The following is a 72089-nucleotide window of genomic DNA, read 5'->3' as shown; positions in this document are numbered from 1 at the left end:
AAAGTATTGGGGGATTAAAATTGTTCGTAATCTCGGGAAAACATTGCCTTATCAAAGTACAATACGATTAATTAGCGCTTTTCTTTTAACCTGAAGGTAACAAATGTAGTTAAAAGTTGCTTTTGTTAAAGTTTATTTTTAAAGCATTGTTTGTCAAACTACCAGCTATTGAGTGAGGGGTATTAAATAAAGAACTTTCTTTTATTTTCTATACTTTATTATTGTTTTTACTACAATGTCCCCCCCCCCTTTTTTAATTTTTAGTTGAGTTGGTTGTTACTACGGAAGTTAGCTATATATTTTATTTAAAGTTAATTACTGTATTTTCACGTTCTTCTATATCTAATATTTACAAGAAAGTATATTTAATTAGTAAAATTTTTTTTGAAATTTTACCGGATGTACCGGTTTAAATATGCGCTTGTCACATTGCAAAATGCCTGTGAGTGCATCTGTACGTGAAATCTATACTGCAAGAAATGAATGACATTTGATCCACATGTTTACCACAACAAATATGTACAGCTTGTGCATTAGTGCTGGTTAGTTTCTGGAGCAAATTTCTTGAAGGGATGGAGCAATCAACGTTTCGTTGTTAATCATTATTAATGTAATTTAAGAAATTATGCCAGGATATCGATAAAATTTTATTAGGAAGTAGAATTTAATTATGACTCATTTGCTTCATTACAGTGTATGATTATCAGATAAAATATTTAAACTAAAACATGTAAAAAAAATCATTAACGAGTAAACTAAACAATACATGAAACTAAAGATTTGTTTGCTTCTTAGCAATTGGCAAGCATATCCATTAACTGAGTAATTAAACCTAAATTATGCCAACATTTATTTTTTAACGTACTTAAAATTAGACGTAAGTTTTAACTGTTTAAACATATGTTACAACCAGTAAACATCTTACTAACTCAACTGAACAGAAACAATTGTCTTTACCCCCCAATAGCAATACGTCTATCTCTTTTTTAATATATTTTTGGTGAGTAAAAATTGATTCAACAAACGTACTGTCATTTTATTTTGCTTCCGTTTTAGTGTCATATAAGCTTCTTTACCTCTAATGAAAGCAGGTGACCCATCATAGATACATTGCTCCAAATTGTTTCCATCCATTATTCCATATAAGCTCGTTTTTTTTTTTTTTTCTAATCAAAGCAGGAGGATCATCATAGATACATTCCCTATAAGGCCACTTGTCTTTTTTGCACGATTTCAAGTTTTGATATCAATCGACAGTACGGATTTTTCTGCAGGATATTATTTTTTTTTAAACTTACAAGTTAACTGTAACATGATTTAACATATTTTTCTTTTTTAACTGCGGTTTTTTTTTTTCATGTAGCCTAATAAATGAATTGTAATACACAGCCTGGTCTTTTCTCCAGACAACAAAGCATTTTCATTTTTCTTCTTGATTCTTCTTTCAAAAAATGACTAAATAGGATCATACGTATTTCTATCATGAGCATCCATAATCGATTGTTAAAAAAAATAATGCCCACGACGTACTCGATTTTATTGTTTTGTCAATTGCTTATCCAAATAATGTGGGTTACAAAAGTTTGTTTTAATTTTTTTTAAACTTTATAATATTGAGAGAAGTTTTAATAATAAGCATACACGTTTAACTGCCGCCCACCCCGTCTAGTGGTCAGCTGAGTTTGACTGCAATGGGAGGTCACTGGTTCTAATCCTATTTCCGGCATGAATGTACTTCTCTCCTGTCCTTGTCCTTCCTTTGTATGAATGTGTTGTTATGCTACGACCCTATCCTATAAACGGGTTCTTATGGTATGCGTGTACTGTGGAAGTCTGACTTCTCACCAAATTACGGTACAGTTGGAAAAGTGAAGCAGCGCATCCAAATTGCCAGCTTAGCTGGCGCAAGACAACAACAAAACCACGCGTAACTTATTATGTATACCTAAAACAAATGTACTAGATAAAATTTTAAATGACAATGAATTTACAAAGCTCGACAAGTTTGTTAATTTCTGTTTTTGATGTGTTTTTCAATGTTATTTTTTCATAAAAAGAAGTTCCTTTCTACGCACAGGAGACTTATGTTACGCAAATTGATAAAAATCTGAACAACCATTTAAAAGTTAATGTGCATCGGACAACATTTAGGAATAGCAGACCATATTTTTTTTTTTTTTTGAAGTCGCTAATACATAATCTATTTCTAACCTATACAAATGCCTCTAAATAATATCACACATCATTTAGAAGACCATTGTCGAATAAAAAGAGAGGGAAAACAATGTTTCTTTCCAGCGCAACGCATGCGTAATCCAATCTTCCGTTGTCACTTTTCCCGCCTTAAGGAGCTTAATTTTATTATATGTAAACTGGAACAAGTAAAGCTCTGGGGATAAAACTAACGTCAGAAGTTGCGTACCCATTTACACTTATTGTTTTCTGACGAATGGATCGTCACTTTCTATTAGCTTAAGAGACTTCCATTGCTGGGAATCACAGTGCTATACATTGCTAAAGAAATCGATTTACCGAAAGTATAGATTAAGCGAATTCGATTATGCGTCGGATAAACGAAACTTTTCTGGTATAATTTATTATTCCTAGAAATTTGAATTGGATAGTACATTTGAACAACAATTGTTTCATTTGCTGTATTTGTTAAAACGCAAAGCGCTTTTACCTCTGAACAAATAATGGATTATTCTAACATGCTTTAAATTGCAATTGGTTAAAAAATCGTTTACATCAAATTTAGATTGTTCAAAATATATTCTAAGATTTTTTAATTTAATTTCATGTTTTTTTTTTCAATACGTTCTTGAATATTACGTTAAAAGAATCAGTCTTTTATTTTTCAGATTTGAAGTTACTAAAACGTTTCACAAAATGCTATTTGCTCCTTTTTTTTCTTGCCTAAAAGACTGATTTTACTTTCAAATTCATATCGTTCTTTTTATCGCATTCTTTTAAACTTATACTATGTTACCTGCAATACACCGAATGCCCAGCTCTGACACGCAGTTTTGTCCTTGTTACGAGCTCATTTGTCTGAAATAGTCACTAACCGAGATGGAGGCAGATGTCATCTCATTAAAGACCAACAAATCGTTGGATCCGGACCGTTCTCGAGAAGTTTGAGTGACATATATATACACACAGGAATCTATTGCAACGACATTTTCGTTACAACGAACAGATTACGAGCCCTTTGTAGTTCGTTGTAACAGGAATTTAGTGCGTTAAAATCAAATGCTCTAGTAGTTGACTTTCGTGGCTCTCCTATGCGTTTTTTTCCTTTATAGGCGCCAATTTATGTTTCCGATGTTAGTGCCACCTACATACTTTTTGCTGATACTCTATTACTGAAAAAAAGAAAAAAAAAACAAGATGAGAAAATAATCAAAATAGAAAAGATAATGTACGTATAAATCGTTAATTATTGCAATTTTTTTAGAGTCATTATCGGGGCAAAAATCCTTTACAAATAAATCACTTAAAAAGTATGACTCCTAATTTATATAAAAGAGTACACATACGTAAGGCTTATTAACTATTGAAAATAAATGTCATTTAATTGGCGTTGACAGAACCCATGTGTTTCCCGGAACTTCAGATTTGACTGTAAACTGTAAATACTTAGTATATGTCTGTGATATAACATTACCAGTCATATTTTCGAATCAATTCCATTAAAATCCTAAATAACAAAGTATACTTAGGTAAGGTAGTGCACATTAAAATAATCAATTAATTAACCATCGTTTTGAAGCACGAAAATTGTAAATGATTATGTGCATATTTATTTGTTATAAATTAACCACAAAAATACTGATACTTTCACAGAAAATATGCTCACGAACAAATATTTTTATAAAAAAGAAACAAATCTTAGGCAAAATTTTAAATTTTGAAAATACTTAAACATTTATTCAAAACCTGTAAACTTATGGATTGTTTTCTAGTTATCCAATACATGACAAATGTTAACATTTCTTACACTTGAGTTCACGGCGGATTAGGAACATAATCAGCTAGATAAACTTTCTAGATCCCTTTGGGGAATAGTTCAAAGAAAGAAAGCATTTTAGAAAAAAAATCTTCTGTGTTAAACTAAAGTGATATTTTTTTTTAAAGATAACCAATGCAATCAAAAATGTTTTCAAAGCTGAAAGCAGTTTTTTTTTTTTTGTAAATATTACTTGTTCACTAAAGTTAAGGAAGTGATTTTCTAAAGCGAATGCAAGAAAATAATATCACATTTTCTCTCGTATTATAATCGGCTTTAAATTACTGTTATCCATTTCTCCTCAATTCTCTGTTTGCGTTTTTATGATGTTCTGCTACTGAGAAAATTTGTTCATATATTTTGTGTAGTTTGCGTTTAAAACGAAAAAAAAGCATGACATATTTTTAAAACTTTTAGTGATGTTCAGTTTTGAACACAAAAAATCTTTAAAAACTTTTTTAAACCGTTGAGAGTTTAAAAAATATAGGTCATCTTTATCAGTCTCATTTATATATCTTTCTTTTCGTTTACTGTTCTTTAAAAATTTTCACATACCTCAGAAACCTTTTTCGTAATAGCATTGAAACGATGAAGTTTTAATACTATTACCCTGGTTTTACTTATGATTAAAACAATATATATATATATATATATATATATATATATATATATATATATATATATATATATATATATATATATATATATATATATATATATATATATATATATATATATTGAAAAACTATACGAAGATGAACAATATGAACTATAGAATGGGCAGTAACTGCTACGTTATCAAAGAGCTGGAGCAGTTGGTAGACTGCTCTCTTTGATAACGTAGCAGTTAGGGTAAAGACCCCAGTAATTGGCACTTTAAGAGTTTGTCCTTAAACTTACCTCTGTTTTCAGTACTTAGAAAAAAAATACTCTCTTGCAAATATTTTCGTCTCAAAGAGTGCACATCTGTGCATCTATTTGAGTCACTAAAATCAAAAATATTTGAATCGATACTTTTATAAAAATATGTATATAAAAAGTTACCAAAATCCCCAGTGTTTGGCACTTGATACCCCAGTGTATGACACCTTGTGATCCAGTAATTGGCACATGTTAATAGAACTGGAAAATCACTTTATTTTTTACTTTTAAATTACATACAAATTTTATCATCATAAGAAACATGAGTAATGATAATGTAAAGTAGGTAATCTTTACTAATAATAAAGCAGAAAGTCTCTCTGTCTGGATCACTGTCTGTCAGGATCTCTGTCTGTCCGGATCTCTCTCTGTCCGGATCTCTGTCTGTCAGGATCACTGTGACGCGCATAGCGCCTAGACCGTTCGGCCAATTTTCATGAAATTTGACACAAAGTTAGTTTGTAGCATGAGGGTGTGCACCTCGAAGCGATTTTTCAAAAATTCGATTTTGTTCCTTTTCTATTCCAATTTTAAGCCCATTTTTCATATAAATTTGATAATATGGGGAAGAATGTGTTTATCTTTCTTCTTCTTTATCTTTACCAATAATAAACCTGGAAGTTTCTCTGTCAGGATCTCTGTCTGTCCGGATCTCTCTCTGTCCGGATCTCTGTCTGTCAGGATCACTGTGACGCGCATAGCGCCTAGATCGTTCCACCGATTTTCATGAAATTTGGCACAAAATTAGTTTGTAGCATGGGCGTCTGCACCTCGAAGCATTTTTTCGAAAATTCGATGTAGTTCTTTTCCTATTCCAATTTTAAGAACAAAATTATCATAAGGTGGACGAGTAAATTACGAAATTATCATAACGTGGGACCGTAACATGGGCACAAGCCAATTGGCGAGATACAAAATTATCATAACGTGGAACCGTAACATGGGCCAATTGGAGAGAAAATTCGCCACACAGGCAAACCAAAAGACCTTTTAATTTTTCTATTACAGGCAAAACCGTGCGGGTACCACTAGTTGTATATAAATCAATGCTAAATCACTCTTCTTCATGTTGGAAAAGCATTTTAGAGAAATAAAAACATAAATTTGGAATGTTCCATGGAAAATATATTGAAATTAATGCTGTTTCATCCTTCGGTTTCCAGTTTTGATTTTACGAATGCTACCAAGTTAGGTTTGCCCCAAGTATAGTTAAAAATCATATAGCATACTTTTTTGCATTAGTTTTCCTCTTTTTTATTTATCAAATGCAACAACGCCGTTTTCTTTCTCTTGAAAAACCTCCCGCTGCATTGAGATACCATAGGTGGCGAAAGGGGGTTAGCGAGCGAATCGAGCAGAGGACGGAGCCCCCAGTATGAAATTAATTACTGACTAACTTTCATTTGGATGATTTTCTGGTGAAAGTCACTCCTATTGACAAAAAGCCGCAACTTCAAAAATTGATGATTTTGATGCTTTTTTTTTTTACAATTACTGTACAAAAGCTATCGATTTCAATTTCCGCTTTATCATATTCGTAATCTACGCCAAAAACTGAAGATAATGACACTTCACTCAGCTTTATCGCGGAAATGACGCTATTTCCCCAGTACTTGGCACACATGCCAATTACTGGGGACTAGCAAAGTTGAAGCACCAGTAAATGGCACCCATCATTATTTTAAAATTCCAAATAGGGACGAAAATATACTTCTACACAATTAAAGTAACACCTTTCAACTAAACAAAACTTTTGACAACGAAAGTTTAAAATACATTTTAAGTCAGATTTTAATGGATTTATGTGCATGCTTCCCTTAAGCCAGAGAAGAAGCTTTTGCAACAAAAATGGCTGATTTGACGCAAGCCACAATTGTTTCTCTTTCCTACGAACTGCTGTCATTTAGTAACATGAATTGAAGTTATAATCTTTAAAATTAATGTACATTCAGTTGATATATAGACTTCTTTTTCAAAGAAATTAGATACGAGTCTTTTTTTAGGACATTTTTGTTGGAAGTGCCAATTACTGGTGCCGTGCCAATTACTGGGGATGTTACCCTACTGCCCATTCTATAGTTCATATTGTTTAACTTCGCATATTTTTTCAATTTATATTGTTATTATTCTTATATGTTTCTTGTTGCTTTTGTTTCATACACTTGCTAGTGTGCCACTTACGAATGAGACTTTATATAATATATATTATATACATTTAACAGCTGCATTTGCGCTGTCTAAATGTATAATATTTTATTTTAAGTTCTAAGAATTATATATATACAGTCGAGCCCGCTTAATGGAATAGGCAATTTGCCAGGGAAAATTATTCTAATAAGCGGGATATTCCATTATACGGGATAAAAATAACACACATCAACGCTGTAGTACATGGGAATTTTACTACATTAAGCGGGATATTCTATTATCTGATATTCCATTAAGCGGGCTCGACTGTATATATATATATATATATATATATATATATATTCCAAAAGTAATGCAATTATTTTTTTTAAAGTAATTTATTGAACAGATTTGCACAAACGCTTAAAATTCTTCAAAGTAATGTCCTTGGGCCTCTACACATTTTTTCTAGCGTCTCTGCCATGACTGGTAAACGCCCTGTGAAAGGTGTTTTTCGGGAACCTCTCTCAAGGTGTTCGTCACTGCTCATAGACCGGGATCTGAAGGGGGTTGAGCATGCATGGAAAGTCTGACGCAATATTATTTCTGATCATTGTTGCAGGCACGATGGTGATTATGAAGCCACATGTCGTCGCCCCCCTGGGTGGTCGACAACCCCGGGGGAGGGGGAAAGCAGTGGGGGGAGCCATTTGCTAAAACACTCATAACTCGCTAACTATTTGAGATAAAACACTGAAAAAAGTGGCAATCGACGCAACAAAACAAGGGCTTCATAAAAGCTAAATATAATTATGGACCTATCTTTGTTATTTTCTGAGTAACATTCTATTTTTCGCAAACAAGCAAAATTTTTGAATAAAATGTGCAAAACAAACTTTTTTTGACCAAAATCAATTTTAAATCAAAACTGTTTGATTATTTTTTCAAATAAAGTCCTAAATATCATTATTCAGTTTGTTAAAACTATTTAAGTACTGTTAACGCGTTGAAAAACAAAATGCCAGTAGCAAGCTCGAACACTATTCGTAGTATAGTTCAGGACCTGAAGGGGGGTTTTGAGCATGCATGGAAGACATGACGCAAAATTATTTCTGGTTAATGTCACAGGCACTATAGTGATTACGAAACCACATGTCATCGCCCCCCTATGTGATCGACAACCCCCGGGGGAGGGGGAAAGCAGTAGGGAAGCCGTTTGCTAAAATACTCATAACTCGCAAACTATTTGAAATAAAACACTGAAAAGAGTGGCAATCGACGCAACAAAACAAGGGCTTCATAAAAGCTAAATATGACTATGATCATATCTTTGTTAGTTTCTGAGTAAAATTCTATTTTTCGCAAACAAGCAAAAATTTTGAATAAAATACGCATTTTTTTTTTTTTTTCAAATCATCAAAATTATTTAACTGTTTAGGGAACAAATAAAATCTGAAATATCATTATCCACTTTGTTTAAAATTACCTAATTATTATGAAAGCGTTGAAAAGTGAAATAAAAGCTAGCTCTAAAAGCATTTGAGGTAATTCACAGAAAAAAAAAACACGTTTGCGGTATGTACCTTGAACACTCGACATAAACCAAAGTAAATTTTGTGGCTCTCCTGTTTTGGCGGTTTTATTTCGTAATATTATCAAAACAATGTCCAAGTTAAGTAATTACTTAATGATTTAACCTTTAACGCATTATAGCTGCTTAGTATGGGTCACAATGGCACTTTTTAACTAGTATGTTGTGGCCATCACGAAACTTTCTTCTATATTTTTCCTTTTTCTGATCCCTCCTCATGCTTGACGAGGAAGCAATATTCCTAACAAAAACAAAATGACACATGCAAAAACTTGACGACCATCCCAATGTCTGAATTTTTGTAATAACAAAACAAAGAGCAAAAATTGAAAGTTACTTTAAAAGCCTTACTTCAATTATTTACAAATATTTTATTTATTAACAAACATAAGATGGAAACAGTTAAAAATTTTAAATCATTGAGATAATATTTCCGATTATTTCCATACAATTAAAATCACGAGAAATACGCAGACGACAATCTATTACGATTTATCTTTCTTATTGTTGCATTAATAAAACTATTTTTATTCGCAAAAAAAAAAAAAAAAAAATCAACACCTCTTGGAGCGATTGGAGTCAAAATTGAACCAAAGCCTGTTTACGTATGGATTCACATATATTCCAAATTTCAACCAGAACGTAGCATTACTTCTTGAGATAGGGCACTCACAATGGAAAGAAAGAACGAGCGATTGCGCTACCCCCCTTTTAGCTGTTGACACCAAAATAAAATCAGCTCTTATATCCACTAAGGGCTACTTGTCAAAAAAATTTTGTTTGATTCCGTTCGTTATTTCTTGAGATACAGCAGTCATAATTGACGATAAAAAACGTTCTATAACTCAACCCCCGTTTGAGCTATTGACACCAAAATTGAATCAGCACCTGCTCCTGTTAGGGGCAACATATGGACCAAATTTTGTTTGATTCTGCCAGTTACTTCCTGAGGAATAGCAAGCACGCGTAACTCAAAAAACGTCCCATTGCTCCACCCCCTTGGAGGAATTCGCGCCAAAAACTAATGGGCACAAGTTCACATAGGGGCACATATGTGTACCAAATTTCGGTCAATTTCATGCGGTAGTTTTTGCTGTAGAGCGGCCACAAAAAACTGGTCACGCACAGACGTGACACACACACATACACACATACATACACACACACATACATACACACACACATACATACACACACACAGACAGACAGACATTTTCCAAAAATAGTCGAAATGGACTCAGCACACCTCAAAACGTTCGAATCCGTCAAAATTCGAAATTCGAAAATTTGCACGAATCCAATACTTTCTTCTATATATTAGATATAGAAGAAAGTAAAAAATTAAAACATGCAAGTTTGCAAGTACGAAGTAATTACGGAAAGGATAAATGATCAGGATAACCCGTTTGCAGATTTTACACTTGAGTTATGAAACATAGTGAGCGAGTTATTGCCACATAAGCAGCATCAAAATTTCAGTGGAACGTTAAAGAATATGTGAATAGTCTCTTATATAGAGAAGTCCTGCAATGGCAATGTCTTCAATAGCGACAGCAAAACAGCAAAAGAAAACCAATAAAACATTTATGGGAAACGTTAGCTCAAAAGTGATGTTAGTACTTCTAAAAATCATCCCCATACAATAATCCCAATGCTAGGTTAGGTTCATCCGAATGGTTCACTTTAGCAAAGCGCGAGGTCCGATTTCGTGAATGTAATTGAAAATGACATTTCTTGCAGCAAAACTCTGGAAGAAGCTCCCTATTTTAAGAACAAAGTTCAAGTTATCGATGGAATGACTCTGGTCCTAATGCCCCAAACACTACTTTCAAACGTAGCAAAGATTTTGCAAGTCTCCAAATAAAAAATAATAAAATTTTCTCTCCAATAGTCAAACTACACGAGTGAACCTTAAACACGATCGGTACATCTCACTGTCGTTTTCATAACTTGAAAACCAGAAGTTCAGGAAAGTCTCCTTCGCTTATAAAAAAAATCACTAGGTACCAAACCAGTGGTTTCGTGTCATTGCCATTCCTGAAAATAAAAAGAACCTTTAAAAGTACATTTCAGAGTATGTAATATGTAACATATCCGTTCCTGCATCCAATCATCTTCTGGTGTCTGGTAACACTGAAAACGAAAATGAATATTATTTAAAATCTGAAAGTCAAGTAACGAACTTCTCTGAAATGCCCGAGTCCCACCAGGTCGAAGCACGCAACAGAATCTATCTTCCTGCATATGATTCAGTGCAAAGTAGGGGAAAAGTAATTAATAGTTTATAGTTCACAAACTAATGAATTTTTATTGGCAATCTTTGTAAAGGACAGAGGTTGCCATTTCATGTGCTGGTGCAATGGAAAGGAAAAGAGCTTTAGGATGGCATCTATCTTCAGGAGCACTTACGGAAAAAACATCTAAAATTTTTCTAGCTTTTGATGCATTTTCCGTCTGCGGTTCAGCAAGTAAAATAGGAACAAAAAAGTATGCTTTCACTTTACCAAAAAACACCGGAAACTGTTTTTTGTACACTAGAGTTATCATTGAAACAATATCTGAGTGCTTCATAATTTCAACTGTTAGAAGCTGTATTATAAACAAATTGTCAAGAAAATAGGTATTTCTTGCAAATGCAACCAGTACACACAATAATTTCTTGTCATTTCTATCAGAAATAAATATAATATCAGCTCTCTACCATGCTCCTGCAATTCTTTCCAACATGTGCTAAGAAGTATTGCTCAACTGTACTATTGAATCAATTCCCCTGTACCTCAGCAGTGCCTTTAGATGTAATTAAGTTTGGGTTTCACTTCAATGAAAATTAATACATATATTTTCTTGTATATATACACATTCTTGTACACATATTATTTCTCGTATCATTGTTCTTTGTTGGCTAAATTATAAAAAACAATATCCGCAAAACAATACCCGCAATATTCTTTTGTGCAAATTGAAAATATAAATTAATGGAAATAAATTAAAATTATATTTGAATTGAAACTACTGTGGGCCTGGTTCCCTAGTTCCTCTCAAACTTAAAGCACGATATAACAAAATTAAAGCCATAATTGAATACTTTGCAATTAGAATAAGTTTGTAAACTGATGAATGAATAGTTCGTCATAAGGATCATAAGGCTATTTTTTTCTCCTTAGCATTCTGTAGTTTTATTCAATGCGCTAACGTAGGCAGTGCTTGATTTTCTATTTCGCTTTTTAACGCTCACGTTGGTAATAATTAAGTAGTTTTAAACAAACTGAATGATGAAGTCTCAGATTTTATTGATTCCCTAAACTGTGAAATAATTTTAAAAAAGAACTTATCTTTGAAAAAAAGCATTTCGTATTTTATTCAAAATTTTTGCATGGCTGCTAAAAAAGGAATTTTACTTTTAAAGCAACAAAGATAGGACTATAAAGATAGTTAGGTTTTTCAAGCCCTTGTTCTGTTACATCTTTTGCCACATTTTTAGTGCTTTGCTTCCTACGGTTCGCGAGTTATGAGTGCTTTAGTAAACGGCGTCCCCATACTGCTTTTCCCCTCTCCCGGGGATGTCAACCACCGAGGGGGGGGGGGGAGACATGTGTTTTCATGATCACTGTAGTGCCTGTAACAATAATCAGAAATAATTTTGCGCCAGGTCTTCCATGCATGCTCAGAATCCCCCTTCAGATCCTGAACTATACTACGAACAGTGTTCGAGCTTGCTACTGGCATTTTGTTTTTCAACGCGTTAACAGTACTTAAATAGTTTTAACAAGCTGAATAATGATATTTAGGACTTTATTTGAAAAAAAAATCAAACAATTTTGATTTGAAATTGATTTTGGTCAAAAAAAAGTTTGTTTTGCGCATTTTATTCAAAAATTTTGCTTGTTTGCGAAAAATGGAATTTTATTCAGAAACCAACAGAGATAGGTCCATAATCATATTTAGTTTTTATGAAGCCCTTGTTTTGTTGCGTCGATTGCCACTGTTTTCAGTGTTTTATCTCAAATAGTTAGCGAGTTATGAGTGTTTTAGCAAACGACTCCCCCCACTGCTTTCCCCCCTCCCCCGGGGTTGTCGACCACCCTGGGGGGCGACGACATGTGGTTTCATAATCACCATCGTGCCTGTAACAAGAATCAGAAATAATATTGCGTCAGCCTTTCCATGCATGCTCAACCCCCTTCAGATGCTGGACTATCACTGGATCACGTTTATGGATGAAATACGGGTTCTTTTAGATCTTCCTTAATTCGAGGAAACAAAAGAAAGTCTGCCGGGGCGACGTCAGGACTATGGAGGGGTCAAAACAGCGCTTTCACCTTGTGTTTATCCAGGAACTCGTGGACTCGCAGCGCGTTGCGACAAGGCGTTTCGCCACGAACTTTCCTCATCGCTAAATCTTGAGTAACAATGCGAAACACAGCAATAGACGACATGTTCAGTTCATTGGCAATCATCTTGATAGTCAATGAACGGTCAAAGTAAAACAATGGATGAACACAAGCCACATTGCTGTCGGTTTTGCTGGTTGACGGCCGCCCAGAGCGTTGTTCGACTTGAACCTCTTCCCGGCCCTCTTTACAGGTCTTGAACCACGTCAAAACTTGTGAGTAGGACAGAGAAGAGTCTCCGTAAGCCTCACAAATCATTTTGTTAGTCTCCTCAAGTGATTTTGTTGGTTTAGCAACAAAATTCAATTGCGTTCAATTTCTTCCATGACACGGTCGGCACGCAGAGGTTAACATTAACTAACGTCCAGCCACTTCCACAGCTCGTAAATAAATTAGGATAATTTCTAGATCCATCCATTAAATGTTTGATGCAGAAGTTGAATAAAATGAAACTTAAAATTAACTGATATGGCAAAGAATGAGTACGAAAATATTAACAAATTATCGTATGATATGTTTCTTTAGTCAGACACTCAGAGACAGGTCAAAGCCTCAACTAGCGGACTCCTTGTTTTAGATCCAAAGAACTGCGTTTGAGTAGAAAATGTATTAAAATATCCATTGGGTTTCTAACCGACACTGCTCTCTTAATATACATCTGAATTCGATAGATGCTATTGACAATCCACTATGTAGCGGTTGTCTAGCGGCAAAATGAAGCTCAATTCAGGTACTGTGTAATTGTTGCTATTATTCTGCAAAAATATTTGAATACCTCGGATACCTGTATGTGGATCCATGGAGGTCAAATATTTTGTTTAGACAACTACTCAAATTCGTTTTTGCTATCAGACTCTACTAGGGATGCTTCCGAGGATAGAGCAGTGGTCACGGTGTTTGCTCTTTCTTGAGTGCACCCTTTTCACTTCATTCATGCATTCATCCATATTAACCAATAGACGTAGCTTAAACTGAGTAGTATCTCAATGCTGTTCAGTCTTATTCTGATGAGATTATTTTTGTCAGGCGAAGAATTAAATGTTTTTTTTTCTTAGAAAAAGGGATGAAGAAAGCCTGTTAGTTTTACCATTAACGATAATAAGCGTTGTAATGGTATAAGAGTATCCTAAGGTCGATCTATTTTTAACAGATCCGTACTGTAACTGTCAATTAAATAGATAGAGTAATACGTGAAATACACCGCCAGCTCAGTCATTTCCAGCAGAGGACTGCAGTTTCGTGCTTATTAGCACTCATCAGCCCGGCATAGGAAAGTGACTGAGCTATAGATGGAAAACCTCTTAAGGAAGCCAAGAGTGCGAAACAAACTGGTAGCTAATATAGAATTAGCAGATCAGACGAGTGACCGAAGCAGTGGTTCGGTTCAACTCGAAGATTGAACGCGAGGCAAGGTATATTCAGTAAATTACCGCCCATTAGCCAGGGCTAAAGCAAAAATACGTGAAATACACCGCCAGCTCAGTCATTTCCAGCCGAGGACTGCAGTTTCGTGCTTATTAGCACTCATAGTAATTTACTGAATATACCTTGCCTCGCGTTCAATCTTCGAGTTGAACCGAACCACTCCTTCTGTCACTCGTCTGGTCTGCTAATTCTATATTAGCTACTAGTTTGTTTTGCCGGACTGATGAGTGCCAATAAGCACGAAACTGCAGTCCTCGGCTGGAAATGACTGAGCTGGCGGTGTATTTCACGTATTTTTGCTTTAGCCCTGGCTAATGGGCGGTAATTTACTGAAGATAGAGTAATGTTTCGAACATTAATAGTTCTTAACGTGAAGCACCAACTGTCTATTAAATAAACGCAATGGAAAAGTACAGAGGAATAATAATTTGCATTGAAATAAGATAACTGGTATAACTTCATTTCTAAATCTGTAAAATTTCCTACCATTATTGCAAGTAAAGCAGCATATCAGGTAATCCGTTCTGTGCCTCATCGTGAGGATTTTCCTTTTTTTTTTTACACTTTTGATTGGTATTTCCATGTGGCTACTTTTGATATCCATAAATGAAAAACAAATACTCTTTTACGCTTTGAGAAAGTTTAATTAGTAAGAGAACTTGGTTATTTTAGTACAAAAATGTGTGAAAAATATATTTTTCATTATGAAACTGTCGTGTAAAAAACAAGCATTGTAAAACTACTAATGTAATGAAACGATTTGGAGTTATTGAAACTTCATGTCAGTTACTTCTACAGTAGAATTTTTTGAGGTAAAATAATTATTTGTATTTATTAAGCTGTAAAATAATCCAAAACTGATATATATCACAAATGTCATGAGAGAAACATAATTTTGAACTGCGTTCAAAATTACAAAAACTATAATTAAACGAGGATAACTTCAAATACACTTTGATTTTTGCTTTTATTTCCGTTTTTGCTTTCTTTCCAACATTCTTTTTCTCCCTGGAAACTTAATTCGCATTGGACATTCTTTTCATTCTTCATTGTTTTATTATTAAACTTTAATTCTTTATACATTTCTATATGATTGTTCTTTAAATCGAATCTAACTGTAGAGTTTAATATGTCAAAGCTATTTAAACAAAGAATATAAGTTTTACATTTTTATTTTAGCTTGTTTAAAATACCTAATAACTCTATTTTTTATTTTTTAACACTACAAATTCAGCAGTACCTTTTTAGCAATAAAATTGTGGAAGTTTATTACTGCATTTAAGTTTCAGGATTCCTTTTTTTTTAATCAAGATGTAACTGTGAAAATCATTCTATTCATTATTATTTTATTTCTTTTGTGACACATTTCGAATTAAAAAATCTAAAAAGAGACTGCAGTTCATCAAAACTAACTTTTAGAAACACATCACCTGCCTGCCTACTATCCGTGTTGGCACAAACTTAAATTATATTTTTTTTCCGAAAGGTTTTACTATTATGCAAAAAGGAAAAAAAAAACAATTCAATGATATATTTTTGTAAGATTCAAAATGAGGAAAGCACTGATTATGTGCTGATTATGTGCTTGCTAGTATCCCTCCTTATTCAACGATTCTTGGAAATCGCGATAAAACTTGTTTTAAAAGTTTTATCCTTCATGTTATCTACTTAAACAATCCATTGTTCATTATATCATCCATTATATATCCTTTATTATATCATCAACAACGTAATCAAAATAGTTATCAGTATGTCTTATAGTTCTTTTTCAGAACATATTGCTCTGTATTTCATTCCGACTCACTCAGAAGCTAAACCCGCAGCAGCAAACATTAATAATCTTGTTTTACTTGGAAATCTTGTAGAGTTAGTTGCTATTTCGGCCATCATCCTTCCGCTCAGATGAAAAAAGACGGTATCGTTATGTGTGACGATTTATATCCCACCATTATCCTTGTCCTGACTGAAAAGATCTATGGTTAATAACCGACGCTGGCTGTAAATTGCTTATGAAAGATGAAGTGATGCGTGGTGCTTTTTTTTCGGGCATTAACCTGCACAACGTTAAGTCTAAAGTATATGGAATACTTTAGGTTGACTACATGTTAGGTATATATACTGTAAAAACATGTTTTTCCGTTTCAGAGGTTTTTAAAACGTTTTATTGAATTAGGCGATTTTTTTTTTTTAAATTCATGTATTTGCTATTTTTTCCCCCAGGTACACGATATTTTGAACGAAAATTAACTAGAAGCAAAAACATATTTTTATCATGATACAGCTCGGGTTTTTTCTTAATTTTCCTTTACTGAAGACAATCTTGTGAGGTTAACAAAACAAATTGTTTACATTCAGAAATCTCGTATTTCTGTTAAAATCTATTTTCAACAAATTATTCGAAATGTTAAAAAACACATAAAATTACTTGATATCAACTATTTTTTCGTGAAAAATTTTTTTGAAAGCAATTTGAAAGAAAAAAACTGCGGATAGGAGTTTTGTTTTGAATTAAATTTAAAAGTAAATTATTATTTAAACGGAACAACTTTAATATTGGGCCAAATATGCTTTCTGATTTTACTTAAAACTTTGAGTGAAACAAACCTTTTATAGCCACTGTAAAAGGAAATCTGTTTAAATAAATAACATTTAAGAAACCTTTATTTTGCTCAAATTATGCTTATTTATTCTGAAGAGGATCTCTGAAGAGGACCGTCTGGTTAAACGCGGTTTTAAAAACGATTTATTTATATATTTATCTTTAACACATTTTACCAGTGACATTCGGTCCAAGCAAATCAACCCAAGCAAACCAAGCGTGCTTGGATTGGCGCCGTAAAACGTGATTTTCTCACTGGACAAAAGTTAGAGTGACGTTTGTTGCCATGGCAACAACCCTTCATTCCTGCTTCTGTTTTGATCAGACCACTGCTTGGTTGACCTGGACGGAGCTCACGTCACTGCCCTGTACGCAATACAGCTTGCAAAGCAATTTTCGTCGTCAAAATTTTAAATATTATTGTACAGGATATCCTATGGTTAGCAATTTCTATTTAAAAATTGCCATTAGTAATAGAGTAGTCGGAGTATCATGCCCCGTTTGGTAAAACACCCCCATAATGTATTTCACGATTTTAGAAACACAGTGCGTCGACTTTTTTAAGTGCACGCATGCATTCCAGCTATTTCAGTAAATTATTAGAGTTAATTACAGCTTTGTAGCAGTGTGAAAGGTGAGAATGACACTTTAACGCTTGGTCGAAGTTAATATTTTTAAAAACTTTTGTTTTTGTTACCAACGTTCCATATTCTGTTAAACTATTAATTTTTACTTTAAGAGAACATCATAAAGAAGGCTTTTTTTGTTGAATGCAGCCATATTGGCTTGTTGTTTGAACAAGAGATGGTGGGACGATTAACCTTGCCAAAAGGGGGTTATACTCCACGTGATTGCAGGTTATTTGTGTATTATTAGTAATGTACTCCAAATTTAATTCTATTTTTTGTGTTGAAATAAATCCGAGAATTATCTTTATTTACTTTTTCGCCAATAAGATAAGCCGGTACAGTTGAAAAAGCCTTTACGAATAGAAATATTCTTCAAAAATTTAATTTCTTACACAAAGCTACAGAAAATAGATGACAAAATATTTTATGTTTTAGTGAGCTGAAAGTTTTTAGCAGACACTTTTATTATTGCTTCTTAATAATCAGCTTTTTTAATGTTCATGTTGTTTCTATTTTTTAAAAGCCTTAAATAAATCGGTTAGATTTAAGAAGAAATATTTGCATGGTACATTATTTTAGAATGTTAAATGTCAACCCAAAAGGACAAGCAAATTAAAGGCTTTTTTTTAATTTTTTTTTCGTTATTTTTGTATGCCTCAGTTAATCACAAAACATTTATAAACGAACGAAGTATGAAAAGATACATTCCTGTGTCATCAGAGTAAACCATTTTATTTTCTTTGTATCCACTAAGATATTAAGTTTCTAAAAATAATCTGTAATGCAGAAGATCATACCATATTAAGATTTTTACCTCCAGAAATGATTACTTCTTCAGATACACAATATTTCCGATATCAATTCACTAAAAGAAGTTTAAGTTCAGAAATTGCCATGCAACTTAATTTAATCAAAAAATATAAGGTAAGGATGTCGTCAACAATGTCGTTGTCATTCACGCGCATCTGTTGCGCCATTCCACAACAGTTGAACGACTCAGGCTGTACTCACGGTACACATATTTCATCTGTCGATACATTTTACAGCCTCCAACTCTCTCCGCCGCTAAAAATCTAATTACAGCTCGCTTTTTATGCTTAATCGCAAGCATGTTCTGTCCTGGACGATTTTTAGTATGACCACCTTTTCGGAGTGAAATCACACTGTCGCCATGTTACATTAAATATTGCGCATGCGTCAGTCTCTCTACCATTAGATTCGGCCTCCATACATGCAATTCTGTGGCACCGCCTTATGTTTAACGCGAAGTTTGACGCGGAGACCGGGTTTCGTTTAAATGAAACTTATGCATTTTCAACAATTCAACTTGCAGGCCAGTGTTGATGCTTAGAGTTCTGAAAGTGGCCCAAGTGCTACTTTTACTCATAAAGTAGGGAAAACATTATCGGGTAGCTATTTTTGATTCCAGAAGAGTAACAAAATGTTAAATCAAAAGAAAATACTTAGTTACATGGAAATCGGAAGGAAATAATCCAAACCAAGATTTTTTCTGTCCTATATGGCATTACTCGTTTTAAATTTAAAGAATAAGAAGAGAAGAAGAACAATGTGTAATAGTAAACAATGATAGAATATAGAGGATTACAAAAATTATTTTCTGCATTAGTTTTACATATTTTTTTCTTAGAGGGACCACCTAGGGAACATGCATATGATATACATTTGCGCAGCGTTAAATTAATAATCTGTTTAAATTAAAGCGAATTAACTTGAATGGGGATAAAGAGAAAGAAATGTTCTTATGTTGTTCATTGATGTTAATCTTTGTTGTTTAATAATTAATTAAACAACAAATTATAATTGAGGCTACACAGCTCCCTTCGACTTTTCTTTTCTTCTTAATGTGTTATATACTATCAACTAGAAAGTTCTCCGACCTTTATTTTTCCGTGAAAACCAGATGAATATAAATCATCCGCACTTTCATGAGTTGACCTTAAACCTTTGTGCACATGCATAAATGTTTTCCTGTTCGTCAATTGCTGACTGTTCGTCAACTGTCTGAGTTAGTGTTTAGGACTCTAGTCGGTTTTTTTTTTTTTTTTTTTTTTTTAATTTCAAGAAGAATAATGAAATAACTGGAGCAGAACTATAAAATGTTCCCAGAAATTTCGCGACAGCCAAGTGAAAACCATCCAAAAGATGCAGGCGACTGTCGGTGACGTTTTTTTAGCACATTTCTAACACTATTTCAACGATTACGGCAAAAAAAAAAGACTTGTGTAGTTGAATAAGACTTCTACTCTTCTGATATGGCTTCTTCAGACTTCTGGCTGAGGGGCGATTCTGCTGTGCGTTTGCCAGCGACGGACGTAATTGACAGACGGGAAAAAAAAAATTACGCATGCGCATAAAGGTACAAATTCGGCTCATGCGAGTGCACTTAGTTCATATCCAACAATTCTGATCAAACTAATGGTGCAATTATTTAAAACATTCTGCTGCTGATTCTGTATGTGCGTTGACGTGAAAGACCAGAATTAGAGAATGTCGACTTTCACTGGGGATTCTCGTGAAATATTCGGTTCAGTGGTGTACGTAGCACCCCCACAAATCCCACGGCAAGTGGCGGGGGGGGGGCGCAAAATAGGTATGCGGATGCTTGCTCAAAAATTTTTGAAATTAAAGAAAAAAAATCTTCTGGGAGAGAGCACATATAAATCTTGTTTGGGGAGGAGGGTAACGAAGTCTATGAACGCTACTGATTTCGTCTTTCTTTAAAGACTTGATTTGTAAATGTTGAAATTCACCGGCTAATGTTGACTTTTACCACATTTCGGAATTTCACTGTAACACATGTACTCCACATGCAGTAAACTCCCCATTATCGGTGATCGGATTATACACAGTTTGTATTATCCACGGGTCTTTTCACATTTTTATTAATGTTGATGACTAACAACTAACCGACTTTTTGGTAAACATTTAAAATGTGTACTGCGTATATAAACTTTTGATTGTGTTATTGTTCGCTTTCAGCTTTTATATATATTTTAATCAACAACATTAAAAACAATGTTATCGTTTTTATATATATTTTAAATGTATGTGTTATTCATGTTTCTAGCTATTATACAAACAAGTATCGGTTTTTTCTTTTAATCTAACATTCGGATTTTTAGCGATTTTCGTTTATCCGCGGCTACTGTGCCACCCTATTCCGCGTGTAGTCGGGAGTTTACTGTACTTTTATTAATTTTATTTATTTATTTATTTATTTTATTTTCTTCTTATTATTTATTTTTTTCATTGAAATATGAGAAGTATTAAATAAGGTAAAAACATGAATAATTACTAGGAAAATTACATCTTGATGCGTTCTCCATATTTTCTTTGTATACGTTTGGGATAGTATTGCGTAATTAATGAAAATAATTGTTTCTTAATGCCTTTCTTAAATGCATTTTTAATGTTCTTTCAATGCATTATCCTTTTTCATTGCAGTAAAATTAATTAACAAACAGAAGGATGCATTCTCGTAAAGAAACTAATTAAAACATGATGGATAACGCTCGGGGCTTTAACTGATTTTTTCTAAATTGACTTTCGATTTTTTTTAAAGAAAAATGTTCCTTAGGGGTTCATTAAAAAACTTCTTCAATCCTTCAAAATAAAATGCAATAAAAACTAGCGAATTTCTGGTAACGCTACAAACTGTACAATTAACTCTAGTAACTAGAAAAAACATCTGCTTTATCAAAAAGTACCCCTTTCGCTTAATGCTGCTAAAAATTTGGCATTTACAAAATTTACCCACGCTGTTTAGATTTTTTTTCCCTAAAAAATACACGAGCATTTACTGCAAATCATTTATCAGGAGTCTGAGTTTTTATAACACGTATTTGAAAATCATAAAAGAGACAGAGGCTTCGAAAACGACTATTACAGAGGATTAAAAACAGATTAAATGCAATTATAAGGAGTACTGTGAATTGCATCAAGTTTTTGAAAAGCAAACCCTTGAAATTTTGATGTAAAACTCTAAATTTACAGAAAGAAAAATGCTCTGTAAAAAACTAACCTTAAAATAACCAGGACTATATTAATTTACTTTCAATCAAAAAAAAAGACTTAGTACATTGTTTGTAAATAAGCACCTGATTCTGCCCTTGAAAATAAAATGCAACTGATTCTGCACTTTTACTGCAATGAAAGATATAAAAGATTTCCTTTTATTTTTTCTAAAAATAACGTGACAAGAAAAGAGTTTGAAATAACAGGCATAACATTCTTCAATGAAGCTGTTTTTCTTCCCTTAAAATGACAGTAATCAAGAAAACAGCATTAGAGCATTAGAAATAGATTTTCATTAAAAATTTGCAGGACTTTTATTGCATGAATTTCTTTTTCACTAGTAAGGGAATGTGGGGCAAAGTGAAATGGTTAAGATGACTGATCTTTTTCAAAATTAACCAATCGGAAATTGGCTTCGAAAATTAATGCACATAGAAGAAGAACATTCTATTTTATACTAAAACTTGCGTTGAAACAGTATTTTTTATATTTGACAGTAAATTTGAGTCTTAAAAAAAGTGGAAATTTTTCACTTTTTTTCCGTGGGGCAAAGTAAAAAATTAAAAAAAAAATTCTAATGAAATATTTTTTATTAGATCATAAAACATATTTTTGATCAAAAGAATTAGTAAATAAAAGGTTGAATGAATAAATGTATAATAAAATGTATAATAAAATCAATTATTATATGAAGATAAATAAATGAGCTGGTGAAAGAATGAAGGAATACGAAAATAAGTGAATGAAAATGAATAAATAAAAGAATTACTAAATGAAGGAATGTAAATTAACTAAGTAAAATATTAAAACGTAAGTGATTTACATGAAATGATTCAGGGAGTAAATGAAACATACTATCTCACTTTGCCCCATCCACTTTGCCCCGTTTGCACTTGCCTAATTGTACAATTCATTTAAAACACAAAAAAGCTTAATATTCAATTAATTAATACTGCATTGAATATTGGGAGGCCTCAATTAATATTGAAAATTCATTTTTAAAAAATTGCTTGTATCACCAAGTGATTTAATCTTCGGCAGTATTTTTTTCCTAACTGGAATAGGTTGCATATGGTACTATATAGTTAAAATAATACCAGATGGGTGGAGCTAAAAGCAGAGAAAATATTTCACCATTTCACGTTGCCCCGTTTTTTCACTTTGTCCCTTGTTCCCCTACTAGAGAAATCAGATGTTTTGCAGCCTGTTTTCTCATTCAATTCTTACAGGCACTAAAATATTTTTTTATGAAAAAAATAGTAGCTTTTGTTTGCTTGCAAACAAACACCTCAATGGACCGAAAAGGAATAACTTACTTATCTTATATTTTTAACTTCAAAAGAATCTCTGGGGAAAAAAGACTAACAAAAAAAAATGTGAATTTAGCAGTACATAAAGAAAGAAAACCATAGAGCTTAATTTTGGTGAAATTATTATTTCTACTCGTATCGCTGCTGAAATGAATTTCATTTAAAATAATTTGCAGCTAATTAGTGTTTATTAAGGATTACTGTATTACCACAAACTTGGTTACTTGCTTGGAATGTTGTTAAGAAATACTCCTAATTAATGACATGATCATCAAAAGTAGAACATGTTTTTAAATGAGACTTAACTACCGATTTTCCGCGTGATAGGGTGGTATGGTATCCTCGGATAATTCGAAAATAAGGTAAACATGACACTAGTGATTAATGGCTTAAAAAGATTACACTGACACTCAACGATTTACATTAACACTCGCATACAATAAAAAAACAGCTGAAACGATAACAGTTTATGTTAACTTATGACTTTTTTTCAAACTGACCGTCTACTCGTTTACGTAAAAAAGTACTGAAAATCTAAAAATCAGTAAGAGTAGGGTAGATCTAAAGCAGTAAGTAGTGTAAATCAGCTTGTCGTGTTCAGATGACCTTGAAAGGTTGGATTTTATTGGGGTAAGAAAGAAATAGAAATGCGTCAAATATGTTTTGCACTTGTTAGGATTAAATGCGTGCATTTATTTACGTTCAGGTAATCATCGTCGGAAAAAAAAAGTGTTTTAAAACTGTGAAATGCCAAGGATAATCCATCCAGCGGATTAGCCGCTTGCGGATAATCAGGAATTTACTGTAGGATATTCCATGTTTGTAAAGTATTCTTCACATGTACTCTACATTACATGCTTAACACGACCCCCACTGCCCATCAAAACCTCATCTTGCCCACGCAACCTGTCATCCCCATCCGGATAGAGCATGTGTTTATAAAACAGTCCTCGTTTCCAGTTATAAAAACATCTTAAGAAACCTACCCACATAACTAACTTATTCACACAGTATATGAAACGAAATCGAAAACATGATTCGCAAACCAAATCATTGAAAAGAAAGAATTCCCGAAAAAAACTGGCTTCATGCTTCTGTTATGCGGTTTTCATTCTTCTCATGCATTTGGATGCGGATCAAGATCTTTCAACCTTTCGGGGCTTCATGTCAAAGGAGGATCGACAAGAAAGAATGGGATCAGACGGGGATTCAATTCTTTCAAAATCAGCTCTTACTTTTCGCTTTCCTTCGGTATTTCGAAAAAATATTGACCGACCAGGCTTTGGAGGTTTAAAGAAGAATTTCGTTGTTTTAGGCAGATGTCAGCACAAAAAGATGTTTCGTAACTATATTTTTGTATTGAACTTTTCTAAAGATGAGCACTTTTTAAAGCATTTTCGAGCGTATACTAAAGCGTATTTTTATCTGTTTACCAACGCATGCTAAAATATCGGCATCTAAAGAACTTTTGCAACGTGTCTTCTTTTCTAAATACCATGGCGTGTAGAATTTTTTCGAAGCAATAATCAGGCATACGTTTCAAAACAACACGGATTGTGACTATAAATAAAATACAATCGCGTGAAAACGCAATTTCACTTCTTAAAAATTTCCGAACTACAGCTATAAGCTTTTTTAAGAGGTAGAATGTATAAAATATATATGCACAGATAATCCCAGCATTCCTTTTTGTTTAATAAAGTATTTTTGATTTACATATCTTGCAAAACATATTATGGCTTCTCTAAAAATATTTATAAGTGAATTTTCTTTTGGCGCTTTTTATTTTTTAAAAGCATGCTATATCCGCGAGGGTTTGAAATAGGAAATACTTTAAATTTTGAAAATATTTTAAAACAAGATATATGCTCAAATACACCGCCAGCTCAGTTATTCTATCGGAGGACTGCAGTCTCGTGCTTTTTAGCACTCATGAGCCCGGAGAAGGAGCTACCTAGCTGGAGGCGAAAAACCTCTTAAGGGAGCCAAGAGAGACAAACAAACTGGTAACCAATATAGAATTTAGCTCTCTTGTCTCCTTTATGAGGTTTTTCTCCTCCAGCTCAGGTAGTTCCTATTCCGGGCTGATGAGTGCTAAAAAGCACGAATCTGCAGTCCTCGGATGGAATAACTAAGTTGGCGCTGTATTAATGTATTTCTGCCTTAGCCTAGGCTTAGGGCGGTAACTTACTACAAAAGATATATAATCATTCATGTGATAATGTTATGTAATATAGTTATTTTGTGCTATGAATATATGTGAATAAAATTTTCATTAATTCGTTGCAAGTTTTATGGAAAAAAACATGTTTTTTCCAATGTCCCGAAGTACGGATTGAAAATACGCATTACATTTTACCAATGAGCTTCAGTATAACCTTCTTGTTTCACTTATAATCACTGATAAAAAATTTTTAAATAGAACGTGTTTTTTTTTTTTTTTTTTTTTTTTTTTTTTTTTTTTTTGCAATACTAATGACCTTTTTCCGTAAGAAAATGTTCTTTATAAATAATATTTTTGGTAGTTCTTCACCTTTTTAAGAATCAAAAGCAAGATGTTGTTTAGGGGAAATTTTACATTCTGCAATACAGTATAACGTTAGTTTCAATCAAAATGAAATATAGAAACTAAAGTAGAAAATGACCTGTCTTTTTGAATTCAATTTCTTTGTTTCGAAAAATAGTTTCTAATCGAAGACTCTGCATGGTCGTGACACATTTTTTTATGTCATAAATAAAAAAGAAAAACAAAACATATCATCATTGTTGTATAAAAATAATTGTAATAAATTTGGGAACCTAATTTGCGTGCCCACAATTCTCAGTTGAGGATCAATTTCTGTCCAAGGACATAGCGACCTTAGGAATGTGTTTATCATTTATTTTTTCATTATTAATTTTCTTTACCGTCTAAATAAAAACATAACATGCATTTAACGATGCTAGATGGTACTTATTTAAGTGAAGGTTTAATAAGAGATACTAAATTGCTACGACCATCCACTGTCCCTAATCAAAACTTATGCCTTCAATATTCTGCCAAGACAGCAAAAAAAAAAAAAAAAGTAAGTAAATAAATTGTACTTTCTCTAAAATTATTTTTTGCAATGCTTAATGTATTCAAATTTGAAATCTAGTTTATTTTTTACTTGATTTCATGCATTAGTATGTTTCTTGTCCGCTGTATTTTGCGTCATTATCATTCAATGTTTTTTCTAGCTTTCATTACCACTTGGTACATCTGTGAGCTCAAATAACTTTCAGTTTCAGTAGCAAACATCATAAATTCGTTGATAAATTAAGACTTGTTTGAGGGGAATTTGCTAAGCGTTCCAATTTAATGTATTTCATATCAAAGTCAATAGAACAATTTTTAGGAATATCATTACTATCCTTACTCGTAATGAGTTACTTTTAACATGTAAGTGTAACTTTGGACTTTTCATTCTTATAAACCGTGAGTCTTTGCAAAAATTACGTAAAGTTTTAACTAAGATAGCCATGTTTTATGCTTTGTCAGGTTAAATGCGCTAAAATGTCTTTACCGCCCTTGCTATTTCTATCCAGGGCAAAAGTCTTTCACTTACTTCCCCGCAAAATCAAGCATCTTCGCGAAAGATTTTCCTGAATTGCTAAAGGATGCACGAATACAGACTTTTTACTGATGTGAAAAACATTTTTTACAACAAGTTTAAAGATTGGCTGAGCGTATTTATTAAGTGTATCAGCTTTAGTTTGATTACGGCCCGTCTGGAATAATGCCCGTCTGGCTGGTTGGAATAAGCTCCCAATGGGAGCAACTAAGTCACCGGATAACTGCAGCTTTGCGAGGCAGGAATTGCAGGCAATCAGTATGCTAGGTTCTTGCTTGCAATTTTCGCGTAGCTTTGGCCATGGTTGCTCTAATGCTTCTGGATCTTTCTTGGTAAATTAGGAAGGTTCAAATCAAATACATCAAACTCCTTATTTTTTCTGAAGGTTCACGACTGGCTTTAACAGGGGAGATTTCCCAATATTTCAGAAAGGTTACTATTTTTTATCGGAAAACGTTCCTGGTTTTTGTAAGATATGTTACTGGTTGAAATTGAGCACATCTCAGCTGCTTATTATTTTCCAGGAACGTTTCTGAATCGTTTTTACAGTGTAATCTTATTAATTCTAATATTTTAGATGAATGCTCGTTAGAGAACTAGTTGATGAGCATTTAAAACGTTTTAATACCTTAACAGCATCTCTAGTATGTTTTTATTGATTTTAGATAATGCCTTTAATACTTCAAAATCACGAAAAGCTGAGGGAAAATATTGCGTTTATAAAAAATTGTCAAATTTGAAAATTTTATCCTCCATGTCTTTAAAATAAATAAATTTGTTTCGGGAACTTTTGCAGTTCACAAAAAATACAAATTGTTCCCTTCTAAAAAAATTTAAACTTCAACCTTTGTGAAAACTTAGAAATTGAAATAACTGGAAAATAACACTTTTCTGTAGAATTTCCCTTTTATTCTCTCGTATGTAGTTCAGTAGCGTTTCTCAAAAATAAACTGACATTCCAAAATTACACGACTAAAATTCATCTTCAAGTAAAATATTCTGCACAACATAATACTTATATGATATCTAAATGCAATTCGCAAAATGCACACATAAATAACAAAAAATTTCTCTTCGTTCGTTTAATTCTTCTTTGATTCCAGGATGCATATTTTCAAATTTATTTATCATAATAACATATCTCAATCTTAGACAAAATAATGCCCCCCCCCCCCGAAAAGTGCTTTTTTTTTACGAATAATTAATTTTTATCTAATAATGTTGACGTTTCATCATACATTTTCGGAAATTCATCGCCTAGAGCTAGATACTAGAGTGACTAGTCTCCATAGTTACCATATCACTTGATAAAGGCGTAGTGCTCTTTTGACACATGTTTGAATTTTTTTCTAAGGAATATAGCACTAGCATGCTTTTTTAAAACTTTTTATAGAAATGAAAAGGTGAAATAAATCAGATGAAACTTAATTTTCAATCCAGTTATTCTGCTTTTAAACTGAACATGCATCTAAATTAATGTGAAGTGCAAACCAGTGTCCAATTTTTATACGTTCCAACTTAGCAAAGTAAGTGAAAAAAAAAATTATTTTACTATCTAACTTGTTTGCTATTGGGATAAAAATAATGCAAAATTGGACCTTGAACCAAAACTAGAACATATGCCGATTAATTTTTTATATACTTTTAAAATCTAAAAATACATTTAAAGATAATAACTGAACCCAACTTCGCTTGCTTGAACTAAATCATCTTAATATTTTAGTGTCTTGGTCGAAAATATGATTTTTTTTTAAAATAATTATTCGATTTGGCTAAACTTCCATGAGTGTTTTATATTAATTGCTTAGTTGTTAAAAAGCAATTTATTTCCTCTAAAAGGCACTTACTCACGAATATATTTTACTCATTTTTGATTAAATTCCGATAAGTAAAAGGACGAAAACCAGAAGGATTTTTATTAAGATTCAATGCAAAATTCAATTTACTCCTTCGAATTAAGATCAGATAACGTTATTATGTTATCTGGTGTGGGATTCGAAGTTCTCATTAATGAAATTTATCATATCTGAAGAGCTGAAATTGCAACTAAAATTACATTTGTTGTTAAAGGGGTCAAATTAATATACTTCCTGACAGATAACATTAAATTCATTTTGAGATTATCTTGAAGCGTGCGTGGATACATTAGATAAATAATTAAACAAGGTAAATATATATTTTAACAGTAACTAACCTTTGATGCAAAATAGAAAATATTCCTTTTAGAATGAAATATCTGCTTGTCTTGTGGTCAGAGAAGTGTAAATGCGCTGCGGAGGTCCCTTGTTCGAATCTCGCCTCGGGCATGGATGTACTATCCCTCTCTTGTCCTTTCTTTGCATGCATGCGTTGTTTGTGCTGTGAATGGTTGCTTACAATATAAGCTGGTCCTTATGACTTGTGTGTACTGTGGAAAACGAACTTCACACCAAATTGCGGTGCAGTTGGAAAAGTCAAGCAGCGCACACCAAATTAACAGCAAAATAAAAAAAGTAAAGCAATGTTTCGCTGTCAGTAAGCTTTTCCGAAAAGTGTAGAACAGAGCTTAACGAAGTGAACGTTGTAAGGAAATGATTCATCAATGTTTATTTTCTTAAAAAAGGTTTTTAAAGGATCCTATAATGACAAAACACTTCTGAACCCGTAGCAAGGGAGGTGAAAAAGTAGCACGTAACAGGGGACGTGAAGTCTCAGAGACCGTACTATTTAAAAAATTCTTAAAAATCGTGTAATTAAGATACAGTACTGTAATTTCCCTCGGATTCTTTTTGAACTTTTATTAGCACGGGGAAAAAATATTTTTCAACTTTAAATCGAAATATATGTTTTCCGAGAAAATTTTGCTAGAGTCTGAAGATTTTCGGGAAAGTCATATGCTGCAGTAAATTAATCACTATTCGTAAAAAAAAAAGGAATCTATTATTTATTAATGATTTAATTTTACTTGTTTAATATATACAGAACATTTTAGTACCAGAAAATTGATTATATCAAGTTACGGGAAATTTTTCACAGCCCTTTAACTACTATTATTTCGCTTCGTATTTTGAGAAATAATTTAGTCTTCATTGTCCCTAGAACATCATTGCGTAATGTTTGTGAACATCTCAAACAATTCCCAACCTCATCTGGAATATTTTGCATCTCTTCCACATAACGCGGATAAGATTAAATGAACCTATATCCGCAGTTTCTAATGTTAAGAGCCATGTCAACTACTGACGAAAATCGTACAACTGAAGGGCAGGTGCTGTCTCACAGACCGCTTCTTAGAATGCAATGAAATTTAAACCAGATGCACTTGCCTAATGATACTGATAAGCAAGGAGGGTGTTCAAGAACATAAAACAAAAAACTATTCGGAAAAACCATTCAATCGGACTGAAAGTGAAATAGGGTGATCGGATGAACTTTTGAGCGGTCTGTGTCTGTGAGACCGCACCTCTCTTGTTAAGGATTAAAGTTTTAAACTGTATGAAGATCACATGACACCCGTGCCGTGAAAAGTTTTCAAACTTGTTTTATAGGTAAAAAATCCTTATTTTTTCCTGTTTTTGAAAAAGACCTCAAGTGAAATACGAGAGTTGGATTTTTAACAGCGACGACTGTTCATTTACATCCAATGAAAAAGTTATGCATTCCATGCAGCTTTATCATCCTTTAATACAGTCGCCAGCGGTGCATACACCTCCTTTTAAGCTATATGAATGTCTTAGAACGACTGTATCATTGTTCAACCAAACTGCATGTTCCTTTTCATTTATTACTTTAAAATCTAAAAAAAAACTATGTAAAAAATGTTAAATTCAACAAACTGCACTTATTCAGAATATTGAATATACTCGGTTGAATTTCTAAGTATAGTAATAACTGACATTAATATTCTACTTTGTACTTGCTCAAAAAACATAGTTTAAGTTGAAATTGGCACATTAAATCTTACTAGCGATTAAATAAAACTTTCGATGGCAGATTTTCAATTACATGCAGCAAGTTAGCATCAAATAAAGCCAAAATACGTTGCTTCCCTTGATACTCATATTTGACTAATGGAACTAACCTCTATTTGATATTAAGTAAAATATTTGATTTTAAATGGAAGCAATTATGTCTTTATATTTACATTTAGTTTCCTGTAAGTTCCACACAATTGTTCCTTAAAGCATTAATTATACTCTTAGAGATTAAATATTAGATTAACAATCAAACTGCGTAATAAGATATAAACTTTGTTCACATTATTCGTCCAGTAATTGGTTTATGCAGATTCAGTCATAATTATTATTTTATGAACAGAAACGTTATATTTCAAAGAGTTACCTAATGTTATGTGTAATCGAGTCTATTGAATAATCCTTTTTTTGGGGGAGGGCGGGATTCAAAGTTTAAAATAATCCTTCTAATTCCAAGTTTTTCCTCTCTTTTTCACGCTTGAGGGTTTTACATGTGTCACTTTACCATGTTTTCAGTTTCTAGACAGACCATGCAACGCCATGGGACGAAGAAGATAGCTGTTCGTACAATTATTAAAATTAAATTAGTGAACAAAACAAAATCGCAAATGTTGTCATTTTCGTCGAATTTCAGTGCACAAAAATTGGAGTTTAAGTGAAAATGCGTCTTTTTCATGAAGGAAACAGTTAAATACATGCCGTGATTCTCTTTGGTAGAAAAATATATGTGCGGTTTTCAGTTGATCGATATTAAACTGGATTTCTTTTTTAAGGGGGAGAGATTTTCATTTATTGTTACTATTTCAATCAAATCCTTTCTTCACCTGAGGAAGCACTGATCTTCATTTTGTTCTAATTGTACAAAGTATTTCAATTAAATTCTATGTTCTTTGGGTAGCGGGATTTTCACGTTATTCGGATACTTCGCAGCGTGATCAATGAGATGTATTCTCTGGAACGAATTAATTTTTGCTACTTTTTTGCACGTAAATAGTTTTTGTTTTTATTTATTTATTTGTTTTATTTATCAATATATCTAGACGACATATTAAAACCTAGTCATATGTTTTATTTCTTTGCAATTTATTGGCAAAATCCTTTGGATTGGACAGTTACAAGTTATTATCGCTTTTATTTAACTTTAAATGCTTAACTACGGTTATCTTGAATAATTTTAAAGAGCACCTAAATTACATTATTTTTTTCTTGAAAAAAGGATTTTTGACCGATTGTTAATGTCGTTAAAGTTGGATTTGTTATTCCATCATGGTGTACGCATGTAGCTAAAAGATCGTTTGAATCCTTGTTTTGATTTTGGAGCCTTCTATCCCCATGAGTCCCCCATTTTTCCACAAATGTTAATGTTTTTAAAATGTTCATTTTTCTAGCTCTTCAAAGGAATGTTAACTGCTAGTTTAATGATCTGCTTCTACTCAAATCAAAATAACTGAAATGAAATTGTCGAAAACTGTAGGTCTTATTAAAATTCAGGGGTTCATTTTAAATAATAACTAGAATGAATAGTGTCAGGAGCATTTTTTATTGTTTTTTCATGTAATTATTTTTTTCATAATAAAAAATTTACCTTCAACTTGAAAACAAACATTTTTTTTTTCCTTTGAGTACTATGTGGATTAGGGTGGGTCGAAAAAATTTGTTTTGGAAATCCGTTTTTGGATAGTGCGGAAAAGTTGCTATATGGGCCCGTTATTACCCATAAAAAATTTCGCTAATTTTGTTTAATATTTAGCCGGAGCTACTTGACCTTGAAAAACTGAAAAAAAAGGGCAACAATGCACTTTTTTCAAAAAAAAAAAAAAGAAAGAAAAGGGGGGGGGGTCAAAAATAAAAGTTTGAATCTAGTTTCAGCAAACATTAGAAGTATCTGTCAGTGAATAGTTGAAATCCTCAAAGACTTTTATACATTTCGTAGAATATTTAACTACGCTCCTTTAAGACTGACACATGGAAAAAATGAAAAAAAAAATAAATAAATAAATAAAAATAAAAGTAGTTTCAAAATAAGTAAATACTGAACTGTTACGCAATAATACGTTACTTAGAAAAAACAGTGAAAATTCAATCCATTTTATGCGACATTTGTACGCCAATTTTAAAAAATGCACACACTCAAATAAAAAATAGTTACATAAGATGCTAATTTTTTAATCTTCGGTTCCAAATGTTTCTCCTGGATAATAAACGGCGCCCAACTGCTTCTATTATTCCTAAGATTATTTTATAACTATTTTATATATGATTGACAAATAGAGCCCTTGAGTATTAAAAAAAATGTGAATCATCTGAAGTCTTTTAAACGGGAGCCGGACTTTTCGAATGTCATTGTATTATTATCTTTGTTTTGGTATACAACACGACTGTTATGTAGAAACGCGCGAAAAAGAAAGTAACGCGAGCAAGCACAAGTAGTCTTCTATTTGGACCTGGAAAAGATTTGTCTCCTCCCGATGCTTCATTTCTTCCAACATATGAGGACATTATCAGATGTTATCAAATCACTAAGATGCAAATAAAGGGAGAAGGAAATAAGCAACCATCTTCTGCAAGTGTGGCCGCTGTAGTTGCAAAAAAGTTATTGATATTTGGGGGCGTGCTTCCCTTCCCCTTGTTTTCATAAGAAGAGTGATTGCTATGATTTTATCTTCTTATTCTAAATATAATAGCGCAACAAAAACTGCTAAGAATATAAAGACGCAACTTTTACAATCAAAGCTAGGCAAATTTAAAGCAGAGGCTACGACTTTGTTTGACGTTTGTGCCTGCAAATGCGCAGATTTATATTCGTGTAATTGCAGAAAAAAAGCAAAAGTCCCTGATAGAGAAACACAATTTCTAAATGATCAAAGGACAGTAAGAAAAATGGCTATTGGAAAAGTGGATAAGGTAACAAATAATGCATATTTTGCTCATTCTGAGCAGCTACTGTTGACAATGTTGTTTGACTCAAGAAAATCCTTTCGGGAATAAGCTGTTAGGTGCATTCTGAACTCAAGAAATAAGAAGACGAAGAGCTCGGATGGTGTACGATTTTTTAAGCGTCCTAAACTTAATTTTGAAGCCGTTGATTATGTTGATTTAGTTGATTGGGCAAACTGTGTTGCAACAGAGCCACCTCTTACAATGCATCTAAAAGACCAACAATTGAAAGAAATGTGCAAATAACAGCCTACAGAGTTCACTTTGGAGAAATTTGACTGTTACACGGAAGCTGTGAAACGTTGTGTGAAACTAATAACCGAAGCTGCGATATAAGTTCGTGGTGAAACTGCACAAGATGGATACATTCGTGCCAGATTTCAAGCTAGGAAAGAACTTCCATCATTTGATAACAAGGGACAATATTATTCCAAAAGATAATATCCATTATGCATGAGGTATTACAAATCAAATTTGAAGATTTCTTTTTCAAAATTTTATTATCGTTATATGTTATTCTAGAAAATGTATGATACTATTGCGTGATAATAATTACTATGATTAATAGTGCTATTTAATTAATTAGTCTATGATTTAATTTTGAAAAATCATTTTCACATTGGTTTTTAAAGAAATTCAATATTTTTTCATTTTCTTCAATTTTTGATGTCGGAAAAGAGCGGTTAAATGCTCATTAAAATTAATGAAACATTTTATGGGCTCGAACTGGCTCATTATATAACATTTTCAGTGCATTCCAGCAAAATATTTGGAATTTAGTTTTTTTTTTTAAATTTCGACAAAAATTCATTTTTCTCCTTTTTTTCGGTTTTTTAGTGTCAAATAGCGCCGGCTAGATATTCTTTAATATCCAAGGAATTTTTTGTGAGTGCTAACTAGCTCACCACGCAACTTTTGCGTGCTATCCAAAAATTGATTTCGAAAATAAATTTTTTTCGGCTTATTTCGGCCCACCCTAATGTGGATGTCCTAAATACTGCATAAGAGCAAAGTTTTTTTTTTTTTTTTTTTTTTTTTTTTTTTTTTTTTTTTTTTTTTTTTTTTTTTTTTTTTTAAGAATAATATCTGACTTTTTTGTTTCCATCAGTCAACTTAATTTTTTTTAAAAAAATCGGATTTGTTTTTATATAATACACTGACTGTTTGCTATTTTTGACTTTTTCTGACAATAACTAAATTTAATAAAAACTTTTCCTTAATATTTCTTTAGAGAAATAATAGCAACTTTCGAATTTCTTCTTGAAATCCTTTAGCGGAGATTCGGTTCCCTTTGCCGGCGAAGCAATGTCTGCCCGGGCTTTTCGTATTTGGCCGTGATCTTTGAACGCTGCGGTTATGCCTGCGTAAAAGTGAAAGTGCGTGATGGCTGTGTGTTCGGTATTTGTGAATTGATGGCAGTTTTATAAGTGTAAGTGTGTATACAATACGGATGATGTTTCGCCACTGTGATCGCCAGCAAGTGATGCACGGCAAATGAGCCAAAAGTGTGACATTCGTGAACTTTGCGAAATAAACTTCATTATTTACTCATCTAAACTTATGTGCAGTTTCTTTTACGATCATGTGGACTTATCCTCGCCTGCGTGACGCGAAATCAAAAATGGGTGAGATGCTTTAGTTTCAAGAACCTTATAATTTAATTTGTGCCGACTTATTTCAGTTATTTACAAAGTGCATGGTTCGTAAAATGTTGTGGTTTAAGTCTGAATTTCCCAGCCACTTGATTTTCACACCAAGTGTTTTTTTTTTTTTTTTTTTTTTTTTTGAATCATTAAATAAGAGATCTTGTGATTGTCTTGGTTACAAGACTCTGACTTGGGTTTTTGCACAACATTGTACCCACTATACGTTACGGTAGACAACTTTTCTTTTGCAAAAAGTTTTAATATGGTAAATTTTTATCAGAATTTAAAAATTGAAATCACATCAACGTATTTTCCTGTAAAGGAAAAGGAGTTTAAATTGTTTTCAAGTGTGTTACTACAATAAACTTAGATATAGTAAAAAACAAAAAATGTGTAATGCGTTGGCGTCCTAAATACTTTGAGAGTAATGCTAAAAATTGTATGAAACTTATATGCTGGGATTAATTTTGTTCGAACATTAGGTAAAAAACGCATGGGCCATTCCACGGAAAAGGTCATTTTGTCACGTACGTGACGCCTCATATATTTCTTAAAAAATATTAATTTAAAAGGGTAATAAAATGGTATAAAAAATGTAAATATAAAAATAAAGGTATGAAAAATGTACATTAACAATTGCGAATGTGTGATTCCTTAAGCAAATGATTTCGTCATTACCTTAAAAAAAAATCAAATCTATGAACCGGTTCAAAATGACTACTTTTTCGAGGAATTTAACTTTGGCGAAGAATGGCAATACACTTTTTTTTTATACTATTGCTACTCAACAAATGAGATATGTTTCCTATCCATTGGAACCTTTGCTCTCAAAATCTAGAATTTTTTTTAAATTAATGTATTAATGGAGCAAATATATTAACTAATTCATAAGCAAGATTCATGAGGTGGACATTGGATGTTCCGCACGGGAAGCATACAAATAAATTAAATTTTAAATCACAAATTTGTTTCATAATAATATAACTGGGTTAGAAGTATCTTTGTATCAAATGCAAACATTTAAAAAATGTTTAATTAATATATCAAGAGATACTTGAATGATAAATGTTATTGACATTTAAGCAAATTTTTGTCCCGCATGTAACGGTGTGATGGCCCACATTTAATTAAGCGTCAAGAAAGCTCCAGGTATTAGGAGATCTAGAGCAGAATGTATGAATCGCTGGAAGAGAAAGCATTTATTAGTCTCTTTTGATCAATATTGACAGAAAATCATCTTTTTGTGAAACCTGGTTGTAGTTATAAGTGTGACAAGTTTGGAATTTATGCAACAATGAACCTGATAAAGTAGTTACTTCAAAAAGCAGTAACAGTATTAATGTGTCACTAGTCTCAAAAACAGTATTAAGAAAAAGGACTACGAGAATTTGGCTTGATGGACTTCGGAAGTCCACGACAACGATTGCAAACTACTTCGGACAGTTAAAAAACAAAAAATTGACACAGAAAAGAACTAATTTGTAAATAAACATGTTACAAAGTAAATTAATGTAATTTTGAACGTTTTATGACGTTTACTGTTTTTTCTTTATGTTTTTTTTCTGAAATTACAATGCCGACATCCTCTAAAAATTGTGTATTTTCTTAATGAGTAGGTTCAAATATTTACATCTACTGTGATAATGCTTGTACATAAAAACCTTACAATAATGTCATATTAAGGGTAATTATTGTTGTAAGTAATTTAATTCATAGTTATATTACGAGTAGTCTATCCTACCCTTCTGCACAACACCTCCGACTCCATAAGGACATATTGCGCAAGTACGTCTTCTTGGTTTTGTTACAAATGTTGCATTACATTAAAGTGTAACAGCAAAATAGCGATCACAATGCATAACTAAAAAGCGATGTTGCAATCATATATTATTAGATTAACAAAACTATATGCAACTAATAATAACTAGAGTGTTTTACAATACTATGTTGAATGAAGCTCAAACTCTCCTAGCTTTACCTGAAATTTGTCTTAAATGATAATATTGACGTTTCGGCAAATACAGAAGTATAATTTTTTTCTGATACATTATTAGATTAATTTTTGCTAATCATTGGTAGTTATAGTCAAGAAACTTTTTGCAAGATATGTATATCGCTTGTAATTTCTAAGAAATACAAAACGAAAAAAAAAAAAAAAAAAACACTCACACACACACACAGCAGGATACTGTCTCCAACTGCTGACGTTAGAGCCTTTTTGTTTCCTTACGTTATTTATCGATCCTGCAAACATAAAACATCTAAAAAGGGATGATAAGTTAATTAACGAACAAAAAGAAAATACTATTCCGTTTTTACGTTACAATTAACTTATCGTGTGATGTTTTCCTGCCAGAAAAGGGAATTTTCAATAAAAACCAGTTTAATAAAAGATCCATGAGATTTACCACGAGAAAGTCAGAGTTTTTAAATGTTTTCTTAACCCGGGAGAACGTGTGCTTCCTGGACGAACGTTAGGACGCGCGGGGGTCGTTGAATGACCCCAGATCAAAATTTAATCATGCGCTAATAAAGACATCATTTTTTGAATAGTTTACTGCTAAAAAAAATAACATCTTATAATTTTCGACATAAATATTGAATTTTGCGATTTATAAATGAGCTTTACATCGCACTTACAATGAAAGCATTTCTACATTTGTTCTTTAAATCAAATTCAGGTACACAAAGAATAATAACGCTTTATGTGAGTTTTACTAACTTTATAACAATTATAATGCTCTTATTGATATTTTTGATGCAAAAACTTGTAGAATTAATGCTAAAAATGTTTCAATTTTTATAAAACTAAAAGAAGGAAAAAATAGCTACATTCAAGGCAATCTCGTCTCACTTTACGCCATTTTACATCATATTTTGCAATTAAAAAATCAGAGTTGTTCACTTTTTTGAGAGTATTTCCATCCTTTTTCAACTCTGTATCATATTCGCTGAAATATTCATTATCTAAGTGTTTCTCTTCTAAAAAAATCTTTAGATCCATATTCTTCATTTATAAAACAATTATTTGATTTAATTTTAGCAAAAAGTGTTCGAAAAGGACCTATTTCTTTCTCGTATGGTATTGCATTACTATTCACATGAAATAACTTCAATATTGAAGGTATGTAAACTAAATAGCCGTATTGGCCGATCAAAATAGTTGGTCTGTGAATCAAACGGCAGGACGTGCGGGGTCATTTTATAACCCCAGTTAGTGACTAAACGTAATTTAGTGGAGCACAAATGCATTCAAACTGCTACCAAAAGGTAAATGGGGGTACGAAACTCAGCTACTGATAAGATAAGAATGAACTGGTGGCTAGTTGTTGAGCAATTGCTATTTGCAGGAGGCTTGGGGCAAAAAAATGACCATCGCGGGTCCTAACAAAAAAAAAATCCTAGCCTGTACCTTCAAGTTTTTATGATTATATTTCGACGGAAAATATTAAGTTTATGTAACCAAAATATTTTAAATTTTCGAACAATTGCATTTCTTTAAAAAAGGATTAACTCTTTTTGGCCAAAATTTATTTTTGATTTATTAATATTTGATTATGAAACACCAATACGATTAAAAAAAGATCCGAAACGTCACTGATTATTTCCGTGGAACCTTTCGGGATTTCACAAGTTTTCATCAATTTCCTGTGAAAATCACGTATCTTTGCCAAAAAGCTTCCTGAATTGCTACAAAATGCACAAATGCAGACTTCTCACTATTGAGAAAATATTTTTTGCGACCAGTTTAAGGATTAACTGAACATATTAATGCACTGCATTCGAAACAGTTTGATTAGGCTCATACCAAATCGATTAAGCTCTCAATGCAAGCGACTATGTCTCTAGATTCCGCAGCTTTGCAAAAATTGCAGGTAAACGTGAGATGCTTGGTACTTGCATTTCTATCGTAGCTGTAGCAGTGGCTGCAACAATGTTTTAGGACCTATCCTTGACAATCAGGAAGGTTTTCAAACTATTATTTTATACTTACTATGTTTCGTACACATACGAAACATAGTATACATAGCTTCATACTACATAGTTTCGTAGGGCTTTATCCGGGGAGATATCCGAATTCTTCAGAGAGATTCCGTTTGCTTAGGTCTTGCCAAGCTGATTGGGTCTCAAATCTGCTGCTATTACTTCTGCATTTGCATTGGCATTAAAGGCATTTGTATTCGAAAGTATACAGCCACCAGATACCAATATCATATAAAACGGTGTTTACGCTAATTGGTTTTCAAATGCATAATACAGTTCCTCAAAACACGAGCTCTTTACATGTTAAACAGGGAACGCGGGACCTTAGGGATCACAGACCTGATTTGACCATGGTCTAGAACCGGTGGAATAAGTAACAGTAACCACTCGAACAGGGATGTACGTATTTGGAATATAGTTTACACAAATTAGTTGTTGTTTGCAACGTAGTGAACATGTTAAAGAAAGCTTTTGGTCTAAACTGAGGATTAATGCGTTGCTTAGCTCCAATCTAATTGGGTCTGGAGTTTGTTGCTGGTTGTCACTTTTTTATTTGCCCTGGTATTAAAGACATTTTGATTCGAAAGTATACAGCCAACAGAGACCAATTTCATATAAAACGGTGACTGCAATTATTGGTTTTGAATGCATAATACAGTTGCTCAACGCAAGAGCTCTTTAAGCAGGATTTTTAAGACCTCAGAGATCACTGACCTCTTCTATCCAAGGACCGGACTCGATGGAGTTAGTAACAACAAGCCTAACTCACTTCAATCCGTACACTTAACATTATGTGGAAGGAAACACAAATAAGAATATCTAAAATATCATCAAGATGTTCTTCAAAAGCCCATTTTATGTTCGGGGGGGGGGGGGGGGGGTGGGGGGGCGGGGGGCTTAAGATTATAAGTACAATAAAAATTAATAAAAAAAAACTTTTATTTGATTCCAGTCTATCAGGCAATGCTCACAGCATTTTTAGATCTTAATATGCAAAGTAAATACTAAAATAGCACACTTCACCACAAAAAGAAAATCTTCGTATTGTGCCATTTCGAAAAAACAAGGAATAAAGTACCAGGCAATCGATTTTTTTATGTATTTTTTGGGGAAAATCTTTATATTGATTAAATTATTACAAAAAGGACTCAGCCAAAAAAGGGTAGGTTCCATAAATTATTTATGCAGAAAGAAAAAAAAAATATTTTTTAGAAGTTAATTACACATATAAAGCTGAAAGAAAACGCAATTCATTTATAATGAAACAAGAAAACAAAATTAACTACAAAAAGAACAAGCATCAGACCTAGAAACAAATAAAATAAATTAAAAGTGACATAGAATGCATATAAATTGGAAGTGTTCGAATTGTTCCGCCACAAGTTGAAAAAATTGCATCCTTTGGAAATAACTTAATTAAAGAAACAATTTTTTTTTCAGATAACAGTTTTAATAGTGATAAATTTAACCAGAACTTCGCATTTTAATTCACTTTTTTTGCAATGCTTATAAGGCATCCAGAAGTTTTTCTTCACCGTATCGGATATTGGAATTGGATTCTTTTAATCTGAATACTTTTTTTTTTTTTTTGCATCTTAAGTACGATCTTGATTGAACTAATTAAAGAATTTTAATTTAACTTACAATTTTCCACTTTTATGTCATTTATAAAAAGGTTCATGGGACATTCATTAAAAAAAATAATAATAAAAACGAGGTAAAGTATTTAATCTTATTTTTAAAAAGGCCTAGTACGGAATATTAATTTATTTCACTTCAACAGTGAGAATTTGTAAAACTGATACTGTAACTGCACTCTGTTTCGTGACAATAAATGTTTCAAACTCAATTTAGTTTTACCCTTCTCAGAAGTTCACACGACCGAAACCTTCCCACCTTTATGTTCCCTGATTACGGATAACAATAATGATTAACTGCGAGTAGTTAAATAGACGATAGTACATCAACTGTTTACACTTTATGGGCTCTTTGGTGCATTGTAAATTCAGCATCAAAGTACCAGTAACATTTTCTTTAAAATTCACTGTTAATTTGTTAAGAAATATATTCACTATTAATTTGGCAGCATAAAATATACATTTTTTTTTCAGGTAAGGAATGATGGATAAAGTAGCAACATTTTCTTACATTTTCCCCTTAAAATTCTAACTGATGAAACCAAAGCATTTTACTGGTGTGCTCTTTTAGATGACTACTGCGTTAGATGACGTGTTAAATATATATATATATATATATATATATATATATATATATATATATATATATATATATATATATATATATATATATATATATTATCATGTTTTAAGTTGTCATAAACAAAAACGAAGCAAAAACTTTATTGGAGTGTGAGAAGTGTTAAAAGTCCAATGTGGCAACAATAGACGGAGATAAAATGTAACAAACCGAAATCCATGGTCTTTCTTACAATACAAGTAGAACAGAAAAAAAATCTTATGAAATATACAGGGTGTTTCGTTTTAACCTGCAAGACCTTTATTTTCGCAACAGTTAGTCCAAGTTGTATACTTCCAATTGCAAAAATGTTCAAAATCAGATGCAGAGTTAAGATATTGAAAGTTTGAAGTAAAAATGAAAATAAGTCAAATGATATAAAATTTAACTTTTTATGTGAACCCCATGTCCCCTAACTTATATTTAGGGAAATAATCTCCTTTGAAAAAAATTTCAACACAAATAGTTTAAAATTAGTATGACCAATATTCACCGAGATATGAAACGCAGCGTTTTGTGACTTACACCACTTTTCACTCGCAATCAATAACACTTTTCGGGGGAAAATACAGCAATTAACATTTGTTTAAAATTATACGTGTGCGTAGAGTGTGGTTTTTCAAGTTGTTCGAGGTTTTGTTGTATATGTTTGCGTATATATATCACGGCATAACATTCGCATTTATTTTTGAATAGCAATAAAAATTATAAATACCTTGTTTTTCTTACTCTGACGACCTGTCATTCTTTGCAAAGGGCGGTAAGTTCCAGGCTCTTCTTTTATATGGTCCCTTAAAATTTTAAACTGGAATATCTGGAGTTTTGGTCGCAAAAATGTCATTTTTTGCGTCAGTAATATCTTTCAGTGGAGATTATTTCCCTAAATAAAAGTTAGGGGACCTGGGGCCTGTATAAAAAGTTAAATTTTGTATTTTTTAACTCATTTTTATTTTTGCTTCAAATTTTCAATAGTTTATCTTTGCATCTGATTTTGAACATTTTCCCATTGGAAGTATACACCTAGAACTAACGTAGTGAGAAATAAAGGTCTTGCAGGTTAAAATTGAGCGCCCTGTATGTACACTACCTTAACTTTTTTAACATCAATGTTCCCAGTTGGGAACATCAAATAAAAAATTATTTAAAAACAGTCTTACTTATAAATTTTTAAAACAATGTCGGTTTTATTTTTATTGTTCTGCGAATGTTGTATTAGATATAGCCATGAGTCTTGATGACAGTCTGTGCAATTTCATTAATGTTTCCGGCATAAAGTTGTACCGATGAAGACAAAACTTCCATTACCTGGCCCTAAGATCAGCACTTCTAGCTGGACAGTCAAAAACGTGACTCGGTGATAGTTCCCTATAAAAACAGTTCTGAAAACACAATTCAGCAGACTCTCCTGTCTTCCCTGTCGTTCTTCATGGCTCCAATATTTGGTTCTTAGTCTGACAATGGTTTTTATGGTGATTCTATCTGCATTGATATTACAATGCTATTGTTTCGTTGAGAATGAATTTTTCTCCTTTTTTTAGTTATTTATTATGAAAATTAGACTTGAATTTTTGAGCGAAAAATTATGTTTCCTTTCTACTAACTACTATCCACAAAACTTCGCAAGTATTTGAAGTCAACTTTTTTGTCGTTTTTACGAAGCTTAGTAAACAAATATATCAAAAATTTATGAAAAGCCTCGTGCTTATTTCAGAGCGACTGCATCTAGAGGCACATTAAAAGGATGAATTTTTCGTCTATTTCGCACTTGTCTTTCTTTCCTCATAACTTAACTACATTTCTATGTGGAGTAAACCTTTTCCCTGATCAGAAATCTGTCTAATCGCATATAAACTTTTACTTCTTGATGTTTAATTATACTAGACTATTCGACTAATCATTCTAAATATTAGCATTATATCTTTGAAACTCGATTATCTCAAATGCTAAGACCTACTAAACGTACCCTTAACCAATAATCTAATTCGGGATCTGTCACTGACACACCCCCTAAATGGTTTTTCCTATTAGCTATCTTAAACAGCAGCATATTAATTTTCCCACAATGGCTGATTTTTTTTTCTTTTTTACTTTTCTGAGCATCAAATTTTTTTGCTTGTACTTATTAGCACTTAGTTGCTAAAAAGCGAAAATGTGTTCTTGCATATTTGTGTATTCACAGCGGCGAATTTACATGTTTTGGGGGCCCATCGTAACATTCCGTAAAAGCTTTGACGGGGCTTTTGCAACCAAAAACTCACTATTTTGAAGCGAAAAAAGTGGTTCCATGAAACTCTGAAACGCAAGTATGCAGTAATCTGTTAATTTGCCGCTTTATAACATTGTTTAAATCCTTTAACTTAACAAAAATTTGCTTACTCGCAGCATGGTAATATTCCAAAATTAAGAGTTGTTTACTTCGAACGTGAAATGACGTAAACCTGTCCATAGCAAAGACTCCAGAAAAGAAGGTTTAAAATTGTTTGCTCCAACCATTTCAACATTTTGAATTTAAATTGAAATACCTTCCAAAAATAAAGTGTTTATTTTCAGTAATTCTGAAAAAAAAAAAAAACACTCCTCTTGAAATATGCAAACATTTTTCTCATTGATATGCTTCTCGTATTACCATCATCAATTTCTCCTTCTGACAGTTTTTCTGTGTAAACGCAGCCCCGTTACTATACTTTGAGGTTAAAATACCCTCACCTAAGTGCTACCATTCGTCAGCCAACGCGTCAAGATGTAAGAAGTGAAAATCCTTTATTTTTTGAAATGTAAATATAAATGCGGCACATATCAGCATATAAATGTGCCGTTAGAGAAACCGAAATTCAGACATGGTTTCTCCAGGAAGTAGTTTATTTAACTTTTTTTAATCTTCAAGTGGAAGCATAATTTCAAAAATAGGGTTTTTCCTTTTTAGGTATCCGAACTATATGGAAGATACTATTGGATTTGAGTAAACTTCCGTTTAATGTTCGATGCACTTACATGTTTGTAAGTGGTGTGAAACACTAATGTGTGTGTGTCACTTTATTATTTGGGTGTGCTTGTGTGCATAAGTGAATATTTTTATGGAATATCTTTCTATAGCAAAATATCAAACCTAATGCGGTACATGAATAGATCCCCATCATCAGAGCTAACACTGATTAGTTTATCGTAAAAAATATTCCAGATGGTGTGACATACTCTAACGATTTTCTGTAGTACTGTATTTTGTGTTTACTGTATTATTTGGGTGTGCGTGTGTGCATAAGTGAATATTTTTATGGAATATCTTTCTATAGCAAAATAATAAACGTAATGCGGTATATGAATAGATCCCCATCAGCAGAGCTGACCGCTGATTAGTTTATCGTAACAAGTATTCCAGGAGTTGTGACGTACTCTAACGTTTTTCTGTATTACTGTATTTCTGTGTTTACTGTATTATTTGGGTGTGCGTGTGTGCATAAGTGAATATTTTTATGGAATATCTTTCTATAGCAAAATGTCAAACCTAATGCGGTGCATAAATAGATCCCATCAGCATGGAATATATTTCTATAGCAAAATGTCAAACCTAATGCGGTACAAAAATAGATCCGCATCAGCGGAGCTGACGCTGATTAGTTTATCGTAACACGTATTCCAGGTGGTGTGACATACTCTAACGTTTTTAATATTTAGAGTATTTCTCTGTTTACTGTATTATTTGGGTGTGCGCGTGTGTGCATAAGAGAATACTTTTATGGAATATCTTTCTATAGCAAAATATCAAACCTAATGCGGTACATGAATAGATTCCCATCAGCAGAGCTGACGCTGATTAGTTTACAGTCTGAGTAAAAACTTTAGGTCCAGTGCACTTTTTTGAGAAATTGAACACACCTCAATCTTAGGATTAAAAAGTCATATGAGTGATAATTATTAACCTTAAATACAAATAAAAAAGACAAAAAAAATTAATTGTAAGTGTTTCATTATCAGAAAATATTACAGATCAATATTTAAACCTGAGTAAAATCTTTAAGGCCAACATAGAAAAAAGCATATTGGGACAAAATTTCAAATATTTATAAGCTTGTGTGGGAGCCATTCCTTCAAATTACTTCAAATATTCTTATTTTCATGAATGGAACTAGTTTTTGACAAAATTCGGGATTGTATTTTTACCATTCATCTTCGATGGTAGATTTCAGCTCTATTGATAAAGTAAAATGTCTCTCCTTTGCATAAACTCTTCTTGCTAAGTCACCCAATAAGTTCTCTATTGGGTTAAAATCTGGAGACTTAGTTGGTCATTTCAAAGTTTCAACTTCGTTTACTTGGAGCCTATTTTTTGCACTATTACTCGGATGGATAGATGCATTGTTTTGCTGATATTTTCAATTTTCTCCAGCAATAAATTCAGCATTTGGTAAAAGATGACTTGGGAGGACATTTTGATATGCGTGTGAGTTCATTTTACCTGAAACAAACGCAACTGAGCACACACCATTGTAAGCAAAGCACTCTCAAGTTCTGACAGAGCCTCCATCTAATTGGCGCTTGTAGAATATTTCTTTTTCTTTTCGTAAATCATGTCAATAGTACCTCCGTCCGTTTGGTCCATCCAAACTCCACTTCTTTTTGTTAGAAAAAACTATTTGTATTCATTGGTTACCCCAGGTCATGATTTCCTAGCTAAAGTTGAAGCGCTCTATTTTGTGCATTTTCAATAAATGAGGTTTAAGCAATTTTGCAGCATTAATAAAATTTCCACACCTTCTAATTGTGTTACATATCGTTTTTGACAAACATTTAAACCTATCGTCTTAATAAATTTCCTGGTTGAGTACTTTTCAGGTAATGTAACTATTTAAAAACTCTTCTTCCATGACGCGAGGACAAAGCTTTAAGTTTTCCCGGGTTTTTTTTTTTTTTTTTTTTTTTTACCCTAATTGTGTTTAAATCAAACGAAAATGTTGACTTCAGTCTTCGATCTTCCTATTTTTTCGCAATAGTACGTCTACTTATCCTTATTGAAGAAGAAGCTTCAATCTGCCCTCTTTCTTCAACAGTTAATTTCTTACCTTACAATATCGTCACAAGTAGGACAAAAACTTTGAAGAAATTAATCACAAAACTGCAAATTGAAGGGTTTTCACAATTTTGTTAACTGAGGTGACATTTATTACAGTATATGTACTTGCAGTTTTTTAAAAATAATAGTGGCTTTAAAGATTTTACTCAAACTGAAATGCTAACTTTGAATAAATCACTGCTTTTCTGGTTATTGCACGCTTTACAAATCCTGTTTGTTGTGTTATTTCTTACCAATGAACGTTAATAATTAATAATACAATAATATTAAAATCCCTTTAGCTTTATTTTCTTTTTTTCAAAGAAAATTATACTGGCCTTAAAGTTTTTACTCAGGCTGTATCGTAACAAGTATTTTCGGTGGTGTGACATACTCAAACTTTTTCTCGCTAGGCGTAAGAGTGATGAAATAAAAGGAGAAAAAAATAAGCCACATTTTCGCAAAGTTGTACTTTTATTAAAAAAAAAAAAAAAACCACAGGTTATAAGCAATCGAACATTTGTCCCCATTCCCCTGAGACTATAGGGTGTAAGCATGGTTAGAACATCCATTAACTGCAAAATAATCTTCAAAAATATAATTGCAATAATGAAACATAACTTGAAGAAGTTAATAAGCTTTTTACTGAAGTCTTAATAGATAACAACAATTCACAAGTGTAAAACAGCAAAATTCACAATCAGGACAGATAGAAGCGACGCTTTGAGTCGTTCTTTGTTCTTTTTTACTGAACTGTGTTGTCGCGAATGGAAGTTTTTCTCCGGGTTTCAATTGGCTTAAATCTTGCTTTCCTATCCATTTTAACATATACAGGGTATTCCGTGTAAACTTAGAAGACCTTTATTTTCGCAACCGTCAGTCCTAGATATATACTTTCAATTGTAAAAATGTTCAAAGTCAGATGCAGAGTTAAGATATTGAAAGTTTGAAGCAAAAATAAAAATGAGTAAAAAATATTTAAAAAAAATGTAAGGGCATCAGGACTCCTAACTTATAGTTAGATAAATAATCTCCATCGAAAACTATTACTAACGCAAAAAACTTGACATTTGTGCGACCAAAATTCAGCGAGATATGAAACGTAGTGCATTGTGACTTACACCACCTTTCACTCGCCGTCAATAATACTTTTGGGGGAAAATATAGCGGTTAACAAGTGTTTAAAATTATATCTGAGCATAGAGTGCAAATTTTCAACTTGTTAAAAGTTTTGTTGTGTGTTCTTGCGTATCACGGCATAAAATTTGCATTCATTTTGAATAGCAGTGAAATATATAAATTCCTTGTTTTTCTTACTGTGACGACCTGTCATTCTTCTGAAATGGCGATAAGTTCAATTCTCATCTTCTGTATGGTCCCTTAAAATTTTGAACTGAAATATCTCCTTGAGATCTGGTCGCAAAAATGTTAAGTTTTTTGTGTCAGTAATAATTTGGAGGATATTTTTTCTAAACATAAGTTGGGGACCTAGAGCTCGTATAAAATGTTAAATTTTGTATTTTTTGATGAATTTTTTTCTTTAAACTTATTTAATTTCCATTACATCGCTTTATTCCATCACAACAAAGTCCTCGTTACAACAAACAGAATTTGCATTCCCTTAAAATTCGTTGTAACTATATTTCACTGTATATTTACAGGTATTCATCAAAATTATGGAAACACTCTGTGAGAAGTGTATTGGAAATCAATACTCTGTCTTAAATGTTCTGTAGGTGCCATCTGACTGTAATCTCTCACACTGGTGAATCCAGCTAGTGATTGAGTTCGGTGGTCACTTTTGCTGCTGTTGTTCATTTTTCAGACATTACAATTCGCTTCAATACCCGTCAGTCTCTTTCACAGAGTTTTACTTCCCGTCTACTATTTTGCTTTTTCGAGCTTGTGTTACCGCGCTCTGGGTATGCTGTTTTGACTTTAGATACTGTACCTCTAAAAACGTCAAAAAGTTGAGATGTTTCATTTATATTTGCTCCAGCTAGACACGCTCAAGCAATTTGGCCTCTTTTTAAAGTTTGAGAGGTCCGACAATTCAAGCATTCGAAAAAAATCCAATGCTTCCAGAACTTCAATTAAGTCACCATATGCTACCAGAAGGTTTACATTGCTATTTATATATTAAAAAAAATAACAGATATCTAGTTTTGTTGTTTATTACTTCCGAAGCACATTCAAAAATGTCACTTTTACTCACAGGTGTTATTACACACACACACACACACACACACACACAGATATATATATATATATATATATATATATATATATGTGTGTGTGTGTGTGTGTGTGTGTGTGTTACAGTTAAAGTATGAAATCCGTTATTTCACAGACTACCTAGTTATTTCATAGAATAACTGATCGTGTCCGTTAAAGTGTAAAATAATCTTTATCATATGTCTTGCAAGACAAATACATTTACCTTCCACCCCTACTGCATTTATGAACTATTCCAGGCCTTTTGGGGAGAACTTGTTCAGCTTTTGTTGAAAAATAATGTTCTTTGTAATGCCAAGTGTCATTTTAGTAATCCTTGTTGTAACACATGATTTTATGGTACGTTTCCATGAATGCGCTGCATAAATTAGATAAATTCCTCCTTTTTGACTTTAATTGTTAATCATTAGTTTATTTATAGAATACCTAATTTCATTTTAGATAAATTGTTTATTTTACACTTTAACTGTCTCTCATTAGTTAATTTATAGAATACCTAGTTATTTCATAGAATAACTGGTTAAAGTGTCAAATTAACAACATGTTAAACACTTTAACGGACACGATCAGTTATTTCATTAAATAACTGCACTATATATTTTAACGGTTACATATATATATATATATGGAGAGAGAGAGGATATTGAGAGAAGGCATTTATAAAACCGACGAGCGTTATTTCTTCCTAACACCGCTATATAAGTAACAGACAGGAAAGAGATCAAGAAGGTTCAAGAACAACATAATAATACGTGCTCTTATCTGGTACAAATACTTCTCCTTGTTGTGGTGGAATTAAACGACGAAGAAGAAAGTATCATCCAAATGGTATTTTGTGATAAATGGAAGTACTTAAGAAACGTGCAAACGCTGCAAATAGAACTCTTTCAGAATGGACGTTCTGGAATTGAGAACAAGTTCCAAAGCAAGTAATTTGCAATAAGGAGCATTATTTACAGACAAGAGTATTTGTGGGTTATTTTGTTTTGCGGAGAGGAGAGTTTTCACTATTAATAATCCAATAAATATAGGTAAGTTTGATTGTTTGTATAAACAAATCCTATAAACCATTTATTTTCTTTATTACTTATACAGAAGATTAATTATGAGTCCTGTTGTATTAAAGTAGTTTGTAGAGGAAACTAGTAACATTACTAAAATGTTTAAATAATTTTGAAACGAGTATTTTATATTGTACACAGTTATTTGAGTAAATATATATCGCTCGTTTGGAAGAAGAGTGCCACAATACGACATTTTAATTTTTTTTTTTTTCGCCCAAAGACCTTCAAAGGACGTTATCTTCTTTGGAAAATAACAACAGATTTTTTTGTTCAAATATTAACCAATGGAGAGTACAGCAAACTTACTTTTCTTAATGCAAATTGCCTGAAGAGTTCAATTTCAAACTCTTCTCCTCTGAAATTTCATTTCTTCGTATTGTGGCATTCAACTTCCAAATCAGCGATATACACTGCTCGACATTGAAAATGGAATACCAAGAAGGAGTGGTCAGAAAGTGATAAACTTTGGAAAAAAGAGAGAGACAGCAAATAATAATAAATGATCTTAATTTCAAAACGATAGGCAGAATACAGAGCGAGAACGGCGTTGGCTCAGTAGGATGTAGGACCACAGCAGACAGCGGTACACGAAGAAACACGTCTAGGCATACAGACAATAAGGGCGTGGATGCTGTCCAGAGGGATGGCTCACCATTCCCTGTCAACCATATGCCACAGTTTGTCTTCTGAAAGAGGCAGGGACAGAGTCTGCAAACGGCGTCCTATCACATCCCACACATGTTCGATTGGTGACAGGTCAGGAGAGTATGGTGGCCAGGGAAGCATCTGTGTGCCTTGAAGAGCATGTTGACAGAAGCAAGCACTGTGTGGTCGGGCATTATCCTGCTGAAAAATTGCATTAGGTAGCCCTTAAAGGTAAGGAATTGCCACCGGCCGCAGCACATTATCCAAGTATCGTTGGGCCGTCATAGTGCCCTGAACACGAACTAGAGGAAATATGGAATTGTACGCAATTGCGCTCCAAACCGTTATGCCACGTTGTCGTGCGGTGGGACGTTCCACATGTTACTGCCGGATTTGATCTGTCTCAACACCGACGCTACACAATTATGCGGCGACTATCTCTGGATAAACATAAGCGGGATTCATCTGAGAACACAACATTTCGCCATTCTGTCATCGACGTCATTCTAGTCCGGCATCATACTAAACGTTGTCTATGTTGTGGGGTCAATGGTAGTCTTCTTAGCGGACGCCGTGATTGCAAACCACGTGCGACCAAACGACGGGAAATGGTTTTGATTGACACGGAAACATTCAGGGTATGTTGCACCTGCTGCAGAATCGAGAAACAAGTGACTTGTGGGTCTGCTACAGCTTGTCGGTGGATGCGTCGATCCACGCAATCTGTCGTCACTCTGACTGCCCCTGCAACGCTCAATCTTACCACATTTCGTTGTTCCAACCACCTTCGGCACAGCCGATGCACCGTGCTCGCATCCATGTGGGTATCAGCTGCGATTTGACGTACAGACCAACCTCCCCTTCTTAGTCCGATTACCATACCCCTCGTAAAATCGTCTATCTGCTGGAAGTGCCTTCGTTGACGGCGGCCTAGCATTCTCTCGTGTTACACGTACCCTCCAAGAAAAAAAAAAATCTTCGATAATTCTCCAGACAGAAATAACGACACGAATATTGCCCATTCTGCAAGTTCCTTCCCTTTTATCTTACTTCACGTGCGTCGGAGAGCTGCGCATTTCACATCATTTACATAACTAAGTGATGAACGTCTACTCTATAATTTGCATAAATTTCCGAACACTCCTTCTTGGTGTTGCATTTTCAATGTCAAGCAGTGTATATAGATAGATAGATAAATATGTTACGGCCAAAGCCCGAAGTTCGATCAGTTTCGCGTATTGGCCAAGAGGTTTGGTCGAAGCTCGAAATACTTGCAATTAATATTGTATTTTCTACTTTGGCTGGCCATTTCTCGAAGTGGCCAGGATTCCTTGGCCAAAGCCCGAAATGATTATGATAAATTTTAGACTAACAGGTATACGACGCGCTTGTCACTCCCAATGTGACGGCGCGGCATGCAAGTGCTAGAAACATGAAAGGAGGGTTCCCCAGGGCCGCCGAGAGTCAAATCGAGCCCCTTGTCAGTTTGTCACCAGGTCCGCCTCTCCCCATGAAACCAGTCAAATTTATACTAGTTTGATTCCGAGCCGGGTACCTCGTTTCCGACTAAGCTGACATGGGGGCATCTCGTCGGGCTTGAAGGGCGCTACCATGTTCCTGTGAAGGTCCTGCCAATACAGTATAACTTCGATTTAACGATACCCGAATTAACGATTTCCTCACTTTAATGATGTATTTCACTGGTCTGAATTTGATTGCATTGAATGTCTATGCTCCTCGATTTAACGATATCCTTGATTCAACGATAAATTTTCCAGTACCATTACAATCGTTAAATCGGGGTTACACTGTAGTTTTTCAAAATGTTGATCTCCTTTTACTTGCCGTTAGTTCTTTGACTGAGCTACAAGTATGTATTTCTCGTATTTGTACTTCTATATGTGGATACTTTCAGTTAAAGTTATATGTACGATAACTAATAAGGGGTCATTGAAATATTGTGTAAGTATTTTTTAGTCATTCATCATCTCCCACCCCCTCTCCCTACCTTGTGAGAAAAAATAAGCATACTCTATGAACCCTTTCCCTTTTGTATACATAAGCTTTTATGACATTTTGTACATCACAGGATGCTCTTTCCCTACTTTTTTGTTGTTGTAACTGTAACTGCTTCGTTATTTAATGCTTACCCCAGAATTTTTGTCACCCCTCTCCTCTTGTCAGAGAAAATAAGCTGCCATAAGTATCTCCGTTCTGCTTACATAATACTTGACCAGGCGCAGTTGAGGTTAAGCCAAAGGCATTTTTTTTCAACCTTTCAGTATTTGCGACACAAATTTGACATTCCAAAACCAAACCTAATGACAAGTAAGGAATTTACTGTGTGCTCCCTTCCTTAGAATTCTATTAAAAATCGGTTTTATTTAAAATCTCTGGACCACATTTACCCCCAACAACAGCAGAAGAATGATCACTAGTTTCTATAACTCAAGAAACTTCAAAAAAAATTCTACAAAACCACATCTCAGAGAAAATTTCCAAGTCAAAATCAATCATGACTAAAGAATTAGTTTTAAAGTAGTGATAATAATCCAAATATAGCGAGGTGTTGGCCAAAAGTTTTGGAAGTGACTTATAGCACGAATAATATATACTTGTTTCCCTTTAGAAATTAATTAAATATCCATGTCTGATTTTTATTTCTTTTCTTGAGATACTATTTGTAACCTAAAATGTGCAAAAAAATACCATTTTGAGATAAAAATAATCATTTTATTAAAAACAAAAAAAGTTTTGAACGATTTTTGACGAATTTCTATCGTTACAGTGAGTTTTTTTTTTTTTTTTTTTAATTCATTTAACATTACAAAATGAATTTTTAGCCACTTTACGATTTATGGTAGTTTTAAACAGTAAACAGATCCAGCATTGAGTTTTCACACCGAAAATTTGACATTTCAGACAAAAAACACAATTTTCAGAATATGTATGTTTATAATTTTTTTTTATGGGGAAACATCGGTAAAGCACAAGCACCAATTTGAACAGACATAACATTTTTTTTAAACTGAAAACTAACAACTATTGAGTAAGGTATGAGGGAAAATATGTTTAAAAAAATACCCCAAAAATGTTTTTAAAAAATATTTATTTTAGTAGCTTATGTGTTCTGCTGCATGTTACATAAAATACAGAAATTTCAGTTCTAGGTGTCAAAACAAATGTTAGAAATTTTAAATTGGTTATTTTAAGTTATGTATCGAAACAATATTACTTCTAAAGCCTACAGTTTTTTTTTTTTTTTTTTTTTTTACAGAACTGAACAATTGTCATTTTTGACCGAGTTATAAGTAAAACAAAAAGTACTAAGCGACCATCTTTGATCCGCTATTTTTGGATAGATGCTCACATGGGAACTTAGGGGACTTTTCAGGATTTGTTCTACACATGTTCAGGAACTAATCCTGAAAAATTCGGCTGATTATTAATTTGTGGAGCATTGACCCTATGTTTGACCTAAATTTACTGGTCTATAAGGAATAAAACTGTGCACTGTAGGCTAAGTGTTTTATTTATTATACTGGGGGGCTCCGCCCCTGTTCGTTGGTGCTCACCAACCCCCCAAGAGTTTTTAAGAATTCCCAAAGATTTAAACAGTCAATTAGAAATAATGAGATTAAAAACGCTTTGAGACTTCCGTTTGAACAAAAATTACCTATATGCCGGGATTTAAACTAACTTGTGTTAACTAACAGAACTTATAGGTGTTAAGGAGCACCCGAGCGTTGCAAAACGGCACTTTTGTCCGTGTGAAAAGTCACTTTCAAACTCGTGATCTCTAGTAATATATTTTGCTTTTTTTCTAAAGCCTTGAATTGAGTAAAGTCTAAGATTTTCCGTCAAAATAGAAACCCTTATATATGTGGGTCTAATTATTTGAGAGTTGGAACACGCTTTATTTGATGCAGAAATAATAATCTCTTTCGAATGACATAGACTTTTAAGGGGTATGGGAAATATTTCACCGTTTAATAGACAATTTTAGTAATACGTGAAATTTTGATTAAAAATTAATTATAAAAAAACTAACTCGAAATTTTAAATAAATAACCCCAGGTGCAACCCCCGGGTTCGAAGTCATTTTGCACTAAATTTCAAGGCTGTAGGAGCTATGGGATCTCCTGGGCGTAGGTTCGCAGCAGACTTCCTTTCACAATTTCTTTGACATTTCTTTTTTTTTTTAATATATAGAGATAACGTATTCCATTTTAGTTTTAAGCATGGTAAAAATGTCAAAAAAAAAGGCCTTCAAAATATCTTCTTTATTACATTTAAACACACCAAATGAAAAAGAGAAATATAGCATTCTGAAAGACAAGTGAGAACTTCTACCAGAAGTATTACGAAGTTCATACTAAAATTAAGCTCGTTAAAATTGCCAACTGAAAAAAAAAATGTAATAAATAACACTCAATTTCTACGTAGATATAAATCGACAATGGGGCAATTCTTTGAGAAACAGGGCGCTTATTCCAAGCTCGAAATTCACCTTGCGAGATTAGTTCTGATCGCCTCACTAGATGGCGCTATAGGGAAAAAAGCAGTCTCGAAAGGAAATTCTCGCAAGTAGCAATTCCAATCGCCAAAAGAAGGGAAAAAGTGACTTTTCGGGCGCTTATTTGCGGAGCGAAATCTCGACTGCCCTAAAGTAGGTGAGATTGTGCGATTTTTGTGATACAATTTGGGAGTTTGTCTTTCTGAAAGGTATTGGCTCGAGGAAAACGAATTTGGATGTTGCCAAACTTGGAGATGGTGCAGGGGGCAAGGGGGGGGGTTAAAACTGCACGGGGGGGGGGCAAGTGGTTTTCCGTTAAATTTTTGTGACACAAAAATGGGAGTTAGTTTTTCTGAAAGGTATTGGCAAGCAGAAAACAAATTACAATGTTACGAACCTTGAACATAGTGAAGGGGAGGGAGGGGGTTAAAACTGCGTTGGGGGGCAAGTGGTTTTCCGATAAATTTTTGTGACACAAAAACGGGAGTTATTTTTTCTGAAAGGTATTGGCAAGCAGAAAACGAATTAGAATGTTACAAACCTTGAACATTGTGACGGTAGGGGGGTTAAAACCGCGCTGGGGGCAAGTGGTTTTCCGTTAAACTTTTGTGACACAAAAACGGGAGTTAGTTTTTCTGAAAGGTATTGGCAAGCAGAAAACAAATTAGAATGTTAGGAACCTTGAACATAGTGAGGGGGGAAGGGGAAAAGTGGTTGTCTGTGGAATTTTTGTGATAAAATTACGGCAGTTGGTTTTTCTGATAGGTATTGGCACGAAGAAAACAATTAGGATGTGGCCAACCCCAAAAATGGTGCAGGGGGCGCGGGGGGGGGGGTTATAACTGCAAACATAAAATGGGTATATATGCAACATTTTTCGCTTTACAACAAGTTTTCAAAGCTTAAAATGCTTAATTCAACTAATAACAACATTACAATGCACAAACATCCGAATTAAATTGCAGACACGTGTTTCGGAAGACACGTGTTAAGAGCTTCTTTTTTAATGTAAAAAATTTTAGTTTGTGAATGAAAATGCATTCGGCTGAGGTTGATAACTTCCATTGATTCCACTTTCTTGTAACCTAACCCATCATTTAGGAACTAAGGTAAGGGGGGGGGGAGGGGATCGGGGGCACTCCAAATTTTCAAGATATAATGCATTTGAAATAATTAAGGGGCTAGGAATTTCCTACTCCCTCTTATTTTTTTGACCGCTCGACGTCCTGCACAAATGCGTCTAGGGCAAATTTTATGTAAAAAGCGTTTATAAATTTTATTTTTCTTTTGTACATTATCCCACTTAAAATTTAGTTTTTAAACAAAAGTACTAGTTGTTTCTGAAAATTGTATGAATTTCAAATTTACACAGAATATACAATCCCTTTTTTTTGCGTTTTAGGGGGGGGGTGACATCACAAATTACCGCCTCGGGTGTCACCCATGCTGGGTACGCCACTGACGTAGGTAATTTTTTTTTTTGTATTGTTTTCTTTTGCTATAAAATCCTCCTCCCCCCCTTTTTTCCTAAATTCTTTATTTATTACCTACTGTCAATATTCAATTTCAATTGAATTCAATTTGTAATAAAATTTATTTTTCTTTATTGAAATTTGATATTGATTAACTAATTGCAAAACAGTAGAAAGGCTGGTAATTTCTGGGGAATTGTTTCTAAAATTTGATTTTCCATGATATCCGGAAGACTCCCCCCCTCCCAAAAGCCCCCCCCCCCCAAATAAAAAATACCCCTCAAGCCCCTTTAAAAATTTCAATGGCGCAGTCAGCGCCATGCCCTAACACCCCCCCCCCCCTGCATTTTAGTGTCTTTTTATTCAATATGAATTTGCAGATTTTTTCATTAAGACTTTTGGATGCCTCTAAACCTTTGCACTCTGCACTTCATTAGACACCACAACAACATAATATTCAATCCACGATTACGAACTATTTATATTTTTTCGTCTGCATTTATGACGGTTAAGATTTTTTTTTTTAGTATCATTATTTTTTTAAAGTTATTATTATTATTATTTCGATTATAGTTTCTTGGGAAAAATATATTTCATATAAGACGTTCTTACTAATATAAATGGTGTTATATAGTAAATCGACAAAATTTACGGTTAATTTTTATCACATTTATGTATTGGCTATTTTCACCGCTTCGATTTTTGTTTTAAACACTGTAATATTGAAATATGCAAAAAATATGACTTACTTTTTGCCATTCGACTAAGCTTTTTACACCGGAGCCCTCGGCCATTTTTCCTTTGTGTACTATTTTCTCGGAGAATTAATTTTTAAGAACATCTAGATTTGTTTCAAGAAAATCTAAAATTATTTCGGTGTGATTCTTTGTAACGTAAAACGTATTCTTTGAAGAGTAGCCATTAGCGTGCCAGTCGTCAAAGTTCGCGCTTTTCCCTGCAAGAATTAAACAAAACAAAACAAGCTGCGCTAAAAAGGACATTGGTTGGAAGAAGTCACGCGTACCTCCTGGTACGACCAAACTAATCGAAAAAATCGGCGCCTCTTCGAAAGACTGCTGCGAGCTGTTCAGAATTCAACGTTGCGAGATTTTTTCGACAACATCGATCACGTGACGGGAAATCTCGAAGTCGAAACGTAAATAGTTTGGAATGACCACCCTGGACATGGATAGCAAAAACTAAAACAGCTCGAATTTTTCTCAAATTTTGGAGTTTTGTAGCTAAAAGTATACATTTCATTTATCATTATTTTTTTTCATTTACGATTTTAATTATTCCAGACAGACAAGTTTAAACATGCATCCCGAATAGTGTAGTTTATATAAATACACATTGAACAAAGAATTTAAAATCTTGAATGATAAAATTTGCTTAATTTTTATTTGTTTGCAATCTGCTGAAAACTAAAAAGATTATTCTTGGTAGAAATATTGTTAAAATTTCAAAAAATATAGGTTTTAATTAGATTTTACAATAAATTGTTCTGAAGGGAATTTATAATTTCGTTACTGTAATGATATTTAAGTTTCTATTAAGTAATGATTCTAGGAATAATATAGTTAAAAACTAGATATTCTGTTTTTTTCTTATATTAGTGGTATACTGAAGAAGTAAATTGATACAAAAAAAATTAGTGCTACATTTTTAATTAGTGGTAAAATTAATGGTAACGAAATTAAAAAATGAGTAACGAGACTACTGTAACAGAATTACACTGCATTTTTTATGGCATTATTAAACTCCGGGTAATTGTAAAGGCATATATATATATATATATATATATATATATATATATATATATATATATATATATATATATATATATATATATATATATATATATATATATATATATATATATATATATATAAACAAATTTAGATTGTTTCTTGTTGTGGTTAAAGGTTTTTTGTCATCTAAAATAACTATTCTGATATAATGTACACTTTTTTGTTATTATGTCTGAATATACGTATGTCCCATGATAAATAAGCTGTAATATTTTTGAAAATGATAATTCAGAATTAGAAGCACATTATGATGATATAGTACTTTTTTCCGATGGAACTCAAGTCAATTTAAACAAAAGTACTTGCTTTGTGCTCTCGCCCATCTAAAAAGAAATATCAATTGTGAGTTTTTCATCATGAGCCGTGGTAAGGGTGTTGTCAACGGGATTGGTGGATGGTTAAAAGAACTGTGTCAACAGCAATATTGTCCCAAGAAGAGCAAATACAAATTGCTGTAGATTTTTTCCGCGTGGCAAATGTGAAAAAATTACCATATTGTACTATGACACGAAAGAAATATAAAAAAATATGCAAGAGTATAATAAAATATGGCAAAACATTTTACCCATTCCTAACGTGCGTAATGTGCATTATGCTAAAGTTATGAGCAATGATTTATTGGAAATAAAAAATGTATCTCTTTCATGTGATTATAGGTACATCTTATAATTTTAAACCCCAAACCTTTCTGTGAGCCTACAAAAGAACTTAAGCTGCCAATTTGTAATGGCCAGTGGGTTTTAGTGAAATATACGCCTGCTTCTTCAGGCAAAAAAAGAGAAACTATACATCATTATTATTACTTAAGTCAAGTGATGTAAAAAAAATCTTCTGGGCAACATGTTACATTTGTAAAGCGAAATGGGGACACTTTTGTCTGAACTTCTCTCAAGATTATTATAATCATATTAAAGAAAAAGATGTTTTGATGACAATTTCTGAACTACAAATGGATCGCAGGGATCATTAATCCTTTACAAATAATCAGTTTGTGAAAATATGCCGTGTGTAAAGTAAAATGTAAGCAATATTTATTCTGTATCTTCTTATTAAAAATAAAATTGTGAATTTAAAATGTTTAAGTTTAGAAAGATGTAATTCCGTTACCCTTGATGTAATTCAGTTACTTCCTTTTAAATTGTAAATAAAAATGTTAACTAATAAGTATATTCTCAGCAACAAATATTTTAATAATATAACATGTAATCAATTGAACTACAGAAAAATAAAATGAAATCATGATTTGACATAACATGACTTTAAACTTTCTCTTCTTTTTCTGTAATTCCATTACCAAGCATTAAAAAATTTCTAAAAAATATATGGATTGTTTGTGAAATATTTCAAATGCAAATTTTGTTTACTGAGCATACGCTTGTTATGCATGCATAATATGATAAATTTAAAAAAAAATAATAACTTAGTCTAATTCCAATAAAACTTATAAATTTGCTCTGATCTGTAATTCCGTTACAAAAGAATTGCTCAATGTTAAATCTAAAAACATTGTCCAACCAGCTGAAATCTTTTAAAATCCTTTTCAAGATGACAAAGAACATTCGCGTCTGAAAGAAAACTTTTAATTAAGCATTTGCATCAAGAGGAAACGAAAAACAAATGAGACTATGTTTCATTAAGAATTCATGTTTGCTTCTGAAAATGTGATATTAATAAAAGAGAATTTTCTGCACGTTTCTTTCGGTGAAAACACAATGGTTGCTATTCAAAGAAAGTGCAATATTTGTCTTTGGTGTGACTATCTAACTTGTTTCTTTTCTTCTTTAGAAGTATTCACTGGGACATTGGGGCTTTAGAAAGGAAACATTTTTTTAACCTTATTTAAATAAAAAAAGCATAAAAAAGAAACCTGAAACTGTCTGAAGAAACAAAAAATACTTCCTTTCGTTCCTGAATTATATCGTGCTAAGCTCTTATTTTTAAAATAAAAATTTGTTAAAGGGTCAAATAAATATTTTGCTACTGGGACATACATTCAAAAGTTAAATTGTGCTCCTATAAACATGCCATGGTATAAATTGTTTTTTTTTTGGGGGGGGGGGAGGTAAGAAATATTAGTTACGATATTTGAATTGAATGATGTTATAACACTTTAGCATGCATTTCTATGATAGGTACACTATTTTAAAATGCATTTTTGTTTGTCCTTATTGAAACAAGTAATAGCTCTGCTGCTCTTAATGTGCATGAGTTCAAACCAGGAAAGTTTATATTCTTAATAATTATCTTCTACAATTAAAAATCTTTATTTTTGTAGGCATTAACTTGTTGATTATAATGAACTGCTTTAAGTGTGATAGCTTTAAGATTGAGAGTTTAGCAGTAATAAAAAAGGGAAAAGAGATTTTCAATGGGAAAGCTGAAATTTAAACTAGTCGAACTACTCGAAAGTATATTTAACTTTCTGAATGAGATGACAAAACCTCAATTCTTTTATTCGGCGTTTCATTGACAGATACCTCAAAATAACGGTGCGGATTCAGATTTTTTTATTGTATGCTGTTGTTGTTGGCTTGTCGGAAATAAACTAATACGGAAAGATTGGTGTCATTGCCTGGTAAAGTTGAACTTCTTTATTAACAGATAAGACAGCACAAGAAAGATTTGCAACACAAAGAGATGAAATGTGTCCGACGGGAATCGAACCAGCAACCTTCGGCTTACGAATCGAAGCTTCTGCCATTGCGCCACGGAAGCCCCAATTTATTATATTCGTTCTTATTATAATAAAAAATCTTATTATATATTTTATTATAAGATTTCTCTTATAATATATATATATATATATATATCTATATATATATTCGTCAGGTAAGGTCCGATTTCTTATAAAAAATAAACAAACACACATTTTTTCCAAAAACTTTATTTATTTAATTCCTTACATGTTTCTCTATTTTCTACATAGCCACCATATTTGTTCAAACATTCGTCATAACGTTCTACAAGCTTTTGTATGCCTAAGTCATAGAAGACTGCCGGCTCTGAGGGTAACCAGTCTTGAACTGTTTCTTTCACCTCGTCATCTGTGGCGAAACGCTTGCCGCTGAGAAACTCCTTTAGGTAGTGGAACAAGTGAAAATTACTCGGCGCCAAGTCTGAACTGTACGGTGGGTGGTCGATCTGTTCCCATCCAAAAGATCTGATCAGATTTTGAGTGTGAATAGCAGAATGGGGTCATGCTGTAACAGAACCCCAGACGACAGAAACCCACGTCGCTTATTCTGTATTTCACGTCTAAGTCAAAAAACCGAATTACCGACCGTATTTCAGTCTTAGCAGGCTGATCAATTGTTTTAAACATTTTGAACTGACACTGTACAAAGAACACTGCATCAATACCAATGCAAATAACGTCGTTTGATGGCGTGCCGGGAGTTGGTACGCATGCGCGTTTCAATCTACGCGCGACATTCAGTTGGATACGGCTTTTCAGACCTTACTTTACGAATAATTATTCGTACCCACTAAAGTTTTACCTTCGTATATATATATATATATATATATATATATATATATATATATATATATATATATATATATATATATATATATATATATATATAAAGGTTTACCTACATTATAAGATTATTCTTAAAATAAGGTATGTAAGGTCTTCTTTTTCTTATTATAATAATAAAGGTGGCACTTATATTACTTAATGTGTGCCACCTTTTCTAAACATATTATAAAAAGATACTAAAAGTCACAACAACATAACAATTAAAAGATTTCATGTCGCTATGGAAGATCGTAGCGAGAAATGGGATTGGAGTATCTAGTGTAGACCGAAACATGCGCGGTCTCTTGCATGCGCAGGAGATATCAGAGGCTGCTACAAATATCGCCGCCCAATTGGCCGTCTCTTTCGACCACCAAGGTCTGCTACTTGATGAATTTCTTGAGCACAGGAGAATCATTGATTCCGGGGTGGGCTGCAAGCCACTCCAAAGATTAAGCGAACTCGTCAAGATCAAAAGGCTAGGGCAGTTCATGAAGAATGGTTCTGCTCTGTGATGACGTGCGTCCATAGTCCATGCATTCCTGCACTGAATAACTTTAAATGGAATCAGCTTTAATATCCAGGGCCGGACTGGGTGGTCAACAGGGCGCGGGAAGGTTGAGTTGAAGGGCGCCGATTTAGCCTCCATAATATAAAAAAATTAAGATTTGGTGTGGACTTTTTAAGGGGATAAAAAATCATTGAGAAGTAAATAAAGCCATTTTTTTGTTACAGAAAATGTCCAAACGAGAAGTCATATTTTTTGCATGTTAAAAAATTGTAGGAGAGACCTCCCCCCCCCCCCCACAAGAGTGTTGGCACATCCCCTTAAATATTACTGATTATCCCTAGAAAGAGTCCTTAAAAAAAGAGAGAAGAAAGACCACCAAAATACTCCCTGAAAATTTGAGTAACGCCGGGGGGCGGTTGGAGGGGGGGGGGGGATTTTTGTTTCTAAGAATGAGAAGTTTTGCTAAATGTTTCTCAACAGACACTACTTCCGAAAATTCATTTCGTGTTCGTTCTTTTTCAGAAATGCATCGTTCACTAGTTAACAGCATTAGGAAACACCTCTTGCCGTGATACTTTTGTGTGTGTGTGTGTGTGTGTTGTCGATTGAATTTGACTGGTATCTGCAGTTGTTTTAAAACATGATGCTGTCATTTTGTTACATGAATTTGTCGATTCCTTAAGCTGAAGAGGTTTTCTCTGTGCGATCGATACTCATGCCCAGGTTTTTTTTAGTTTTTTTTTCCTGCGTATGATAGTTTGTCATACAAAATGCTTCTGCAATTCAAAATTAAAAAGAGATGTATATCAAGTTTGAAACTGTTGTCCGTTTTCAAAGACTGTTAAAAAAAAATTTTTTTTTTTCACTTTATTTATTGTGCTAAAGTTAAAACTCAAAAAGAATAAATTAAAAATACCATTTCATTAAAAGTATTTTTTTTTCTTTGCACTGTTAAAAATCTCTGCATGGTGCTTCTTTAAAGTATTTTAGCTATGCAATTATTTTGAGAGTATGAGAGAGTGGTAATGAATATCAGGCCATTACTAGTTTCTATACATGTACCAACACCAACTTAAAGGAAAAAAAGGTATGTTTTTGGATGAATAGCAATACAAAAATGGCATTCAGTCATGAAGGGAAAACATAATTTTACAATGTGGGTAATAAGTCAAGAAATGTTATAATTTATCAAAAATAAAAATTAATAAAGAAGAATTAAGATGAAGAATTTAGTGTGGATGTGTATATAACATGAGACACGACACTGATGATTAATTAATTTCAGTCCTCAAAATCAAAAGATTATTCGAATTATGTTTACTCATTTGTTCTGTACTTATAGTATACTATTATTTTTTTGCATCTCAAACGTCGAATTTGACACGAATGTAATGAAAACGGCTTATGTATGCTATAAAGTAACTGCTCCCATGAAACCATGAAAATGAGTTAAAATGTAACGCTTTTTGCTCAATGTTTGGAATACATATTTTTTATAAATAAAACATAAGTAATATCTAGAGTCTTTAAAGTCTGATTTTTTTTTTTCAAATCCGATATTGATTTATTTATTTATTATTAGTATGATTAACAACATGATCATGTCATAGCAAATATCTTGGGTGAAAGTTACAAGAAAATACAACCAATCGAACTAACTCATCCAGTAAACCTAATTGCCTCTTTGCTTATTTTGATAACACTGGAACTGTTGGGAAAAGTTCGAAAATTAAATTATTTAAGGAATCATTTTTTATGTAGAGATATACATTTATAATAATTATTATTGTTTGTGATCATTATAAGGAATAAATGAAAGAGTTAGTTAATTGATAAAACTTTTGCAAAAAAAATCAAAGATTTCAGTTTAAAAGAAGAACAAATAAATTTTTTGACCCCCCCCCATGTCCCATTTTCCCCTTCTTGCCTAATTTTTTCATTTAAGAATTCCTTAATTTTTTCGAAGTAAAATTAAAATTACAAGTTTTTTGTTCCGCAGGGTAAGAAAACAGGAGGGTTTTTCTCGTGATGATATTTTTTCCTAAACATTTTTAGATTAGGATCTAATTTTTGAAAATTCGTTTCAGAAATTCTCGCTGTCTAAAGTGTTAATTTTTTACGTTTCCATTCATTTTTATGGTTCTGTTGTCTTAAAAGTTTAGAAAACTTTTTGAGTGTGAAATTTTGTTTTTGAAAACTGACACAACCTAGAAAGACTCGTCATAAAATGAACCAATCATATTAAAAAGAGAGGGAGAATGGAAAAAAAAAAGAGTTCAAGGACAGGCTTGATCTTAGTAGTTTTTACCTTTTAAAATAATAGTTTTCAATTGATAACACAAGACTTTTCAACTTATCTAAGTACGTTGTTTTTTTAACCATATGTACTATCGAAAATTTTGCTATATCATTTGTCATTTCGCAGCTATATCATAATGCAGTTAATTATGAATCACAGATCGTAATTCTATAAGTTAAGGTTATACATAAAGAAAAATATTTTCGCAATTAAAAAAAAAAAAAATGAAAACTGAAACGAGTAACCTACTGTTGAAAAGATCCTTGACTTAATATATCCAATTTTGCTGCCGCTTCAAAATTACTTGTTCACTAATGCAAAAATCTGATCCAAATGACTCTTCGATTCATGTAAGTAACGGCAAATTGGACCTCTGTAGTCTAACTGCATAGAATTTATGATAGTTGTCATCCCTTGTCAAGCAGAAATCCACTGCTACGAATCCCCAAGCATCGCATATCCTTATCCATAAAAAGCATCTTAAAGGCGTCATTTAAAGCCATAAAACAAGTGTGTGGCCTATATGTATGCTTCCTTTTTTTCTGCTTACCAAAAGATAGTTACTCAAAAGCTCTTGTACAGTACAAGAATGCTTCGAAAGACGATCATAAAATGCTTTACTGATTAGAATCTTTAACTTTTATTCTGTGAAAGTAAAAGTTCTCTTTATTATTTAGGCTTTATACTATCCTGAAATGTGTATAACTATAACTGCAGATAGAAAACGAATAAGGTTATTTCGATATTTCTCACATTACATTTCTAATATAGTCTTTCTTGACTCCTATTAATATTCGTAATACCAGTGGCGTATCTAGCATGGGGAACACTCGGAGCGGTAATTTGTGATGTCACCCCTCCCCCCCCCCACTTCCTCGAAACGCAAAAAAAAAAAAAAAAAAAGTTTTAGATTTTATGTAAACATAAAAATTTTACAATTTTTAGAAACAACTGTATTTGAAAAACAAAATTTTAAGTGGGATAATATACAAAAGACAAATAAAAACTATGAATGTTTTTTATGTAATTTGCCCTAGACGAATGTGAGCGTCGAAATATCAAAAAAGGAAGGGATTCTGTGAAATTGTTGGCTCCGCGTAATTACTTTAAACGTATCTCACATACAGGGAAAGATAATCGGTTTTCAGTTTTTTTGGTATAAGAGGTCACTACTAGGTCTAAGTATTGACAATTTGAACCTAATTCTAAGTATAGAAGTATGTAGTAATTCCACGATGTGGAGTGGGAAATATTGGGGTCCGGGCGGTCCCATCCCCTGGAAAATTTTCAAATTAGAAGTTTTAAAAACGCATTTCAGCTTCATATTTTTCAAAAACTTGCAGTTCTACTTTTGGTGTCACCGCCTCCCCCAGACAGGTCAAACCCGGGGCGGAAAGCCCCCCCTTTCGGCCACCTTAACGACGTTACTAGTAGTAATACCTTTGCATTTTACTTATTAGCGACATCGTTATACATTCCTTCTTCAGACTTCGTTTCGCTCTTAATGAATTGTATTGTTTCATTAATGCAAAATTTATCAATAAAAACCTTCATAAGTTAACAGGATAGCAAGGGGGGGGGGGGTATAGAGCTTCATCTGAGGGAAAGCACAGATTAAAAAACTTCCCAAAATGATATAAAAAAAGCATAAAATGTAATAATGTAATGATTTTATGCAGAAATTCAATAAAAATATGTTTAAGGTAGTACTGTAGCTTAGACAAGGGCGACAACCCCCCACCGCCAGGACGACATGACGAACTCCCTCGTCCAAATGCTGCGCCCCCCCCCCCCCCCCCCGAGAACGTGACCCCCAAAATGAAATTTAAAAAATTTAAATTAAAGTTTAAAAAATCTCTTAAGTTACCCCCCAAAAATTTCAATGCCAAAGGTTATGCCATGATCCCCTTCCTTTGTGCACACCTCTGGCTAATAAGACAGTGAAGGAATTATATCTTTTACAAAAAACTGGAATATGTTTTGAACACAAAGCTTGCCAACGGCAAAGACCTTGAACTTTTGTTATGATTTTAATTGACAAAATTTGAGTTTAAAATCGAAAAATGTTTTATCTTTAAAACTGTTCGGCATCTTTATTGTTTAGTCCAGTAATTCCCCAACTGTGCACCGGGGAGCCCTGCAGTCCTCCTAGGACCACTTCGAAAATTTACTATTTTTGCTCAACTAGTTTAGACTTATTTATGACACCTTTTTCCATTTCTTTCAGAACTACAGGATAAATAAGGGCTATTCCATGCAGATACACGACTCGTATTTATTTTTGACTGTCAGTTACAAGTCATACTTTTATTTTGGGAAGGGCGCCATGTGAAAATCTTAGTTCCAAAAAAGAGGGTCTTGACTCAAAAAGTCAAGAAATCACCATACAGTCCTGTCCTCGGTTTTTTTTTTTTTAATTTTTTTTATTTTTTTATTTTTTTATTTTTATTTTTTTATTTATTTTTTTTTTTTTTGTGGAGCTACAAAAAATGTGAAATCTGTCTTCATATCCATCCATCCACTAAAATACTGATTTTATGTGGCTTATTTCGACATTATACTATTTTTAATGCGCAGATTTCAAATATTACCATTATTTGTCTTCTTCCTTGCTTCTATTGCACTCATGATCGTTAGCAGAACAGGGAATTATGGTATCCGCTCTTACAGCAATTAAAGTGTACTGTCAATAAATAAAACCATTCTCGTATTCTTGATCATAGATATGTGCTGTCACTTTCACCCTCACATCCCTTTTTTATTGGGGTAACACCATGGGTCCGTTTTTGTCCTCAGAACTGAACCTTGAAGCAATAGATAAGCCACAAACGATGCCCTGGGAGTAGACCGTTTACGAAACGAGAGGGGACTAATTGCTTTATGGGGGTAATAAAAGGGAACGTTCATATAAATAAAAAGAACATTGCTATTGCATGTAAAAATATTCAAATGCAAAATCACTTCTTGGTTCCACATAATTTATTCCATATAGCTAAAACATTGTTTTGGAAAATAAGAAAACGACAGAAGGGCGCCTTTCGAGAGGGCGCACCGGGAAAAGTCCCGGTCAAGTCTATGGCCAGTCCGGGCCTGTTAATATCCGTTCTACATTCTATAGCCCGGACAAGTCGCCCTATGATTACCATGTGGATGATCCTCTGAAGGGAAGAAAAGGGAAACCCCCTTTGAAAAGGGGGGGTTCCCTTTTCTTCCCTTCAGAGTCTTAGTTTCCCTTTTTTTCCCCTTTGAAAGGGAATTGCTTCATCTCGGACGACCGAACTCCAGGATACTGTAAAAGACTGGCTTTCGTCACACCCTCAGAAATTCTAGGAATAAGAAACTCTTTGGTTAGTTAATCAGTGGTTAGTGTGATCGTGGTGCTCTGGCTTATGGCCACATACTTTGAATAAAGACTTCATTTAGACCCGCAGTATCGATTGGTACCTTTTCATTCGAACACTCGTTATATATTAGCATTTTTCCAAAGTTTGTGGTAGGAATTTTATCACTACCGAATTGGACGAGGGTGTGACCTTAAAGCGGGAATTATAAATGGAGGGAGCTAGTCCAATCATTGGCTTAGCAAAAGATTGGGCAACGATTTCAAGTCACGTGACTTCGCATCTACAAATGGTTGACATGTTTTGCCTGAAACTAGCAAAATAAACCTGATTTCTTCCTATTCTTCGCTTTAAAATCTATCACGTGATTTGGTATCTTTGTTTTACGAATTAATGTCGTCACTCCCTCCATTTTATCTCTTCTCGAGGGTTGTGATAGCATGGGGTGAGATTGTGCCACATCACAGGCATCAATACCAATGCAAATAGTTTTAATTAAGTTTCACTAATGATAATGCAGAGTGCAGCACATTTTCATTATTTCATCTGTTATAAAAACAGCACCCTATCAGTATCTTTTAAGACTAAATTTGATTCCTGCTGTGGCAAAGACACCACGTTCGACGCTACTAAAATGTCTAAATTTCACGAAAATGTGTCTTTTTTTTTACCATTTTTTTCAAAAACTATAATATTTTTGATGGTAAATAGGTTACAAGTATGTTTTTATAGCTGAAAAAAAAATAAGCAAGGAATTCTTTTATTCAAAGTGATTAAAATGACAATTGTAAAAAAAAAAATGTTATTAAAAAAATGACAATCGGCTTTAAGTTATTAAATAAGTTAAAAAATTATTTAAAAAAAGTACTTAATGAAATATTTTACCGCTTTTCATAATGTTCAACAAGAGAGATACCGATTTGAAACGTAAAGAATATTACTCGTCTTAGCTTACTATTTTCTGCTTTATCGGAGGAAAGTCATCATCGGAATGAGATTTCCAGAAATTAAAATTACTCGTAAAAGCTAAAACTTCTTTATCTAATCTTACTCAGCATTATGGAGGGAAATGAGACGTTTCAAGAAATTGGCAATTTCGGAAGCAATGAGAATTTATAGACTGACGTGTCTGATTACGTAGTCGAGATAAGATCCTGAAAGAATCCTATTTTAAGTTGTTGCTAATACATTTTTAAATTTACATCTTCGTTCGTTGCTGATGATTTTCTGAGAGAGCCATACATTTATTGTATAGATATTAGTGGTTTGATTTTCTTTTAATTAAAATATGCTCATATTTTCAAAAGATGCATATATATTATACGTAAATAAAATACACACACGAAAGCCAAACACCTAAATAAAGCTGATATGAGTAGTTTATGCATTACCTTTAAATACACATGTATAATGCTGTGAGAAGTTAAACAGAGTATCTGCAGAAGTGAGATACATGAAGAAAAGCGTTTTGGAGTATATACTAAGAACAGGGAAATGTTGGAATTTTACATTTTTGTCCTGTTTTATTTTTAGCGTTAACTAAATAAACAAGCTTATACAATAAAGCTAAGGTGCAATGAATGACAAAAACGGAAGACAAAAAAAGCGAAATGAAAAGTTTATAGATACTGCGCTTTTTTCCCCACTGCAGTATATGCAACACATTGTTTTTTGAAGGAAACAAAATATGGTTTGTCCTCATGCAGATCCTCATAAAAAAGGGACAATTAATTCAACTCCAGTTCCACATCTTGTGCAAAAAAACTATTATAATATAAATTTGCACCATTTTTACTAATAATAAAGCTGAAAGTCTCTCTGTCCGGATCTCTGTCTGTCAGGATCTCTATGACGCGCATAATGCCTAGACCGCTCAGCCGATTTTCATGGACGAGTAAATTACGAAATGATCATAACGTGGAACCGTAACATGGACACAAGCCAATTGGCGAGAAAATTCACCATACATTATTTATAAATATGCAGGCGAACCAAAAGACCTTTTAATTTTTTATTACGGGCAAAGCCGCGTGCGTACCACTAGTTTAACATAAAATCTTCCATTTTTGTGAGCATTTCTGAACAAACTGCATCGCTTTCTTGTAAATATTTCAAAAATCATAAGGCTTACAAATGTCTACTGGCTTTTCAAACACTTTGTGTATGTTTTATGATACATAATTTACATAAATGTGCTTTCGGACTTTTAGTGCTCCTCTGATGATTTAATTGAACATCCAATTTGATACTTTGAGTTGGATAAAACAGCGATCGAGATAAAAAGCTGCTTTCTGTGATACATTGAAAGTTCAACCTAGCACCTAATGATACAGTAAAACCTGTAAAGTTGACCACCCTTCTAAGTTGACCACTTGTCTAAGTTGAAGGCTTATTTCAGGTACGGAATTAGCCCTTCTCAAATAAATCAACCTTTGTAAGTTGATCACCTGTTTAAGTTGACCACTAAACTAGTGCACCGCAAGTGGTCAACTTACACAGGTTTCACAGTATCAGATTAACCTTGTCGAAACAAATGTTAAATTTAAACTGTGAATCGTATTGGGAGCACATATGGGCACACGTATAAAATCATCGCTTTATTTAAACAATTTTAACTTTAATAACTTTTATACATAAATTACCATTCGTTTAAACGTCTCAATATAATGTTTCTAAAAAGTGTTAGAGAGAATCACTGTTGTTGTGCGTCAAGAATGCGCTCTTAAAGGGTGACCTTCCCTGCCTTTAAGACCTTTAATTCTACAGCGGCCGACAGCTGTCGCGCAGGACTGCTGTAAAAATAACAACAAAAAAAAAAAAAAAAACTGAAAAAATGTAATGAATTTAAAAAAATGAATGGTCCATGTGTATTCTAAAAACCAATACTGTAAAAATGTAATGGATTTAAAAAATATGAATGATCCGTAAATCTTCTAAAAGGCAAAGTAAGAAATAACAACGTCAAAAATCACAAATTGCAGATTACTGCAGACACGTGTTTCGGCGCTACAAGGAACGCCTTTTTCAATGAAAAAAATAATGAGCTTATGGATGAAAAGACATCCAACAAAAACCCGGAAGTCTGCCGTAATCAGCAATTTGTGCTTTTAGACGTTGTTATTTCTTACTTTACTTTTCAGCATGAAGGTATTTATTTATCTTCTAAAAGTTGTTCATCAAAGTAATCTAAATTAGGGGACAAATGTTAGGGATCAAAATTGTATTATATGCATTCCCAAAGATGTGCAAAAAGCGTGCTGAAATGAATGAATATCTTCTGAAGTGTTCTCGGAATCATTCTTAAATATGTTCCAAGGAGTGTCCTAAATACTTTTAAAGGCGTGCTTTAGAATTTTTGAAACAGAGGACCAAACGTGTTCAAAAAGAGTTTTATGATTCGCAGTGGGCACACTTATCCTTACAGGGTTTGTTTGTTGGATTGCCAGAAAGCATTTCCACCCAATTCATGTAATTTTTGTTCAATATTTTTAAGTGTTTCTATGTACAAAGTTTTATTTCCAATTGGAGATTCACAGTTGGGGTAGGGTCACTTATCAGTGTACTCGAATAACAGAATATTAGGGGTAAATTATACCCTGTTAAAAGTGTTTACGGCCATTTAAAAAAAAAAAAAAAAAAAAAACACTTGCTCAATATTTGTAAGTGTTCTTTCGATGTGCATAGTTCTATTCCGATCTTTTTATCAATCACATGACTTTCTTATGACAGATTTAAGTTTGAAGATTATTCACACTTAGGTGAGGTTACTAGTTATTGATAATCTCTTTTTTTTCCAAATGCAAACGTGTTCCATAAAAGGACATGTACTGTATATTTCAAGACCAATAAATAAACATTAAATAGTGACTTTCTTCAAGCGTATTTGAAAGAAATATTTATAACACAAATATATTTTTCTCGAAATATACCGAATTTTGAACAGTTTAATCATAATGCAACGTACGGAATCTTCTTACGTACTCGTGAAAAAAAGTTTTTTATTTAAATATCTAAGAACGTAAAAAGAAGTTTAAAGTTTCTGAAATGTTGAAAATGAACAAAAGTCATATTTAAGTGCGAAACATTTTGAGGATAAACTACGGAACTAAAATTCTTAGCTTTCCGAATGCTTTGAATAAATACGAAGCTTTACAAAGGAGTCCTAATTTATTTCTCTATAGAAAGAATGAATAATATTTGGATAGTGTTGCATCACTTGCCC

This window comes from Uloborus diversus, chromosome 1 (assembly GCF_026930045.1).
Source record: "Uloborus diversus isolate 005 chromosome 1, Udiv.v.3.1, whole genome shotgun sequence".
In the NCBI taxonomy this organism is placed as follows: domain Eukaryota; kingdom Metazoa; phylum Arthropoda; class Arachnida; order Araneae; family Uloboridae; genus Uloborus; species Uloborus diversus.
Note: the sequence above shows the minus strand (reverse complement) of the source record.